This window comes from Pistacia vera, unplaced genomic scaffold (assembly GCF_008641045.1).
Source record: "Pistacia vera cultivar Batoury unplaced genomic scaffold, PisVer_v2 Contig820, whole genome shotgun sequence".
Lineage (NCBI taxonomy): Eukaryota > Viridiplantae > Streptophyta > Magnoliopsida > Sapindales > Anacardiaceae > Pistacia > Pistacia vera.
Window position 1 is genome coordinate 888,694 of NW_022196691.1, and position 60,948 is coordinate 949,641.

The 60,948-nt window shown below is 35.7% G+C and overlaps 3 protein-coding genes and 3 pseudogenes across 4 annotated transcripts; 2 read left to right on the top strand and 4 right to left on the bottom strand.

Annotated features, from left to right (window-relative positions):
• Nucleotides 1–15,908: 15,908 nt before the first annotated feature.
• LOC116117759 (probable mediator of RNA polymerase II transcription subunit 37c) lies at nt 15,909–17,949 on the bottom strand. The gene is made up of 2 exons (XM_031403777.1): nt 17,736–17,949; nt 15,909–17,641 (listed from the first exon to the last, which is right to left on the bottom strand). The coding sequence occupies exons 1-2, from the start codon at nt 17,947–17,949 to the stop codon at nt 15,909–15,911; spliced, it is 1,947 nt and encodes a 648-aa protein (XP_031259637.1).
• A 2,263-nt stretch (nt 17,950–20,212) lies between these two features.
• On the bottom strand, nt 20,213–22,232 carry LOC116117760 (annotated as a pseudogene).
• A 2,348-nt stretch (nt 22,233–24,580) lies between these two features.
• Nucleotides 24,581–26,540, top strand: LOC116117761 (annotated as a pseudogene).
• Nucleotides 26,541–31,083: 4,543 nt separating this feature from the next.
• On the bottom strand, nt 31,084–33,610 carry LOC116117727 (annotated as a pseudogene).
• A 3,310-nt stretch (nt 33,611–36,920) lies between these two features.
• LOC116117726 (heat shock cognate 70 kDa protein-like) lies at nt 36,921–40,244 on the bottom strand. Its single transcript, XM_031403740.1, has 3 exons — nt 39,999–40,244; nt 38,065–39,729; nt 36,921–37,924 (listed from the first exon to the last, which is right to left on the bottom strand). Exons 1-3 carry the CDS (start codon nt 40,210–40,212, stop codon nt 37,209–37,211), a joined length of 2,595 nt encoding a protein of 864 aa, XP_031259600.1. The 5' UTR covers nt 40,213–40,244; the 3' UTR covers nt 36,921–37,208.
• A 15,225-nt stretch (nt 40,245–55,469) lies between these two features.
• On the top strand, nt 55,470–58,500 carry LOC116117719 (dof zinc finger protein DOF3.6). Of its 2 annotated transcripts, XR_004125999.1 has the most exons (4): nt 55,470–55,643; nt 55,846–57,042; nt 57,477–57,563; nt 58,169–58,500. XR_004125999.1 is itself a non-coding variant. In XM_031403730.1 (2 exons), exons 1-2 carry the CDS (start codon nt 55,593–55,595, stop codon nt 56,809–56,811), a joined length of 1,017 nt encoding a protein of 338 aa, XP_031259590.1. In that variant the 5' UTR covers nt 55,470–55,592; the 3' UTR covers nt 56,812–57,071. The 2 variants fall into 2 exon arrangements, 1 of the variants encoding a protein (XP_031259590.1); XM_031403730.1 differs by lacking the exons at nt 57,477–57,563; nt 58,169–58,500 and having other exon boundaries at nt 55,846–57,071.
• Nucleotides 58,501–60,948: the final 2,448 nt, after the last annotated feature.

Consider the following 60,948-nt stretch of genomic DNA (forward strand, 5'->3'; position numbering starts at 1 on the left):
TAACGTTCTTCATGTCAAAGAAACAAATCAAGTATCATGGAATTAACAATTCCTTAAATCACAGTACTAACTTACAAAGAGTTTACCAAATAATCACATTTACTCACCAAAAATTATTTACCACCAAATTCGTATTTCTCTCTTTTTTTTTATTTTTCTTTATTTTATTATTAGTTTTTCGGGGCCTTTTGTTTAAATTTGTATTTTACTAATCACTTAAATGCCCTTCCAATGCACTTTGAGCAGACCTATAAGGAAAATAACATGAAATTACAAACTCGAAATAAGTCACGGTGGCTCTGACTTTTACTAGAATTAATATTAAGAAATGACCCGACACAATTTTTCTGATGTCTAAACTATACCGATAATAACATCACAACCCCCCAAATCTATACACCCTAACTTTGACGCCACATTTCCGCCCCTATAAATCGGTTGACATTGGAAATGTATTGTGAAAGTGACCCTGGGTGCACCTTTCCCTTCGATAGGGTTGAAACTATTCGGGACCTATCAACCTGGAACCTCTACGTCGACGGGTCATCAAACAGGAAAAGAGCCGGTGCGGGTCTTCTCCTGGTGAGCCCCAAGGGGGTTCGAATTCATAGTATTCTCCGGTTCGGGTTTAAGGCGACCAACAATGAGTCCGAATACGAAGCTCTGCTCGCCGCGTTGCAACTCACCAAAGAAATGGGTGCAACCGCGATCAGTATCTATAGCGACTCCATGCTGGTCGTCAACCAGATTCTAGGAGAATACCAAGCCAAGGAAGGGAACATGGTCCGCTACCTGAAAGAAGCTAAGGCCTCTCTGGGGTCATTTAGGCACTTTGAAATCGCTCAGATCCCCAAGGAGAGCAACTTTATAGTGGACGCCTTGGCAAAGATAGCCTCATCATTAGATTCTGAGGCTCCTGATGGCATTCCTGTTCGTTTCGTCGATGCTCCGACTATCAGCTCGACCGAACAGGCCATGAATGTGGCTCAGCCAGGTTCCTAGATGACTCTCATTGTGCAGTACCTCAAGGATGGAACCTTGCCTAGCGACAAGGTCAAGGCAAGGGTCCTGCGAGTAAGGTCTGCTCGTTTCACACTTATCTGGAATCAGCTGTATAGGAGAGGATTCAGTGCCCCTCTCCTCCGATGTGTAACCAGTGAAGAAGCAGACTACATCATGAGAGAAATTCATGAAGGAATCTGCGGTAACCACACAGCAGCTCGATCTCTTGCGAATAAGATTGTTCGTCAGGGATATTATTGGCCCCGAATCCAGGAAGATACGCACAACTTTGTCAAGAAGTGCGACAAATGTCAGCGATTCGCGAACATTCTGCGAGCGCCGTCTCACGAGCTGATTACTATGTCTAGCCCTTGGCCATTTTCCATGTGGGGGATCGACCTTATCGGCCCCATGCCAGTTGGAAAGGGAGGGGTCAAGTACACCGTGGTCACGGTAGACTATTTTACAAAATGGGTCGAAGCCGAGCCACTAGCCGTTATCACTACTAGGAATTTAAGAGACTTCGTTTTCAAGAACATAGTGTGCCGCTACGGAATTCCTCACACCCTCATCTCAGATAATGGAAAGCAATTCGATAATGAGGAGTTCAAGCAGTTCTGCGACGAGCTGGGCATCCATAAAAAATTTGCCTCAGTCGCCCAGAACAAGCGAATGGCCAAGTTGAAGCAGTAACAAGACCATCAAGCACACTCTGAAGGCCAAGCTCGGGCAGCCAAGGGAAATTGGGCTGACGATCTCCCCGAAGTTTTATGGGCATACAAGACAACTCCAAGGACCTCCACCTTGGAAACCCCATTCTCGCTGGCCAATGGCTGCGAAGCGATGATCCCTGTAGAGGTCGGGACCGGTTCTTTCGGAGGGACCTGTACAACGAGGACGACAACGAAGCACTTCTGAGAGCAAGTCTGGATCTAATGAGGAGCGTCGCAGCAAGGCTTCGCTAAGGATAGCAGCCTACCAGCAGCGAGCAAAAAGGTTCTTGACTCAAGGTCGGCGAAGAGACTTCCAGGTCGGGGACCTGGTGCTAAAGGAAGTTCTCCTCGGGACAAGAGAGCCAAGTGTGGGGGTACTAGGGCCTAACTGGGAAGGTCCGTACGGGTCGACAAAGTGATCAGACCAGGGACCTAACATCTCAAAAATTGAACGGCTCCAAGGTACCCCAAGCTGGACGCCGACACCTCCGGCCATACTATCAGTAATCCCGAACTCAGCTCTCAGTTTTTGTTAATTTCTTTTTAGGTATTACTCTGTTCTTAAACAGTTCGCATGTGTTCTGTTCGCATGTAAGAATTATATGTAATCGCTTATGTAAACACAATTGTAAATAGTGCATATTTATGAGAAAGCGAACTTCAATTGTAAAGAAAAGTCTTCATTTGTACAAAAAGTCAAGACGAGAGTACAATGGGGACAATTCATTACACTAAGGCTGGTCGGGGGCACTTCGAGCCGGAACCCCCTGCCTGATCGGGTCCTTGGGCGGCCGCGGCAGCCTGGTCGTCCCCTCGGCCATGATCCGCAAAGTCGCCTGCCAGACCTCCGGGAGGGTCGGAGAAGTCCAAGCAGGGTTCTTTGCTCGCAGGGTGTAGATGGACCCGACTGCCCAGTCTGTGCCTTCTCTCATCTCCTCAGACTGATTCTGCATTTCGCAGTCAAAGAAGCGACTCTTCTGACTCTCCTGAAGTCGGCCTAAGAGCTAGCAGTTCCTGTTCGGAGGCCCCTTTGTCTTCTTCAGCTGCTGAGCCCGTTCGAAGGTCGCCCGCATTTCCTAGTCCTTTCTCCGACCTCTTGGTGAGCCGGGCGGTTGTTCTTTGAAGCTCTTAATCTCTTCCGACGTCGTCGAGCTGTCTTTGGAAATCCACTGTTCGTAAAGCGGCGTCTTTTGGTTCAGATACCTGTCGCCGCTTCGAACGCTTGGTGTTCTTTCAGCTTCGACGGACTCCAAGCTCTGCTTAGCTTCACGACCTCCTCTTCTAGGTCGCTTGTTCCCTTGCGTCCCCTAGCCGCATCCTCTCCATGGACATCCTCCATGGACATCTCATCGCAAGCAATCCCTGCGAGCAGAGTAGAGGTAGAAATAAATCGGATTGAAATTTCAAATACGGCTAGTTACCTTGCTCAGATGCTGGAACGACATGGCCATAGGTCGTTGCCCGTGTCTGAAATTGTCGTACGATTCTGATAGCTCGCAATCGAGCAGGCCATAAACGAACGGCGCAGGTACTCGGGCAGACTCCCCAACGAGTCTAGAAAAAGTGCGGCCTCGCCTTGTCGCTACACACTGCCTCGCTCACGAGCTCCTTGCCGACCTCTGGGATCCCTGGCGCGACCTCAGAGGCTCTCCCTCAGATTCAGTCTCCGACCTTTGGGCTGAATCGCTCCTCTTCTTCGACCTCTGGGCCGGAGCCTTCTGCTTGGGGCGAGCAGTTGGCGCCTGAGCGGCCTGTTCCGCCCTGGTTGTCCTTGCACAGGACGGGGCTGGGAAGCTGGGACTGTTCGCAGGCTGTGCCGGGACAGGATGAGCAGCATCAGTCGCTCTCGTCGCTCTCGATCAAGGAAAGACGAATGGTGCTCGGCGGGATGCCAGGACTCCTTTGGAGGCATCGTTTCTGCATTCAAATTCGTTAGTAAATGGAATCATCTACGACCAGAAGGGAACCAGTATGACTTACCTTCTGAGGTTCTAACGACGCCTTGTCGCTGAAAAAATCGACTTCCGCAAGTTCGCGGTTGTCAAAAGTCCTCGCGTCGCGACTATCCTCGCTCAGTACTGAAGGATAGAGCCTGTCTGGGTCAGCGAGTGCGACTGTTCGGGCGTTCTATTAACTGCAAAACAAAGCAGGTCGTTATTATGGATCAGGCGAGCAGATAATGAACTCAGCGAGAGAAACCTACTTGGATTTTGAACAGGCAATAGCCGTTGTAAAAGAAAAAGAAGAACTTGTCTCGTAGGCCCCGCATTGCTGGGATAGTGGGTATCCCCGTAGCAATGGTAGGTCGGAGACAAATAGTACGAGTCCTTGTCCCTACTCTCTTAAGGTAGTAGGCGACACCGAGTCACCGCGTTGGCTCTCCCAAGCCGCTCTCGCAGCACGCGATGTACATTGCGACAGCGATGACATACGCGTTTGGCGTCAATTGCATTGGTGCGATCCCGAAATGATCCAGGACCGACTGATAAAAGGATGGAAGGGAATCCTCCCTCCACCCTTGAGGATCTCTTCAGAGATCACGGAAGGCCATTGGGGGCGCCGTGACGGTCTGGTGGTCGAGGAACACTCGCGCGAATATCGAACTGCGTCCTTATTATATTGTATTCCTCGGAAGTGAGAAACGAGTAGACATCGAGGGCTGCGTCCTCGGGAACTTCCCGCAAGGACGAGCTAGCTCCTTCCTGGGTCTGGATGTTGACGGTTCCATTCCAGTCTGCAACATCGACAGACACGGTCATTAGGGCCTTCGTGTTCGTCCCGCGTAGTGGCAAAGGACATAAAAAATCTACAAGTTACTCAAGCCGCCAACCACGCTCGAATCCAATGGCGGCATCGCGCCTCCGGTGAAACGCGGGAGACCCAACGCCATTATCCAACCAAACCAGTAAAAAAAAAAAAAAAAAAAAAAAGAGGAAACAAAAAGGGGGGAAAAGAAAAACCTTACACTCTGGATGCGAAGCTGAGCGAAACTCGTTTTGGTTGCTGAAAAGCGCCGATCGGAAGAAAATCGTTCCTAGTGCGTAAAGGTTTGTGCTCGAAGCGAAAGAAATCTCGGTGACCTCATCAGAAAAAACGCAAAGTTTTTATATATGGATTGCGAATCGACGGTTACCACCCTGGAACCGAAACGACAACCCACTCTCTCTCCCGCATTAAATGCGCCCCACGTCGCAATTAATGACGTGATAATGGTCGTCGTTTCGATCGCGCTGCGCAACTAATGCTGTCAAACGGCGTAGCACAGCACATGATGCATTTAATGTGCCTAACAAACGCTTTAACGCGTGCAGATCGCCCGATAGCGTAAAACCAGGTTCATTGAATCTGACAGGGAGAGTCCATCAGGCACAGGTCGTTAAGGTGAAGATGTCAGGTCGCTCTGGCAAGGAATTGCGCGAGATCGTGTTCGCCAAGAGTTCTACGCCGAGCTCATCCCATTCAGGTCGGAGTGACCAAAAACTCCGACGTGACTTAGTTTCCAGGTTCGACCCTCGAACCTTAAAAAAGGGGGCTTTGTTATGCCCAGGAAAATAAAGGGCTGACATGGGAAAGTCACGTGAAGGGTGACTGCTCCCGTCAGAGCAAACCACCAACGTCAGACCTGCCAAGTGATATAGAGCTCACATGCGTCCATTTCCCTGCAATAAGTCGTGCGATGTCAGCTTGGGAAAAGGAAAATGGGACGTAAAGCCGGATTACATCCTGACTATCACACCAAAACCATGGATTTAGTGATGATTATACGCTTCAGTTTGATATAAATGAAGAAGACCTTCATTAAGTGGATTCGGCCATTTTTCATACAAAGAAAAAATCTTCTCTCCTGTAAACATTTACTTTTTAACTTATGTAAGTCAGCCCGCAAACGCGACCTGACCCACACTAACACAATACAAATCAGGGACGTAGGACTTGCTACCTTAGCATCGAACACTTAAAAAACTCTCGGGCATTTATTCGTTTCTATATTCTATTTTCACGTGTACTAACAGCAATCAACGTTACGCACGTGGGAATTCGTGGTGCTTAAAGTAGCATCAAAAAGATTAATATAGTATAAACCAGATAAATAGAAATAGTGGAATTAAAACTGAATTACAGACATTATCTATACTGACCACCTTTGGGGCCAAGGAATGTAACCAGCTCCCCAAATCGACATCACATTAATCAAGTAAAGGTTATACAAAGTGATTTGTAAGGTTCGTTATAAGAATAATTCTATGCAGAAACAAGTCTAGAAAATATTCATTAAAAAACTCACCGAAATTTAAAGGAAAAGAAATACAGCATAAGTACGTTCCCCATGGCATATTCAAAATACTTAGAAAAATTTAGTCAATATTTTCAATCTTGACACCACCATCCATGGCATAGGTTGGGAAAGCTTCGTCATCAATGCCAACTTCTATCTCAGCACCATCGCCTTCCGAAAGAATTTTACTAAGTACGTTCCACCGTGAAATCGTTGTCTATGTTATTTTCTAAGTTCAGGCCCTCCTCGTCATAACCTTTAATTTCTAGTTTTATTTTCTTTTAATTCATTGTTCATCACTTTAAAATCCACTGTCCCTTTCTTTTTTCTTTCATAATGAAAGATCTTAGAATTTACTATGCTTATAATATGAACAGTATCACAATATTTTCGAATTTATAACTAAAAATTGCAAAAAACTATTGTTTCCGAAATTCATTAATTCTGCATTTTGTTAACTAATATATATGTATTTCAAATAATAACATGTATTGTTTTTTACATATATTGTTTCAAAATAATATAATCTTTTATATTTCTTTGTTTCGTCAAATATTCATTTGAAAATTCTACATGAATTAATGAATATTAAGTAATGAAATCGTTGAATTAAACCACTGTAACATATTTTTAGACTGACGTTTAGATATGAATTTATGCGAATAAATATAAGAGTGATATTAATGACGTTTTGACAACGACGACGTGTAGATGGCACGGGAACTTGGTATAAATGGTGAAATTAAGTGGTGAAAGCCTAAAACTAGTCGACTTGGCAACTAATTAATTGACAACAAAACTCTTCCACTGCAAGCTAACAAATCAAATCAAGTCAAGTCAAGCAAGCAAGCAGACTCTTGAGTTATCGATTACTCAATATTAATGAGTTGCGTTCACATATTTGGTAGTCTCGTTGTGGTTTGACCGTTTGAGCTTTTTTCACGAATAGTTATAAAAGGTTTCTTTAAATTATTAATTTTTTATAGATGTTTAGGAATAAAAATATCATAAAATTAAGTTTAGTCTTTTTAATTTAATATATAAATATATTTTCTTTATTATAAATATGATAACAATCGTAGAATAATTTATTCATTATAAACGAGAGGGTAAAGAAGTATTGTAATAATATTGACTTCGCTAAATATAGTCATATTGGATGAAACTAGATAAATCACGTGCGTTATTTTCTCTTGTTTATTGTCTGTGATTTATTTTATTGTTATTTGTTCTCGCTGTTATCTCTATTCGTTCACAGGCAGTTTCATTAAGAGAAATCAAGGTTACAAAGTGAGGGTATGGAACACCTCATTTACTAAATGCTAAGTGTCTAACAAATTAATTAAGTAGCCAACAATTGGGCAATGAAAATTAAATGCTCTCAAATGCATGGAGACTGACTTGAGAAATTTTTCCCTTTTTTTTAGTTGTCGACACATCAACTATAAAAGTCAATGATGCTCTTTTTTTTTTTTTTTTTTTTTTAACCACGGTGTTCGGGTCCACGTGGCATACCTTAACTAATTTTCGAAGTCCATTAAATACCTTATAAGCTCAAAAGACATTTAAATCACAATGTTATTATGATAGGCAGTGACGGACCAGGATTTTGTCCAAGGTGAGGGGGGTGGGGGTGGAGTGCCTCTGCTGTTTCGTCATAGTTTGTCAAACAACTAGTAAAAACTTAAAAAAAATCACTAAACCTTAAGTAAAAAAATATATATATTATCAATAATCTGAAAGAAAATAATGCAATAACACAATACTTTACTACTTGAATAATTTTGAGAAGCAAAATTTTGAACAAATTATATTGAAAATGATATCCAATTCTCAAGGAAATACAACAAAATTTTTACGTGAAAAAAGTTCTTCAATTAAAGAAAACAAGTATCATAGGAATCAACAATTCACTAAATCCAGTAATTAAAAGAGTTTACAATAATCACAATCCACCAAAAATATTCTACACAAATTTCTTATTTCTCCTCTTTTTTTTTATTTTTTTTATTTTATATTATTTTTTTTGGCTTTTAAAGATATAATATAAATTTTCATGACTTTGATCAGAACCTAACCAAACTAAAATTAATCAAAACTAATTAAGTCAACGTTGCCTTGACTTTAATTGAATAATAAAAAAATGAGAAAAATTTTTTAGTATAAATATAGATAATAACTCAAACACTTAATAATTTTGAGCAGCTAAACGGTGACATTGGAAATGTAGGAAAGTGATGGTGAAGGGTCAAGAATAACGTTCAATAAAATATAGTTAGAGTTAATTTGAGAAAGTAGGAACATTCTTAGACACCAAAACCAAAACAAATTCACAAGATCTATGCCTTTTTCCATCAAATTAGAATAAAAACTCAAAAAAATAAGCATGATTCAACCCTAAAATAAAACAAGCTAATTGTGGCGCCTTGATTAGTGAAAGCTTCAACAATTTCAGTCTTCAAAAGTTTTAAGAATGAATAACATAGAGAAAGTGAAGAGAGAATAGAGAGGAAAGAATTTTGAGGATAAAATCATAAAACATAGGCAGACATGAGAAGAGTAGAGAGAGTTTTAAACTTTTAATATGATGTAGGTTTAGAATATATATTTAATAATAAGTTTTTATGAGCTTGAATATATGTATAATATTTCTCATTTTTTAAAATTCGATGATAGACCTAGATATATACATTAATAGAATTTTTTATGCATCTATATAAACAATGTTTTTAAAAAAAAAAGTGAGGGTAGGCCCTCCAAGGGGCTAGGTTCGCCCCCGATGGTAGATAACCCCAAGTTTGAACCTAAACATAAAAGAATGGGTAAACATTCTTAACTATCAGGCTAATCTTTTAAAATAAGAGTAAACGACATATGCCACCCAAGGTTTGCGCAATCCCAATGAGTACCACAGGTTCCATTATTCCAGATCCCACCTTAAAGTGACTAAAAAACGTTTGATTTAACGGTAAAGGGGTAAATTGGTCATTTTACATGGGTGGCGCACTTTAGCAGACACCGCCTGTAACAGTCCTCCGGCGCACGGTTAGCAGACCGTCGCCGGTAAACGTTTTTCGCTCTTTTTTTGGTGATTTTTCTACCAAAATCACCTTGTCACCACCATTTGACTCCTCGAATCCTCCTCTACAAAACCCTAACCTTTCCTGCCACGACAGCTCGCCGTTTGCCGTCCACACTTCATCGAAAAACTGCCGAAGAACACGAACTCTCGGCAACGAATGATGATGAAATGGCTGCTGGGGACAGGGGGATTTTATAGATCTGGATACTGGGTTTCATGGTGGTGTCCAATTGGATTTTCAACACCGGAATCCGGTGAAGAACACCCAAACCCTAAGCCTAACGGTGCCGGCAATTGGAGGGGCAAATGAGTCGGGAACAGAGGGGTTTTGGACGACGGACTACGGGGAAGGTGATGGAGTGACCAGGGCGTTCGACGTCGTCGGAAACAGCCCGATCCGGCTGTTTCCGATGAGGTTGTGGTGACAAGGGGTGTTTGATATAATTGAAAATAAAATGGTAAGTTTTATAATTCTAATAAATTAGGGGTTAAAACATAATTATTAATTTAGGGTTAAGGGCATTATGGTAATTGCATGCTCTAAACCCTAAAGTTCATAATACTGTTACTTTAAGGGTGAGAATCTGGAATAAATGGACATGTGGGACTCACACTGGGATTATTTCGTCAAACCTTGGGTGGGAATATGTCGTTTACTCTAAAAAATGATGTCTTTAGCAATCTGTATCATAAACACTATTAGTTAGCCATATAATTAATATTTTCATGAAATTAACATAACTAAATTCAATCTTAACGTAATTTACTAGGTAAATTGGTGAATTAATTCATAAACACATATCTCCACTACAACTAATAAAATTAGTCCATTTGTAAAAGGGACGAATCTCATTATTTGATTAAGTGTAATATCATATTAATCAATCAATTAATTAATTACAAAGATAATTGAATTGTTTGTAATTTGTAAGTCATTAAGCAATTGTATATTTCTTATGTTGGTTTGTAAATTATAATATCTAATTAAATTTATTTTTGGGTCATGTCCCAGTATTATTATTTGTGAAATTCAAAAAGTAATAATACATAATTAAATTATTAAACTTCTCGTTTAAATTATTTTTCTAAAAATTTAATACAAACATTATAAAATATTTAAAAGTATATATATAAAATAGATATATACTTAAAATTGATTTTAACACTTAATTTTATATACAATTCATAAAGGAAACAAAAAAAAAAAATTCTCAAAAAAGCGGGGCGGGCGGAGCGAGGATTGTGCAATCCCCTTCCCCGGCCCGTCCGGATGCAGGGACATACTAAGGACCATCCTTGGCCCTATCCCCCTTTTTTTTGGGGATTCCCCGCCCATTGGGTAGGGTCGGGACCGATCTCCGCGGGGCCGGGGCAAACGCCCATCTCTAAATCTATAGCGATATGAAGCTAAAGATCAGTGACTAAAGCTAAAGATCAAGATGATCTAAGCATGCGATCAGCGATCTGACACGCGATCGGAGAGCAAAAGATCAGCGATCTGAAACTGAAGATAGCGATTGAGCATGCGATCAGCACTAAAGTTGAAAATCAAGAATCTAAGCGTGCGATCAGCGATTAGAGCGATCTGAAGTGAAGATCAAGATGATTGAAACTGAAGATCAGCGATTGAGATGCGATCAGCGATCTAAAGTTGAAAATCAAGACAATCTAAACGTGTGATCAGCGATCTGGCCATGCGATCTGAAGCTGAAGATCAAGATGATCTGAAACTGAAGATCAGCGATTGAGCATGCGATCAGCGATCTAAAGTTGAAAATCAGACAATCTAAACGTGTGATCAGCGACATGGCCATGCGATCTGAAGCTGAAGATCAAGATGATCTGAGCATGCGATCAGCGATCTGGCCACGTGATCTGAAGCTGAAGATCAGCAATCTGAGTGTGAGATCAGCCATATGAGCCATGCGATCTGAAGTTAAAGATCAACGAATGAAGCTAAAGATCAAGACGATCTGAGCGTGCGCTCAGCGATCTGGCGACGCGATCGAAAGCCAAAGATCAGCGATTTGAAGTTGAAGATCGCTATCTGAGCATGCGACAGCGATCTAGCCACACGATCGGAGAAATTGGACGCAGGTTTGAGACCTGCATGGGCCACCAAACTGTTGATGTTGATTTTGACACCAACGACTCGCACATGCAAAGTGTAAGAGAGTCTTAGAAATTACACTTGATTGATTCATGAGATTTGAATTGGTGCTGAGACGTAAATAAAAGATTGGCAAGAAGGGTTTTATATGGTTCGGATGCTTAAAGCAAATCCTACTCCACTGTATTTTTGCTATTTAGCTGTTTCTATGATATTGCTGTAAAACATACAAAGATGGAGAAAAACTTTGTTTACAGAGAAAGATAGTAAACTCAAATCTATGTCTAGCTCCATATGCCCACCTCCTTTTGTGTGAGAGAGATGCTTATTTATACACTTTTAGGTCAATGTAATAAATGCTTTTACAAGTTGCTCTGACACGTGGGGATACTCTTTAATCTTTATCAACTTATTTTGATAAGTTGGGACAGGTGTGTAGTACTTTAGACAAAAACTTGAATCTGCTGCGTTGAGACAGCCGTATCCCTTCTGTGTTAGGGCGAGGTGGCAGCTCCTAGATGGTAAAAAGTCTTCATGATTTAGGCACAAAAATTGTATATAATCATTTTTGTATGATCAATTTATGATCTATGACTAATTTTCTCTTTACGACAAAGCCTAACGATTAAGAATTAAATTGATATGACTAGACAGAGGAATCTCTCCTGAAGTTTTAACATTAATAGTTTTGGCCTTGGTTTACGTCAGCACCTCTCAAGAATATGATGGATTTTTTGAATATATAGTATATGTATTTGTTGTATGTATAATCTTGTTAAAAGTAATGCAAATTTAAAAGAAAGTTATATATACATATATACACCTATAAAAAAAGAATTGTGTTAGTGGGTAGGGATGCAAAATTGACCCAAGAGCTCTTAAACCCAATCCGCGTATCGAGAATGCAGACTCGGATATCCCATTGACTCAAGTAAAAGACCAAACGTAAACGATTAAAATTAAAAATAACAAGATTTAAGCAAAATTAAGATTGGCCAATTTCCTTTCCGTGTGGAAGATTGCTGAATTGTAGACTTCACTGATCACAAATCTAACAGCTTTAGCCCTCTACTGAGTTGTTATGATCAGGATGGGCTTGTCGTTGTTGGGTGACTCCCACGACTAAGCGCTTATCCTGTTGGGTGACTCGGTCTTCACTCAAGAATCTTTAGTCATCTTCATGCAAGGTCTTGTCTTGGTGTCCACTCAAGCATATCACGTCATCTTCTTCAAGTGTTTGTTTTGATTTTCTTTGCAATTCACAGGGAAGTAGATCAACGCACATATATGGGAATATTTACTTGATATCTTATTTTATAATTAATTGTTTTAGTAATTTTAAGATTTCTTATTTTACTTTAGTTACTTTGACAAGTAGAATTATTAATATAAATAAAATTTAATAAACAAGTTACAAAGTAATTTCAATGCTAGTTAAGGAATTAATTTTGGTAACTATATCGATTTGGTCGAATATTTCAAACAATTCCAGATAAAAAAAAAAAAAGTCAAAAAGTACTATTTCATATAATTTATTGTTGAAAAAGTGCTTATAAAATAGAGATTTTGGTGTATATATTTAGAGCACAAACAAACTGGATAATCAACAATTTGAGCATTAAAATCTTTATTTTCAAGAATTTGAGCATTATTTAATGATTCAGATAATATAATATTATAATCCCGAAATTTTAATATCAAATCAGGATGATAACTCTTGGGCAAAAGTATAGATCAATCTATGCTTTTCGAATGAATCTCTGATAGGACTCATTGTTGAGTAGATAAGACCTATTACGAATTAATCAATTATGAAATGATACATCATGATTATGAAAAAAAATTAATAAGAAAGGTTTATAATTATAATATTACCGTTTGATATTACTTCTTGATCAAATACTCGATGAATCGCGCGCACTTCACTTGCTTGTTTTAAGTGTACCTCTCACTGATGGATTGAGTCTTCAAAACCCAAGGCAAACTTCAATAACTCCAACACTGTCCATTACCCTCAAATGTTAACTGTCAAAACTCAAAAGGCTTGGTGAACACTGTGCAGAAGATGAAACGTTTTCTTGAAGTTGATTCAAGTCATATATTATATGATATGAGTTTTACTAAAACAAAGTCAAGAACTTAGGTGTGTTTGTTTGATTATTTTGAGTAAAATTTTTGAAAAAATTGAGTTAGTTTGTTATTATGAGGTAGAATTTGAAAATTAACAAAATACTTCATAGATTTATTAATTTAGTTAAACACCCATTAAAATAAAAAGTTTAGAAATTGATAAAAATATCCCCACCCACCCATATTTGCCAGATTCTGAAATCTGCCATAAAGGCGCACGACTGGCTGGATCTGATTGGTCGTGCGTCGATATAGCCTTTTCGGTCAATTCCACCATGGATCTAGTTGAAAAATGCTAGATCTATAACCAGATCTGGTCGTCAACAATAGCTAAAGATATGGCAGTCGTTGACGACCAGATGTGATCAAAGATCTAGCCGTAGATCTAGCATTTTCCTGCTAAATCCATGATGGATCAGGCCGAACAAGGCTAAATTGGCGCATTATCTGTCAAATCCAATCAGTAGTGTGCTAGATTCTCGTCACCTTTCGATAGTGGTGGCTGAAATCTAGCAAATATGAGTGGGTGGGGATGTTTTTGTTAATTTTGATTTTTTTGGATGTTTAGTTAAATTAACAAACCTAAAGCGTTTAAAAATAGTTGAATATAATAGAATTTGATTTTCAGAATAAAGAAACAAATATATATTTTAGGTAGGATAGGGTATAAACAATAAAACAAACAAACGTAATTTTAGCAAACATATTTCTTTCCACATAAAATCATGGTCTCATTTTTACTTCCAAGTTCAGGCCCTTGACCTTGACATCCTCTATTTTCTGGCTTTATTTACTTTTAATACATTTGTTCATCACTTTTTAATACATATGTTCTCGCTTGGTACTTAAAAAACCTAGAATTTGTTTTATGAGTAAATGACATGTTCCCACCAAATGTTTGGTGAAGTAGCAAGTTTCCACCCTGTTTCATAAATTCTAAATTCCCTTAAACCAACACCGTTAGCAACTCTTAGATTCTGACACAAGTGCAGAAAGTGATATAACCATACTGCCTTTGACAAATATTTTTAAATTACTTGTAACCCCCAAATTAATAGAATTAGAAAATAACCGCCTTTCTCCGGCCACCCTTCCCACCGAAAATAGCCCTCTACCCAGGCATTCCACTCCCCAGTGTACCCTCTCCAAAACCCCCTTATCCTCCAACCCTCTTTGCTCCTTTTTCACCATCGATTGAAGGCCCTTTTCCTTGGGTTTTTTTGAGTTTGAAGGATTTTTTTGGGTTGATTTTGTTGGATGCAAATTGAGATTCTTTGGAAGTGTTTGTGGCTTGTTGGACTTTTCCGGTTGCCGGAGCCTCCAAAAGCTCTCTCTTTTGACCTTTTTTTGATTGAACACAACCTTGTCGATAAAGGGTCGCAATTAACGACTTACCCTCCAACTTGCGCTCTCGTAAAGCTTCTCCTAGCCATTGCCGCCACCACCTTCCACTGCCACAACCACCTCACCACTAGCCTCTAAAACATCCCCACCATCCTCTCCAACCTTCTTATCACCAAAATAGCCACCCATTTTAGCAAGAGGTGGCGCATGTTAGCAAACATTGCCACTTGCATTTTTCGCCGTGGCTGGGTTGAGGCCTATTTTGGCAGTGATGTGGTGACGGCGGTGATGATTATTATGAAGTGTTATGTGCTGTTTGGATGCTTTTTTTTCTGGCCGATTTCCTCTCACCGGCGACTCAGTGTCCCCTCCCTTTCCGTGGAGGGTTCTTTAACTTATTTTGAGACTTCGAGGATTATTTTAAAATTTTATTTTCATTTCAAATTTAATATAGTTAAATGATCATTTTAATTAAATTATTGTTTGTTAATTTAAGGGTGGCCGTGGGGATATGAAATTTATGAAATCACCATGGAAACTTACCATTTCGCCAAACCTGGGATGAGAACATATCTTTACTCTTGTTTTATTAATGAACCATGCAAACTATTGTTTTCGAAATTTCATTAATTCTATGTTTTATTAACTAATATTATATTATTTCAAAATATATATTTTTTTTGTTCTACATTTTAAATTTTACAATTAACGCATACGACAAAGATGACAGAGTGTAAACATCACGAAAAACTGTTGATAATTTATGCAAATTAAGTCAGTTAAAAGCCCGAATCTAGTCCACTTGGTGACTAATTCACAACAAAACACTTCCACTGCAAACTCAACAAATCATATCAATAAGATCTTATAGAGTCGTACAAAGATTCAAGGCTATGTTTTTGAATTAAGAAAACGTTGTTTGGAATAGATTCGAACACGTGGAGGTCATGCTGAGATTGGGCGACACTTTCCGCTTTAAGTAGAAGTGTAGAACATGCCTTGACGGGCCTAATTCAACACACATGAATGTGTTCACACTATCCTTACCAATTTGTTCGCGATATTATTAAATTGACCACTTTTGGGGGCCAAGGGAATGTAAAAAGCTTCACAAACTGGTTTATAAGGTTCGTTTACAGGGCTTGATTCTATGTACAAACAAGTCTTGAAATTATTCATAAGTTCTAATCAACGTAACCATAAAACATAAGTACGTTTCTGCTTAGCATATTCAAAACACTTAGAAAAAACTTAGTCAACATCCTCAATCTTGACACCTCCCATTGCATAGGTTAGCAAAGCTTCATCATCAATGCCAACGTGTATCTCAGTAACAACGCCTTCAGAAAGAATTTCAAAAACTGGGCGACAAATTACTTCAAGCTGCTTCTTCTTGTCCTCGTAAATGTTTGCCTCAACAACTTCGTCGCTTTCATTAAGCCACTCAAAGACACGGTTAATATCACCCAAAATCTTCTTCTTCTTACCAGTAGAGAGCTTAGATGCTATCCTTTCAGACTTGACAATGTGCCTCATTTTGTAGACATAATCCTCCAAAGAAAGCTTGGCCTCAACTTTCTTTTTATACTCTTTATCTTCAGCCTCGTACTTCTCTGCCTCCTTAACCATCTTCTCTATTTCATCCCTAGACATCCTTCCCTTGTCATTGGTGATTGTGATCTTGTTCGTCATGCCAGTGGTCTTGTCCTCAGCTGAGACATTCAGGATTCCATTTTCATCAATTTCAAAGCAGACATTGATCTGAGGAAAACCCCTTGGAGCGAGTAGAATGCCGAAGAGACTGACTCTTCCCAAAAAATTGTTATCCACAGTTTTTGCTCTCTCACCCTCGTAAACGTGGATCCCGACAGCAGGTTGAAAATCTGCGCAGGTTGTGAACACATGTTCTTTCTTTGTGGGGATTGTAGTGTTCCTTGGGATTAAAACAGCCATGATACAACCTCCAACTTCAATTCCAAGAGAAAGAGGGGTAACGTCCGTGAGGACGAGTCCCTGCATAGTCTCATTACCCTGACCACTCAATAGTGCAGCCTGAATTGCAGCACCGTAAGCAACAGATTCATCTGGGTTAATGTTTTTACAAAGGTTTTTTCCATTGAAGAAGTCTTTCAGTAGCTGCTGCACTTTCGGAATTCTGGTTGAACCACCAACAAGGACTATATCATGGACACTATTTTTGTCCATCTTAGCATCCCTCAAACAATTTTCGACCTGCGTAATACACTTGCTGAAGAGATCCATGTTGAGCTCTTCGAATTTGGTACGGCTAATGTTTGAATGGAAATCAATTCCCTGAACCAAACAATCAACATGAATTGAAGTTTGAGAAGTGAATGAAAGAGTCCTCTTGGCCCTCTCGCACGCAGTTCTCAGTCTCTGGAGAGCTCTAGGTTTTAGACTGACGTGTTTCTTATACTTCTGCTTGAACTCCTTAACAAAGTGATTTACCAGGTTGTTATCAAAATCCTCACCACCGAGGTGGGTGTCTCCAGCAATGGCCTTCACTTGAAAGGTATCCTTATCAATGGTAAGCAAAGACACATCAAAAGTACCGCCCCCAAGATCAAAAATCAAAACATTTCTTTCACCGGCACCGGAATTCTTCTTGTCGAGACCATAAGCAATGGCTGCAGCAGTGGGTTCATTGATGATTTTCAAAACATTTAGTCCGGCAATTTCACCAGCATCCTTGGTCGCTTGACGCTGGGAGTCATTGAAATAGGCAGGAACAGTGATAACTGCATTCTTCACCGTTGAACCATGAAAATCTTCGGCAATCTGACGCATTTTGGAAAGTATCATGGAAGAAACTAATTCAGGAGCCAACAGCTTCTCTTCCCCCTTGCTTTTGATCACAATCGTTGGCTTTCCACCATCTCGATCAACGACCTTGAAAGGCCATAACTTTATATCTCTCTGGACTGATTCATCATTGAATCTTCTACCGATCAACCTCTTTGCATCTACAATGATAACATAAAGGTTAAATAGATGTTAAAGATTAAAAAAAGAACTATCATCTTACTCACTAAAACTAAACAAGAGAAAACGTTTTACCATAAACGGTATTCTTCGGGTTGACGTCAACCTGGTTCTTAGCAGCGTCACCAATAAAACGCTCTTCATCAGTAAACGCCACATAAGATGGCGTCGTCCTGTTGCCTTGATCATTCGCTATGATCTCCACTCTGTCATTCTTCCACATAGCCACGCAAGAGTATGTAGTCCCTAGATCAATTCCGATGGCTGGTCCCTCTTCCTTTCCAGACATTATTTCCAAGAATGTGCTCTTTAATCAGAACATCAAGAAATTTGTATGTCTTAAAGCTGTCTAATTCTGTTCATGTCGGCCTCAGTATATATAGATAGTAGGATATTACTTCTTGATTAAGTACTGCTTTAAATTTTAATGTATCCATTAAAGCGACTGTGTTGACTGTTGAGAAACCGAAGGGTTAAATACAACTTATTTGCGAAGGGATTCTTCTTTCACCGAGAAGAATTATTACACTACACATTTATCAAGCAATATATATATATATAACTTGATAATATTTTTTATTTGAGCATCGGTATTTAACTCTCAAAAATGATAGAGGTTGAAGATTCAGTTAGCAGGTTTCATCTATCTGCCCATGAATATTCACGTGTCTACACTTACTCCGTTTAATAGAGAGTTTCAATTTTTTGTTTTGGAAAGCAGGGATATCAAAAATCTGATAAAAATATATTAGATACAAATGAATTAAAATATTTTCAAAAATAGTTTTCGAATATAATCTTCAAAAATAATTAAAAATCGTTTTTATAAATTTTTTATTTTATTATCTAAAAACATTTTTTTTAATATCATATTAATACATTGTCTAATATTAAGAATATTAAAATACATCTCAAACAAAGCAAAAAAATTTGAATTTTTTTTTAATCATAGATAAAACATACCCTGAAATATCAACAGTTGAAGGTCTCTTGAGGAACCTCTTCAAAACCCAAGGCCTTCAATAATTCCAGGACTGTTTGTTACCCTGAAATATCAACAGTGAAAGGTTTCTCGAGAAGTGTTCAGAGGATGAAACGTTTTCATGAAAGTGTATTCAAGTAATATAAGAGTTATCACCAGACTTTATTTCTTTCCACCGTAAAATCATTAGTCATTGACTCATTTTATTTTCTAAGTTCAGGCCCCTCCTCGTCATACCATTAATTTCTAGTTTTATTTTCTTTTAATACATTGTTCATCACTTTTAAATCCACTATCCCTTTCTTCTTTCTTTTCGTACTGAAAAATCTTAGAATTTTACTATGTTTTATTAATATTAACACTATCACGCAATATTTTCGAATTAATAACTAAAAATGCAGAAAACTATCGTTTTCAAAATTCATTAATTCTACATATTGTCAACTAATATATTATAGTATTTCACTTGAAAATTTCTAGCATCCAATTGGTCAAGCCTAAAACTAGTCGACTTGGCAACTAATTAATTCACAACAAAACTCTTGCAAGCTCAATAAAATCAAATCAAGTCAAGCAAGCAGCTGCAATTTCATTAAAGAGAAATCAAGGTTACAAGTAGGGTCCATATTGAGCTCTTCATATCTGGCGCGACAAATGTTTTGAGTAGAAGTAAATACCAATCAATCTGAATAGTAGTCTCAGTTGTGAGTGAAAGAGTCCTCTTCGCTCTCTCCCAGGCAGTTCTTAATCTCCAAGATTAAGGATTTCCACTAATATGTTGCTTATATTTTCACTTAAATTCCTTTACAAAGTGATTTACCATGTTGTTATCAAAATCTTCACCACCAAGATGGGTGTCTCCAACAATTGCCTTCACTTTGAAGATATCATTATCACTGCTAAGCATGGACACACCAAGATAAAAAGGACAGGAGTCTCTCTTGTCGAGACCATAAGCAGTGGGTTCATTGATGATTTTCATAACATTTAGTCCAGCAATTTCTGGCATCAAGTTGGTCGGCAAATTACTAAATATGGAATATATTATTTCAACAAGATGTTTCAGAGTAGTCAAAAATGTAACTTGATATAATTTAATAATAATATAAATTGATGAAATGATAGATATCAATATTTTAAAACAAAATTTTAATTTCAAATCAATATTTCTGTCATATAATTATAAACAAAAATTGACATATTTAAAACAAACTCTCCAAGACGAACAAAAGAATAATATTTAAAAAGGTTATAAAAGAATAATATTTAAAAAGGTTATACTAATTGTTTATACTATAAAGTCTGTTTTATTATTATTATTTTTTCATTTCAAACAATCACAGCGAGTAACTTTCCATTTTCATATTTTTAAAATATTTACTTTCAGACAAATATACAAATGTATATTTATTTTTCACATTTTCAACTCCTAAAAATTCAGAACATTCATAAAAAAAACATACGGTTATCTAACTAACATAAGTTTATCAAAGCTCATAAACTGGCCGAGTACAAAAGATGAGTAGATGACAAAACAATACTTTAGGCCCCAAATAAAAAAGGCTCAATTCTGGAAACTATCAGTGGAACATTGATTCTTCAGTGAATCTCCTACGCTTTCACATATTTCTAATAATGGGATTGTAGATTCTCTCAAGCTCCTTCATCTTGTACCGGTAAATATCTGCCTCAAGAAGTTCCTCGGTGTCATCGAGCCACTCGATGGCAAGCCCAACAGCTTCCTCTATCTTCTTCATGTCAGTTGAGTCAAGTTGCGAACTGAAATTCTTTTCATATTTGACTCTGTTACGAATTCCGTAGACAAAATTCTCCAAGGCACACCTGGCATCGGCCTTCTTCTTGTACTCCTCATCTTCAGCCTTGTACTTCCCAGCATCCTCAATCATCCGCATAAGCTCAACCTTGGACAGCCTCCCCTTCTCATTGGTGATAGTGATATTTTTTATCCGGCCAGTGGTTTTATCCTCAGCTGTGACATTCAAGATTCCATTAGCATCAATATCAAAGCAGAGCTTCACCTTAGAAACCAATCTGGGAGCGGGGGGTATGCCAGAGAAGTAGAAACTGCCCAACAGGTTGTTATCTCTAGTTCTTGGTCTCTCACCCTCATAAACCTTAAAATCAATGGCAGTTTGGTAGTCGTCGTCGGTGGTGAATATCTTTTCCTTCTTAGTGGGAATTGCGGTGTTTCTAGGGATTATAACAGACATATCGCTACCCTTGATTTCTATGCAAGGGATAGAGGGATAACGTCCAAGAGAATAAGATCTCACCTTCTTATTACCCTGACCTCAATAAAAGAGCCTGAATAGCAGCACCGTAGCAACTGCCTCATCTGCGTTAATGTCCTTGCAAAGTGTCTTTCCATTGAAAAAATCTTGCAATACTGCTGCACTTTCGGAATCCTTGTAGAACCACCAACAAGGACTACATCATGGACACTCTTTTTGTCATCATCCGCACATTCAAGCATGTCTCAAACGCGCCAAACACTTCTGAAGAGATCCATATTGGCTCCTCAATTGGCGCGACTAATATTTGAATAGAAGTCAATACCATTAAAGAAACAATCAATCGAATAGTAGTCTCAGTCGTGAATGAAAGAGTCCTCTTCGCCCTCTCACAAGAAGTTCTAATCTTTGAAGAGCTCGAGGATTTCCACTAATATCTTGTTTGTATTTTCGCTTAAACTCCTTTACAAAGTGATTTACCATGTTGTTATCAAAATCTCCACCACCAAGATGGGTGTCTCCAGCGGTTGCCTTCACTTTAAAGATATCATTATCAATGGTAAGCAAAGACACATCAAAAGTACCACCACCAAGATCAAAAATCAATATATTTCTTTCCCCATAACTGGAGTCCTTCTTGTCGAGACCATAAGCAATGGCTGCAGCAGTGGGTTCATTGATGATTTTCATAACATTTAGTCCAGCAATTTCACCAGCAACCTTGGTGGCTTGACGTTGGGAGTCATTGAAATAAGCAGGAACAGTGATAACTGCATTCTTCACCGTTGTACCATGATAATCTTCGGCAACCTGCCGCATCTTGGAAAGTACCATAGAAGAGACAAACTCAGGAGCCAACTGCTTCTCTTCACCTTTGTTGTTAATCAGAATCATTGGCTTTCCATCATCAGTAGCAACAACCTTGAAAGGCCATAATTGCATATCTCTTTGGACTGACTCATCTTCGAATCTTCTTCCAATCAACCTTTTTGCATCTACAATGATTAACATGTATCGTAGAATGAAACATTATAACTAAATGAAGGTCAATTTCAAGTACATTTCCCTACCAAAAATAAAACTATTTAATGAAATCAAACCAGAGAACGTATAAAAATACTTACCGTAAACGGTGTTACAGGGATTCATGTCAACCTGGTTCTTTGCAGGCTCACCGATAAAACGTTCCTTATCAGTAAACGCCACACAAGATGGTGTCGTCCTGTTGCCTTGTTCATTGGCTATGATCTCAACTCTGTCATTCTTCCATACTGCCACGCAAGAGTATGTAGTCCCTAGATCAATTCCGATTGCAGGTCCCTCTTCCTCTGTAGCCATTATTTCTAAAAATTTGCTCTTTAATGAGAAGAAAATTAAGAAGAAATTAGAACGTCAAAGAAATTTGTATGTGTGAATAACTATGTAATTCTGTTTAAGTGACGGGCTCAATATACATAGATATTAGTACATTACTTCTTGATTAAGTGCTGCTTTTAAGTGTATCCATAAAAAATAATTAAAGCGACTGTGTTGAGAAATCGAAGGGTTAAAGACACCTTATTTCCGAAGGGATTCTACGTTGAGTAATACTACATGTACAAACTAATTATACAACTAATAATACAAACTATTCCCTATAAACTAACGTGACAACCTTACATGTTTAACACATCATCTCCTCTAAGTTTTTAAATTTATTTTAATTTAAAATCATCAAATCACATTAAAACACATTAGTTCGTGAAAGTGAATTTGTATAAATAGTTTGTACATATTCTTATTCCTTTACCGAGAAGAATTATTACACTACATATTTATCAAGCAATATTATAATTAATTTAATATTATATGGTATTTGTGTCATATATATATATATATATATATATATATGAAAGAAATGAACCTCACTCATGTTTAAACTGCATAGATACATTGCCCTGTAATTGGAAAGCGAATTCTTATACGGCGACTCTGATACAGCAACTTCAGCCACCTTCCAACGATGGTAGCCGGTTGGCGGCATTTAATGGGTGGTTATGGGTGTTTTTGTTAATTTTTAATATTTTATTAAAGAAGTGTTTAGTAAGTTAACACATGAGAGGGTATTTTTGTTAATTTTTAAAATTTACCATAATACTTTTTCAAAAATATTATCTAAAATACTAAAACAAGATAATGTGGTTTGACCAATGATAACCTTAAAAAAAAAAAAAAAAAAAATTGAATATTTTACCTAGATGGCCGTGCTCCTTGTTCTCCCAAAATCACTCCTTCCTGCAATCCATAGAAATCAAACAAAACCCAGAAAAAGCTGCATGCACACACATTTTTAGAAATAGTATCCCAAAAAGACTAGCAAATATGCAAGCCTGTCGCACACCTCCTCCAGTTTTCATAAATTTCAAACTTATCCATTCCTGTAACTCAAACCAACATACTCTTTATAGCCTACAGCAAAAACCCAATTTTACAAAATGGGTTCTTCCAAAATAAACCACAAAAACAGATACAATAATCAACAAACGCATAGTTCAAAAACTGAAACATCTAAAACAGGCAGTCAACATGCGTTACTCCAAAATGTTCATAAAAACAGAGAAAGAAAGAAAAAAAACCGAAAAAAGGCACCTTGTTTAAACGTGAACTTCTACCACTTTCGAATGTAAAAATACGATTTTTAGAGTGATTTAGCTCTGTTAAATAAAGATGGCGCCAAGAGTAAACCGTCCCGAGAGTGCGCTGTGAGAGTGAGTACGGAGATAACTTTTTCGTCGCCATTCTCTAAAGAAGACACATTTTTATAGGGTTTCATCTTTTAGACACGCGTCATTATCAAGTTGAGTCCCCAATCAATCAATCAAATCAAATCAAATCAAATGCTCTCACTCAACTCTAAGTAAAATATATGTTCTAACCCTACACGGCTACACCGGATTTCCTCGTTAACGTCTGTTAAGGTTTGCGGTCAACGATAAACGGTAGGAATTGAAAAATAGCAAATTGAGCAAATTAAAACGTTTGTTTCTTTTATGCCTAAATTGAACAAAATTTCTAATTTGGTTTAGAGTCCTTAAATTGAAAAGATTGATTGTATCCTCTTTCTTGGAATTTCATAAAAAATATTTTTATTAAGTTTATCTCTATAAAATCGGACTTTTAAATCTTTTTTATTAGATGTAGATAAAATTTAGGAATTTATTAATGCTCATCAATATCCTTTTTCCTTTTTACTATGATTATTCCTCAATTAATATAGTGCTTTTGACAATTATAGCAACATCTTGTAGAAGTAATATATTCCACATTTAAAATTTGCCTACCAATTCGATGATTTTACAAACTCTAGAATATTTTATACTTTAATAGGGTTTGATTTAAGAATAGGAATTTTAGTAGTATTAGATTTCTCTTAATAAACATGGTATATAAAGAAGGTATTCTCTAGTATCGTATAAGTGTGAGAAAAATTTCGTTAGCAAATATATTTATTGTACCGAAAAAGATTTAGGGTTTATATTTTCAATAATATTGACTCTGGGTGAGTGCGTGTTCTTTCTCTTTGTTGTTGGTTATTTGTATGATTATTTGTTTTCTTTGATATCGAAACACTTCAATAGAAATACAAAGCTATTGAAAAATACAAATCTCTTTGACGTTTTGATTTCCTATTTTCTTCTGAAGAAATTATGGCTTGGAAGGAAGAGGGACCAGCGATCGGAATTGATCTAGGGACTACATACTCATGCGTGGCTGTGTGGAAGAATGACAGAGTGGAGATCATAACCAATGATCAAGGCAACAGGACGACGCCATCTTGTGTGGCGTTTACTGAAAAGGAACGTTTTATCGGTGACCCTGCAAAGAACCAGATTCTATGAATCCCTGTAACACCGTTTACGGTAAGTATTTTTATACTTTTCTGGTTTGATTTCATTAAATAGGTTTATTTATGGTAAGAGATGTACTTGAAATTGACCTTCATTAGTTATAACGTTTCTATCTACTATACATTTAAAAATTGTAGATGCAAAAAGGTTGATTGGAAAAGATTCGAATGATGTCGTCCAAAGAGATATGCAGTTATGGCCTTTCAAGGTCGTTGCTAGTGTGATGGAAAACCAATGATTCTGATTAACACAAATGTGAAGAGAAGCAATTGGCTCCTGAGTTTGTCTCTTCTATGGTACTTTCCAAGATGCGACAGGTTGCCGAAGATTATCATGGTACAACGGTGAGAATGCAGTTATCACTGTTCCTGCTTATTTCATGACTCCCAACGAAAAGCCACCAAGGTTGCTGGTGAAATTGCTGATTAATGTTGTTAAAATCATCAATGACCCCATGCTGCAGCCATTGCTTATGGTCCGACAAAAAGAACTCCGGTTATGGGGAAAGAATATATTGATTTTTGATCTTGGTGGTGGTACTTTTGATGTGTCTTTGCTTACCATTGATAATGATCTCTTTAAAGTGAGGCAATCGCTGGAGACACCCATCTTGGTGGTGGAATTTTGATAACAACATGGTAAATCACTTTGTAAAGGAGTTTAAGCGAAAATACAAACAAAGTATTAGTGAAATCCTCGAGCTCTTCAAGATTGAAAACTTTTGTGAAGGGCGAAGAGGACTCTTTCTTCACACAACTGAGACTACTATTCAGATTGATTGTTTCTTTAATGGTATTGACTTCTATTCAAATATTAGTCGCGCCAATTTGAGGAGCTCAATCATGCATCTCTTCGGAAGTGTTTGGGGCCGGTTGAGACATGCTTGAATGATGCTGAGATGAACAAAAAGAGTGTCCATGATGTAGTCCTTGTTGGTGGTTCTACAAGGATTCCGAAAGTGCAGCAGCTATTGCAAGATTTTTTCAATGGAAAGACACTTTGCAAGGACATTAACGCAGATGAGGCAGTTGCCTACGGTGCTGCTATTCAGGCTCTTTTATTGAGTGGTCAGGGTAATAAGAAGGTGAAGGATCTTATTCTCTTGGACGTTATCCCTCTATCCCTTGGCATAGAGATCAAGGGTGGCTATATGTCTGTTATGATCCCTAGAAAGACCGCAATTCCCACTAAGATGGAAAAGATATATTTCAACTCCTACAACCAAACTACCTGGGGGATTAATGTTTATGAGGGCGAGAGACCAAGAACTAGAGATAACAACCTGTTGGGCAGTTTCAATTTATATGGCATACCTCCAGCTCCCTTTGGGGTTTCTAAGGTGAAGGTTTGCTTTGATATTGATGCTAATGGAATCTTGAATGTCTCAGCTGAGGATAAAACCACTGGCCAGATTGAAAATATCACTATCACCAATGAGAAGGGGAGGCTGTCCAAGGCTGAGCTTGTGCGGATGATTGAGGAGGTTAAGAAGTACAAGGTTGAAGATGAGGAGTACAAGAAGCAGGCTAACGCCAGGCGTGCCTTGGAGAATTTTGTCTACGGAATTCGTAACAGAGTCAAATATGAAAAGAATTTCAGTTCGCAACTTGACTCAACTGACATGAAGAAGATGGAGGAAGCCGTTGGGCTTACCATCGAGTGGCTCGATGATACCGAGGAGCTTCTTGAGGCAGATATTTACCAGTACAAGATGGAGGAGCTTAAGAGAATCTACAATCCCATTATTGGAAATATGTGAAAGCCTAGAAAATTCACTCAAGAAGCAATGTCCTTTTATAGTTTAATCCGTTATTTTGTCGAATCGATATCATTCTAATTTGATATTAAAATTCCAGCATTATAATATTATATAATCTGAATATAATGTTCGAAGTTCTTGACAATAAAGATTTTAATGCTCTAAGTATTTTCTTTCACGCTAAATGACTAATTTTATAATAGTAAAAGCTCATACGCCTTAAAAAAAATGGAAAGTTAATCCAGATGAATAAAAATTGGAATCCATCCCTTGAAGCAAATATTTAATTCATACTTGTGTATGCATAATTTGATTCTTTTATTGGGTGTAAAAAGAATTAATTGTGTATATATAAATCAATGATAAAAGAAAATATATTTATTTAGTTGTTACTTACGCGGATGTTAAGAAAGGAAAATCTGAGTTTACATATCACTTGACACATAATTAAATTGAAACCATCCAGGCCAAATTGAAGCTGCAGCTATCATGGGTTGGAGGAGATTTTAGCTGGCAGCTCTTAGAACGCCTCCTCAATGGCTTGGCCTCGGATTGAAGTGATTGAGCAGCAACCAAGATGATTGAGAGAGAGAGAGAGAGAGAGAGAGAGAGAGAGAGAGAGAGAGAGATAAACTGCTTGTATGATAATCCAATGGTTGATTTTTCAAGGAGTAAGACATACATGGGGGCAATTTCCAGGGGACCCCAATTGGTGTTTTCATGGACAACACAGGTATAGCCATTGGCCCATTGCTTCCATGGGCAAACTCATGTTTGTTATATTCTCCGAGCTTTTTAATGAAATTTTATAACAATGGTTTACCTTCAAATCTCTCTGGCGGTGCTGAAATTGCAGTGGCATCTTACTGTTCTGAACTCATATTCCTAGCCAATCCTGTCACTAAGTATGGACAAAGTGCTGAACACAACCAATATTGAACTCCTTAGTATAACGAATCTCATATTAAAAGCATATCAAAGGGGGTCTTAAACTTATAAAGGAGGGAGTCTCTCCACCTATAAGGTTAGCTTTTTTAGTGTAAAACTCCGTCCCATAACAAGTAGTATTAAAGGATATAGTTTATGTGTGATTGTGGGTTCGAAAGTGAGGTGGACGGATAGGCAAGGGGCCTCACCTGTGACTGGATTAAGGTGGATGCATTTTTTTTCTTTTATTCATGCTAACTCAAATAATCCTGAAACTGTTATTCCATACGAATATTTTCATATTAAAATTTGAAAAAACAGTGGAATTATGGTTCGGTAAATTGTATTAGGCTAAAAAATACATTTAATTAAAAATATATAAAATCGTTCTTTAGTCATACAAAATGGATTCCAGATTCTTTCCAGCTCTTTCATGTTTTGCTTGTAATATCTGCCACAACGGGCTCGAGGTTCGAACCTGGACGGTGCGAGCCATTTGATGACCTCTTCAATGGCATCTTCAATTCTAGCTATATTCTTGTCAGCTGGGGTGAGTCTGGAATCGAAATTCTCATACTTGACAATGTTTCTGCTGTTGTAAACATAATCCTCCAAGACAAGCTTGGCGACAAACACTCTTCTTGTATTTCTCATCTTCAGCCTGGTAATTTTCAGCATCCTGAATCATCCTCTCAATGTCATCTTTTGACAAACACTTTAATGGGTCTGCTCCTCATCTTTGAAAAACTGAAAGTTTTCAAAAGGAGCGATGTTTCATACATCTTTGGATGACTTTGGAAATTATACACATCTTTTATTGTTAGTAGTTTTACTGTCAAGCAGAGGGGTAATGATCTGGAGCCAAGAAATGACAATCCATATTAAAGTCTTACAGAGATTGCAAAAATTACGAAAGCCTGTCACGTATCAAATGTTAGATTTGGAGTGTGATTGTTTTTGTTGTAGCTTTGAAAATAATCATTTTGCTTTCAAATTAACATGTCAAAACTGTTTGAAAAACTGATTATGAAATTGATTATAAGTGAAACTGATTAAAATGTAATATGATTTTATAAAGTATTTTTGAAAGCTAGGAATTATGAATTATATAATATTATGGTTTTCCCAATAAAGTTAAACAGAAATATTGGTCTTTAATTCTCTTATTCTCAAAATATTATTCTATATTATTTAATTTTTTTTAAACCCCCTAAATTTGTTAATTTAACTAAACATCCCAAAAAAAATTTAAAAATTAACAAAAACACCCAGCAACCCACATTTATCAGATTCTGGCTACCACCGCCGGAAGCTGGCTGGAATCTAGTATAATGGCGCACCACCGACTGAATCTGGCCGGTAGTACGCCGATCTAGCCTTTTTTGGTCAGATTCAAGGTGGATCTGACCAAAAAAGGCTAGATCGGCGTACCACCTGCAGATCTACAGCAAAAGATCTGGCCGTCAATAGCCAAATCTTTAGTCGTAGCCAATCGTCAACGACGGCCGTATCTTTAGCCGTCGTTGACGACCAAATGCGATTAGATATGACCGAAAAATACCATATTAGCGCACGACCGGCCAGACTCAGTCGATCGTGTGCCGATACGGTGACTCTGGCTACCCTTCGACGGTGGTGGCCGGTTGTTCGTATTTAATGGGTGGGTTGGGGGTGTTTTTGTTAATTTTAATATGTTATTATAGGGGTGTTTAGTAAATAAACAAACATATAGGGGTATTTTTGTTAATTTTCAAATCCTACATCGTAATACCCATCCAATTTTACTTTTTTCAAACTATTATTCTAAACAGTATCAGAATAATGAATCAAACGGTTAGCTTTTGAAAATTATTTTTTCTTGAAGTGATTTTAGATATGTACAATGACGAATTATAATGTATTAAATTACGAAATAATCTTATTGAAAACTATATTTTTATTATTATACATATGACACTGATTTGAATATATATATAGGTTCAATTAAGCTCAATCAAATTTCTAAAAAAATAAAAAAAGACTTTATATTATATAATATTTATAATTTTGACCCATTTAAAATTTTTAGGCCTCATTTGGATAAAGAGATTTTAAATGAATGATTTCGTTAAATACATGGATTTGGTAAAAATCCTTCATTTGGTTTTTTTTAAAAAGAAAAGTTGAAATCCATGAATTTTGGAAAATCCACCATCCTCCAAGAACCTTCATTTTCGAGGGTTTTAAAATTCCACTTGGTAGGTGCGATTTTGCCAAATCCATTAGTTTTAATAAAATGAGAGATTTTGTTAATACTTTAACACTATCCTTGTTAATAATTTAATATCCCAGTAATTATTCTTTATCTAATTAAAAGGAATGAGAACTTATTGGTGGGAGCTTTTTGTTTTTCATGAAATATTAAACCAACAACACCATTGCAAATAGTCCCTCAAGCTTATCATATATGTAGATCATTTTGCAAAGCAATGTGTCTCACAATATATAGATTGGGGACAAATTCTAGTTCTATCTTACAATTTTATCTTTGTGCTTTGCTATGTTATACATGCTTGAGATTTATATATTGTATAGTTAGATATCTCTATAAAAAGAAAAATAATAATAAACAAACACAAAAAACCAGATTGTTCTTATTCTTCACATGTTGTTATATTTTATATGTATAGATGAATATTCAAATGTTTAAACTAGAATGTGTCTTGAAGGTTGCAGGTGAGCATATCTTTGAACTTGTTGATTGTTTTTAACATGAGCAAGATGTAGCTATGAGTAGGATGAAAAGATGTGAGGAGCTGAAAAAGATTGATGACATTTCTGAATGTTGTGGCGAGGAAGATAGTCGAATGCCCATTTGAAACTGATTTCTTTTTCAGCTTAGATGATGAAGCGAAGAAGACATGTTTTGGCTCTTTTGATTCCAGATGCATGACTAGCAACTGATTATGTTTTTTTGCTACTAATTATTATGTAATGCTTAGTGTTTTGTGACACTAATATGCTACGATGAAACTTGCTAATGTTCCAGCAAGTTTCGTATGTTTTTGTACATGATGTTAGTGTATTATATTGACACTAATTTTCTATATAGGTATGGTTATATTATATGTTTTAATATAAAATTATTCAACTATTGAAGTTGTTATCAATGAATGAAGATAGTTAATAATATATTATATTAATTTGGAATTCTTTTTTTTTTTTTTTTTAAATCAAATCACAAAAAAAATCATTTACTATAATTGGACTTCTCTATCAAATGTAATTTAACTTGTATTTAATTAAATAAAAGTTGAATTTTTATTGATTTTGGATATTGAGCGTAAAGTTGAAAATTATTTATCAAATCCATAGATTCTATTCATCATACTAAACATGAGTGCACGGAAATTTGAATCAATAATTCATAGATTTTATATTTAAACCAAACAGTAAAATTTATCAAATACAAGGATTTTGAATCCATGGACTTTAAAATCCCTCAATTTAAACATCTCGCATTAATTAAAAAAAAAAAAAGAGAGAGATACAAATAGTCTTATATAATATTAGCACTCGAAACTTTCTGGATAACAACTTACAACACAATACACATCCATGAACAAGCAGAGGACCGACAGCTAATATATACTAATATCAGTCTGAGCACATGGGATTTAGGGGCCCTGCAAAAACACCGATAAGGACATGTAAAAGCAGACCCATTATCATACGAGGCTTTATGTCAATCTTGGGCCTTGCAACAGTACTTCCACCAGCTGGAGGAACGTCATCATCCATGCCTCCGCCCTTGGCAGCTCCACCACCTTTAGACATCTTACTAATAATTGGATTGCACATTTTCTCCAGCTCCTTGATTTCCTCCTCAATTTTCTTCTTGTCACTTGCTGATAGCTTGGAACCAATCTTGTCAAATATATCCTCAATAGTGTTCCTCATTTTTTTTTCACTTTCACCAGCTGGCCTTGCACCACTTCCACCAGCTGGAGGTATGCCTCCAGCACCTTGATACATCTTAACAATAATTGGATAGCAGATGCCCTCCAACTTCTTCATCTTATCCTCGAACTCGTTTGTCTCTGCAAGCTGATTGCTATCTAGCCATTCAATGGCTTCATCGACGGCGTCCTCAAGCTTTTTCTTGTCTTCTGCGGAAAGCTTGGAACCACTCTTGCTAAGGACATCCTTAACTGTGTTCCTCATGTTGTAGGCATAATTCTCCAGGGCGTTCTTGGCCTCAACCTTCCTCTTGTGCTCTTCGTCTTCTGCCTTGTACTTTTCAGCCTCCTCAACCATCTTCTCTATTTCATCCTTAGACAACCTAGCCCTATCGTTGGTGATGGTGAACTCAATGTTCCGGCCAGTTGTGTTTTCCTTAGCTGAGACATTCAAGATACCATTTTCATCAATAGCAAAACAAACATTGATCTGAGGAACACCCCTCGGGGCTGGAGGAATGCCAGTGAGCCTAAATTTTTCCAACAAGTTGTTATCCCTGGTTCTTGTTCTCTCACCCTCATAGACTTGAATCAAGACAGCAGGTTGGTTGTCTGAGTAAAAATACTTGTTCCTTCTTGGTGGGTATTGTTGAGTTTCTTGGGATCAAAACAGTCATGACCTCTCCTGCAGTTTCCAACCCAAGGGAAAGAGGGGTAACATCCAAAAGCAACAAGTCCTGCACCTTCTCGTTGCCCTCTCCAGTCAAGATGGCAGCCTGAACTGCAGCACCATATGCAACGGCCTCATCTGCGTTAATGTTCTTGCAAAGCTCCTTTCCGTTGAAGAAGTCTTGCAACAACTGTTGCACTTTTGGAATCCTAGTTGAACCACCAACAAGCACAACATCATGGACAGTGCTCTTGTCCATCTTAGCATCTCTCAAACACTTATCAACGGGCTCTATACACTTTCTAAAGAGATCCATGTTAAGCTCCTCAAATCTGGCACGAGTAATGGTTGAATAGAAATCAATACCCTCATACAAAGAATCAATCTCGATTGTTGTCTGAGCAGTAGATGAAAGGATCCTCTTAGCTTTCTCACAAGCTGTCCTTAATCTCCTAAGAGCTCTGCGGTTTTCACTAATATCCTTCTTGCTCTTTCTTTTAAAGTCCTCAACAAAGTAATTCACCATCCTACTATCAAAATCTTCACCGCCAAGATGAGTGTCTCCAGCAGCAGTGGCGGATTTACTTAATGACGAGTGGGGACCACGGCCCCCACTCAAACTTTAAAAAACTTCGACGGTATAAATATTTATATTTAGTTGTATTTTACCCCATATAAGACTTTGACATTTTGTCCCCACAAATTTTTTTTGTTTATTTTTTGCCCCCATCGAGTGAAATTCCTGGATCCGCCACTGTCCAGCAGTGGCCTTGACATCAAAGATACCCCCTTCAATAATAGTAAGCAAAGATACATCAAAAGTACCGCCACCCAGATCAAAAATCAACACATTCTTTTCACCAACGCCGGCGGCCTTGTTGTCAAGACCATAAGCAATGGCAGCGGCAGTGGGTTCACTGATTATACGCATAACATTGAGTCCAGCAATAAAACCGGCATTCTTAGTGGCTTGACGCTGGGAGTCATTGAAGTAAGCTGGAATGGTAACAACTGCGTTGCTAACAGTTGAGCCAAGGTACGTCTCAGCAATCTCACGCATCTTACTGAGAACCATAGAAGAGATTTCCTCAGCAGCAAACAACTTCTCTTCACCCTTGTGATTAACAAAAATCATGGGCTTGTCTCCAGGTCCGGAAATGACTTTGAATGGCCAAAGCTTGATATCACTCTGAACTGACGCGTCACTGTATCTCCTACCAATCAACCTCTTGGCATCTACAATAATAAACCAGTATTCAGTTAAAAGTCATTATAATCAACCAAAAAAGCAAAACCATAGCTGATGGTAAAGAATGCTTACCAAATACAGTGTTAGTTGGGTTCATAGCAATTTGGTTCTTAGCACTGTAACCAATCAAACGCTCTGTATCAGTGAACGCAACGTAAGACGGTGTGGTTCTGTTCCCTTGATCATTGGCTATGATCTCCACTCTGCCGTGCTGCCACACGCCCACGCACGAGTACGTAGTGCCCAGATCGATACCGATCGCTCGTCCCTCTCCTTTTCGGGCCATTCTGACGAAACAATATTGTGATAAATTTAAATTCTTTGAAAGAAACGAAAGAAAAGAGATTTGTTGTTCGTAATGGTTCAGTAGGCTACTGTTGCATTTATATAATTGCGTTGGGAGATTCGTTTTCGAATGTTTTGTAGTGTCTGACTGTCTGAGGAATTTTCGACCGTCGATTGGAGGCTAATGGACGTCTTAGATATGTTGTTGACTATCTTAATTTCTTCATCATGCTCCAGACGTCACACAGGGTAATGGGAGATTCGTATCTGAATATGTATATTTTTTATTCTATGAGTGAAAATTAATTCTTTATTATAAATTTCTTTTAAAAATTATAATATAAATTATTCGTGAATTTTCAAGATTGCTTTAGTGGTTTTTTTTTTTTTTTTTTTAATATGTGTTAGATGAATTATTTTGTCTTTTTATTATCCGTATCAGTACAATTACAGAAATTACTCTTTCCACTTTTACCTATTGTCAATTGTGAGGGGGCAGAGTGTATATATATATATATATATATTGGTAAACAATGTGTATGAGTCAAGCACCATAACCCTCGCTTACTTTTTGAGCCAGCCACAGTTTTCAACAGTTGAACACTAACGGTGATCGGTGAATTAGTTTATAGGTCGGCGAATATATGGAGGATTAAAGTATGTAAACAATTATTCATTAAAATGGATTGAAAGAATCTTGAATTATTTAATTCCATCTGAAATTCTGGAAAACGGCCACGTATAAAAGAATTTAAAAAAATAATGGACTAAACTAAACTCTATTTATATTTGAGACATAAATTATTTAAAAATGATTTGTTAAGACGTCTTTGAGTAGAATGAAATGCTTATGAGATAATACAACTTTTATATTTGAATTGACATGACAACTGCCTAACAACAAAGTTTAACATATTCATTAAATCGGATTGAGAGAATTGAATTATATATATATGAACTCATTTCCCTTTACAATATTCTAAATATATTCTTTCTACATATCAAAGAATATTGTGATCCTCTTGACTTATCAGGTATGAACTGATCAAGGATTTTATTTAGTTCCCTTTATTATATTTTTAAATTTGTGGATAATGGCCACATATAGAAAATAAATACAAAAGTAAAACCAATTATAAACTGATAAGAGTAGTGGTTCAACACTTGAACTATGCTTTGGCGTGGGTTTTTCATATTCTCATTTATATCCTTGTTTCTATAAATATATTCTACATATTATACAACCTTAGCCATCACAAACATGGTTGCCAAATCGCGTATCATATCGTGTATCAAAAACCTAATTTTTTTAATCATGTATCGTGTATCGTATCGTATCATAGGATACGTCTTTTTTAAAAAAATTAATAAAATAATCAAAATTTTTAAAAAATTAATATAATTCCCAAGATTAATTAAAAAAATTTGTGGTATTATTGACTTTAAATTATGGTATTACATAATCAAAATTAATCATAAAATTAAGAATTTATATTATTTTCTCTCAACCATTCATATCATTTCTAAGATCAATGTCAATATTTATATCTCTACTTATATTATTATTATCATGTAAAATAGGTAACACATATTCCTCTTTACTTTCTCCATGCAAAATGGGTAAATTTAGACAGGTTTTAATGAATCGGGTTAGGTGACCCAGTTTCGACCCAAAAATTTTTTTGGGCCTTTGGCCTAAATTAATAAAGTTGTATCGATCTATATCGATATTTTTAAGGATACGAATGTATACGTATCGTATCGTAGGATATATATCAACGTATCGAAAGGTTTAGGATACACTTTCTAATACGTATCGTTAGCGACCTGTATCGAATCGTATCTTATGATACGTATCAGGTATCATAGGATACTAACAACCATGATCACAAATATTATCAAAGTATTTTCCTTATAATCTCCTACTATTGTGTTATGATCAAATCAGAATAAATTGAGATTATAAATAAAGATAAATTATAAGTTCAAAAAAGTAAAAGTTAACATCTTTAAACTGATACAAGTACTTACCATAAAACAGTGTTCATTGGGTTCGTGGGCACCTAGTTCTTCTACGTTGGTGAACGCCACATATGATGGAGTTGTACGGTTGCCTTGTCCATTGAGTACGTTGTCTCCAGATCTATTCCGATCGTCGGTCCATATGTATTTTCATCCATTGTCTCTAAGAATTTTTGCCTTCAGAGAACTGCCTACTGGGCTACTGGTTAAAATATAAGCCCCACTCTATTGTGGGCTACTGGGCTCGTTTCCTCCATTGTCTTAAACTAACTAATGCGGTCTTGATAATAAAGGAGAGCAAGAGAATTGTCTTTATAAATATTTGGGCAACGACAAATTGTTAAATTTCTAGTTGAATGGTTCAGTGATAGATATCCTAAAAAGTTCAATTTTAATCACACTAAAATTAATCAATTTTAATTAATATTATATGATTTACAAGATGCTATCTATGTCTAGAATTTTCACGTCCGACTTTCAAGCCCATCAGAAATTGGGCTCTCAATTCCAACAATCCAACAGGGTTGGTGTCTGTTCCGTGCAAGCCCATAAGGCCAAATCAACAGCTTTGAACGACCCAATGCCAATGAACGGGCCGCCCATTTGGCCCGAAAAAATTCTGGTATAAATCCCTCTTTTTCATCTCTGCTTTGGTGTGAAAGCAAGCACAAACAATGAACTACAAAGGCAAGATAAGTGGACCCCCACCACCATATTCATCTCCTTAAAATCAATTTAAACTAAGCAACTTAATTTAATTAGAGGCATGTGAGTTGAACACTACTCCTAAATAAATATTTTGGAATCTCCCTTGAGAATCTTCATGCGCAATGCACGTGAGCCACTGTTGAAGAACATATTATTGGACATTAGTTACATCCCATATGTATTAGAATTTGTTGCCTTGAGAATAAAAGATGTATCAGGAGACTTATAGTTATGGTACCATCATGGTATTGTTAACATGATACCATAACTTATTTCATACATATAAAGTACTAATTGTATTTAATAATTATTAATCATAACCAACTTCAAAAAGATAAAAGAGAAAAATTAAGATGTATTATAAATTTATTAGATGATGGTATAAATGATGTACCACTATGGTATTCTATAATTTTATTTTCGTATTAATATAAATCATCATTAATCGATTTTCTTGTAAAGTTAAATAATAGCTATACAATTTTTTTTATAATGCATGAAGAGGTAAAATATATAACACGATTAATGCAAAATCTACAACCTTCTCTCACAACCTTCAACGTGATAATTCGTCGTTGTTCAATTTGTAAAGTGAGTTTTACCTACTCATTTACGAGCTAACTGATGATGAACTACCTACCAAACTGAAGTTTGTGAGAGGAAACTGTAAAATAACACACATTCACACATTTATTAACATGTTAATTGTTAAATAAGGAAACATACAACAAACATTAACTCTAAAGGGTCACAACCTATGGCACAAAGCAAAGCACATAACACGAAGGAGAGGCTTGACAAAACAAATGTAAAAGGATACAACATCAAGCTGAAGAGGCTTGACAAATGACAACTGACACAAAACAATATCAGTTAATGAACTGACCGACAAAGAGACCGATGCCTGGGCCTAGAAGAGTACTCCCCAACACTTTCAAGAACATAGTCACTATCTTGTAAAACTTGTCGCATTTCACTCTTTTTCGTTTCAGGACACCTTTAATATCCCCACCATTCAGTTTCTCCATTAACATTTGTGTCGAGCAATGGACGTGAAAATTATATTTCTTGCATGCGGAGACATAGGACCACCCACAGTTGCCGGTTACACTACCTTCAAGCCGCTTATGATTGCACCAAATGCACTTTGATGATAACTTCTTATGACGATCATGAAGCTTAAACTCAATACCCTCAACCTCAAAATTAAGTGGAAGGTTGAAACAACATGGATGAAAATTGCACTTATTCTCTTCACAGTAGTACACAAAACCATTTGCAGGTGTTGCACATGCCTCACAGTATTTGTGACACACTCTACAACCAGGACGGCAGTTCCCAGGAAGTTCACGGTAAAATATGAAGGGGGATTTTCCAAAGAATTCATGGTGGAGAAGAGGTCTGGTTTCCTTGCAGTCTTTATGAAGATCAAATTTGCATTGCTCACATCTGTGTCTTAATCCAGACCCTGGCATCTTGCAGCCATGGCAAATGTATTTTTTATTGTTTTCCAGCTCTATGAGTTCATGATGATGATCCGGGTGGCCGGAATGAGCTGCCATAATTATGCTTTCTAAATGGTCACCTGGTACGACGAGGGAATTGAGATGAAAAATTAATACAAATAAAAGACATATGGATGTTGAACGAAGATGGAAGTCTACAACAGAATGGAAGATGGACAAAAATTCAAATAACTGTAGCCAATATTGTTAATCTTGGTACCTTTACCACCGAAAAGAGACAGACGAGGGTCACCATTCATGGCTCCTAAAAAGTCAGCTTCCGTAAGAATAAAGACTCTCTCAAGCTCTCCTTTTTTTTTCTTGAACTCATCTATCTCGGAAAGTTGGTTGAAATCAACACTTTGAATGGCCGCGTTAATGGCACTGTCAATTTTCCTCTTAGTAGCTGGGGTCAGATTTGAACAGTCTTGGACATTATCTTTCATGGTATAGGAAAACATTTGCAAGTCAGTCTTGGCCTTAATCTTCTTCTTCGTCACTTCATCTTCAGCCTTGTACTTTAAAGTATCCTGCACCATTTTCTCTATTTCTTCCTTAGACAACCTACCCTTGTCATTGGTGATTGTTATATTGTTCTTCTGGCCGGTTGTTTTGTCCTCAGCTGAGACAATCAAGATACCGTTTCTATCAATAGAAAAGCAGACACTGATCCGAGGAACGCCCTTTTGAGCTGGGGGAATACCAGAGAGCTGAAATTTTCCCAGCAAATTGTTATCCCTAGTTCTTGTTCTTTCACCCTCGTAAACTTGTATCAAGACACCAGGTTGGTTGTCTGAGTTGGTCGTGAAAGTTTGCTCCTTCTTAATGGGAAATGTCGTGTTCCTTGGGATCAAAACAGTCATGACACCACATGCTGTTTCCAATCCAAGGGACAAAGGGGTAACGTCCAAGAGAACCAGATCCTGTACCTTCTCACTTGCCAAGATGGCAGCCTGAACGGTAGCACCGTAGGCAACAGCCTCATCTGGATTAATGTTCTTGCAAAGGTTCTTTCCGTCGAACAAGTCCTTCAGCAGTTGTTGTATCTTGGGAATCCTCGTAGAACCACCAACAAGAACGATATCGTCGACGCTACTCTTGTCCATCTTAGCTTCCATTAAACACTTCTCCACCAAATCTGTACACTTCTTGAAGAGATCCTTGTTGAGGTCCTCAAATTTGGGACGAGTAATTGTTGAATAAAAATCGATACCCTCATGCAATAAGTCAATCTCAATTGAAGTCTGAGTAGTTGACGAGAGAATCCTCTTTGCTTTCTCACAAGCAGTTCTCAATCTCTGTAGAGCTCTTGGATTACCACTCATATCTTTGTTGTTCTTTCTATTAAACTCCTCAACAAAGTGATGCACCATTTTTTTATCGAAATCCTCACCACCAAGATGAGCTTCGCCCGCAATGCCCTTCACAGTAAAGTTACCATCAGAAATGGAGACCAGAGACACATCAACAGTACCACCACCCAAATCAAAAATCAACACGTTGCTTTCACCATTACTAGTAGACTTCTTATCGAGACCATAAGCAATGGCAGCAGCAGTAGGCTCGTTAATGATTTGCATAACATTGAGGCCGGCAATTACACCAGCATCCTTGGTGGCCTGACGCTGAGAGTCATTGAAATAAGCTGGAACAGTTATAACTACATCCTCCACAGTAGAACCGTAATAATCCTCAGCAATTTTACGCATTTTGGTGAGCACCATAGAGGAGATTTCTTCACATGCCAGCTGCTTTTCTTCACCCTTGTGGGTAACCACAACCATTGGCTTGTTATCTGCACCGGCGATAACCTTGAATGGCCAATACTTGATATCACTCTGGACTGATGGATCATCGAATCTCCTTCCAATAAGCCTCTTTGCATCTAGATTAGTAGATAGATAAACACTCAGTTAATACACACAGCTCTTTAGACTCTTTGCACAAAGACGGACTTATTTATAAAAAAATAAAAAATAAAAAATAAAATCCAACAATCAGCGGTTTACGATTCTCAACCTGGAAAAATATATTCAGTAGTACTTTTGCATTTGATTCTCTGTGAACAATATAACAATGATCTTATAAAAAGAAAAGGTCCATGTTTCTTCAAGTAGATGAAAACCCAACTAAGTGAAGGTAAAAGACGCTTACCATAAATGGTGTTTCTAGGGTTCATGTTTGTTTGGCTTTTGGCAGCGTCCCCAACAAGACGCTCTTGTTCATTGAATGCCACATAAGAGGGCGTGGTCTTGTTCCCTTGATCATTGTGTATGATCTCTACTTTGCCATCCTCCCATATACCGACACATGAATAGGTAGTCCCTAGATCGATTCCGATCACCGGTCTGTATCTTTCTCTGGCCATTCTTATGCTAGAGATAATAAGAAAGAATTGACTTCTGTAGTGAATTGAAAGGAAAGCATGCATTAACGGAATCTAGCTTGTATATATCTAAGTCGCTGTTTTGACTTGTCTAACTTATTAATTTGGACGTGGTCGTTACGCCTTATCTAATGCATAATATAAAAAAGGTGTATTTGTAAACATACACTTTGAGACGCAACCTCTAGAAAATTTTGGTCTTTCTAGAAATGAAAAAGACATGAAACCCCCACCATTTCCACAACAATTAATTAATGGCCTCAACATGACTTTTAAGCCAGCCACATTTTTCAACAGTTGAAAACTAACGATGAATTAGTTTACAGCTTGGCGAATGCGTTTTCAATATTTGAGACATAAATTATTAAAAAAGGATTTGTTAAGACGTCTTTGAGTAAAATGAATTGCTAGTGAGATAATACAACTTTTAAATTTGAATTGACATGACAACTGCCTAACAACTTAGTTTAACGTATTATTATTGGATTAAGAGAACTGAAATAACTATAACATAAGTATAAATGAACTAATTTCCCTCTACAATATTCAATATATTCTTTATACATGCCAAGAATATTGTAATCCTCTTGACTTATCAGGTATGAACTGAGAAAGGATTTTATTTAATTCCCTTTATTATATTTTTAAATTTGTGGATATTGGCCACGTATAGAAAATAAATACAAAAGTAAAACCAATTATAAACTGATAAGAGTAGTGGTTGAACTGTGCTTTGGCATGGGTTTTTCATATTCTCATTTATATCCTTGTTTCTATAAATATATTCTGCATATTATACAGCCTTGGCCATCACAAATATTATCATAAGTATCTTCCCGGCCTTATAATCTCCTACTATTGTGTTATGATCAAATCATAATAAATTGAGATTATAAATAAAGATAAATTATAAGTTAAAAAAAAAAAAAAAGAGTAAAAAGTTAACATCTTTAAACCGATTCAAGTACTTACCATAAAGGGTGTGTTTGGTTGGGGGTTATATGAGATTACTAAGGTAATGTCACCTTATATTTTTTTATTACCATATTTGGTTGTTAAATGATATAAGATTCCGATAATCTTCTAATATTAATAATAGTTACTGTTGGTAATATTGGTGGTAATCTAATAGCCTCCATTTTTATAGGTATTTTAAGATTATTTGGTTATCATATTTTTGTTATTTTTTTATCCTTTATTAATAAAATTTTAGGACAATAATGTCCTTGTTTTAAATTTCACAAAAATACCAATTGACTATTTTATTATTATATATAAAGTTTTTAGGACATAAATACCCCTGAATTATACAAAATAACCCAAGGGTGGTCTAGCCATCACCGATGGCGGTGATGGAATGGCGCACGATCTGGCCGATCGTGCGCCAATAAGGCTCTTGAACTCAACAGGTATAAATAGGGAGTTCCTTTTTACAAAATTGAGATCAGACACTTTAAATTTAATAAAGAAAACAACAAAAACATACTACTAGAAAAAGACTGAGTTGATATTCTCTAAGAATATTTAGAACACTAAGTACCTGTAAATCAGATCGCAGTGTACGACCTCTTGTAATCTTGACTAATAACCAAGAACTCACTAATATATAAGAAAACAGTGAATATATGAATCGCTTTAAGTATCCGAATCATTATAAAAACCTTTATTGTTTCATTTATCTTACGTCTTTGTTTGCTACTATAAGAATAATACTTCATTTAACTCTCATAATCATTCACATATAATTTTTAGAACTTTTCTAATACTTTACATATATAAATTTATTAGTGTTAAAATCAAGCATCAATGGTATACAAAACACCACTAAAAAAAAATAATGGAATAAAAACTTGTCTTAGACTAAATATAAATGCGCTGATAATGACATTATAGTGGTAGGCGGTGGGTATCGTCAAAGAGTCACTAAAGATATTAACGAAGCAACTTCCATGTGAATCCAAAAGTTAGGCCTTGAAATTTGATACATTTGATTGTACTATGTCATCAATTATAAGTTAAAAGAAGCCAAAAAGAAAAAAGGGATCTATTAATCCTACACATATATTATTTTGATATAATATTTTTTATATAATATTACATGAAATAATATAATTTGATAAAAGTTTAATTTTAANGCTTTTTTCATATTCTCATTTATATCCTTGTTCCTATTAATATATTCTGCATATTATACAGCCTTGGCCATCACAAATATTATCATAAGTATCTTCCCGGCCTTATAATCTCCTACTATTGTGTTATGATCAAATCATAATAAATTGAGATTATAAATAAAGATAAATTATAAGTTAAAAAAAGAGAGTAAAAAGTTAACATCTTTAAATAGATACAAGTACTTACCATAAATGATGTGTTTGGTTAGAGGTTATATGAGATTACTAAAGTAATGTTATCTTATATTATTTTATTACCACGTTTGGTTGTTAAGTAATATAAGATTCTGATAATCTTCCAATACCAATAATAGTTACTGTTGGTAATATTAAAGGTAATTTAATAGTCTCCATTTTCATAAGTTTTTCAAGATTATTTGGTTATCATACTTTTATTATAATTTTACTCCTTATTAATAAAATTTTAGGACAATAATGCCCTTGTTTTAAAAACAATTCACAAAAATACCAATTGACTATTTTATTCTTATATACAAAGTTTTTAACACATAAATATCTTTGAATTATACAAAATTACCCAATGGTGGTGGCACCACTGACGGCGATGATGGAATGTCGCACGACTGGCCATATCTAGCCGACCGTGCACTGATAAGGCTGTTTTCGACCATGAATCTGTGATCCATGGCTAGAAACAGCCAGATCTAGCCTTTCACAACTAGATATCTAGCCTTGAAAGGTCTGATCTTTGGCTGTGAAACAACCATCGTTTCATAGCCACTTTCATTGTCGTAGCGGTGGTAACAGGCCGCAGGCACTAGCTTGGGGTAGGTGAGGATATTTTTGTTAAGTTTTAAGTTTTTTTTATTGGAGGGTGTTTTAACTAAATCTGAAATGTAAAGGGTTAAAAAGTTATTTAAAAAATAATATTATATTAATATTTAAAAAAGAGGATAATTTAGTAAATTATATAATATATCTACTAATTTATTCCTCACAACCAAACATATTAATATAATATACCCATCAATTTATTCCAAAACACATCTCTCTAGACATTCCCAATAGAAAAATGATATCCTTACAAAGACAATACAAAGAGGGCTATAAAGTGATGCCAACAAAATGGAAAAAACAAAAAAAAAAAAAAAAAAAAAAAAAAAAAACATGAAAAAAGAGAAAGAGATAAATCATGAAGATCAAGGATAGCAATTATCTTTGTATGCCCCGTTTGTATTTATCTTTATAAGACTAGTATTGCTTTTCCCAATAATCTTCAAAATTAATATATCTTTCCATTAATATAACATTTCTAATAATATAACACCACATAAGACGGAGTTGTACGGTTGCCTTGTTCATTGCATATGATCTCTACCCTCTCATGCTTCCACCCAGCAACGCATGAGTACGTTGTCTCCANAAAAAAAAAACATGAAAAAAGAGAAAGAGATAAATCATGAAGATCAAGGATAGCAATTATCTTTGTATGCCCCGTTTGTATTTATCTTTATAAGACTAGTATTGCTTTTCCCAATAATCTTCAAAATTAATATATCTTTCCATTAATATAACATTTCTAATAATATAACACCACATAAGACGGAGTTGTACGGTTGCCTTGTTCATTGCATATGATCTCTACCCTCTCATGCTTCCACCCAGCAACGCATGAGTACGTTGTCTCCATGTCCATTCTGATCACTGGTCCATTTGTATTTTCATCCATTGTCTCTAAGAATTTTTGCCTTAAGAGCAATGTTCTGAAATCCGAACAAGACGAAGAGGATAGTCAGAAGGGCTTGGCTGATGGACTTGTTAGAGTTAAGAGTGAAAATCAATCGAATCAGCCTAGGAGTTTCAAGCTTAGCTCGTCTTTCCTGCTATGATTCCAAACATAGTAACTGTTTAACGGAATGAAAGAGCCTACGAACCTCTGCCGTTGCAGGTACTTTCTTTATTCATGCTAAAGACGGATTGGTTAGATCGATCCGACCGGGTTTTGAAGAGAAAGGTGGTTTACACACTAACAAAAACCGCTTTTAATAATCAGATCGTTTTAAACCGCCAATAAACCGCTTGTCAAATCGGCGGTCCAAGCGGACCAGCCAAAGACCAGTTCAACTAAAATAACCCTAAATTAAACCCATTTCTCCCTCATTTCAATTGGATTTGTGATTTTTCGTCTGAAATTTTTGCTGTCGTTAACCTTATGTTTTTCTTCGGTTCTTTTCTTATTTCATCTTCAGTTCTTCTTTGTTCATCTTCAATCAGCAATCTTCTCCTTTGTTTGCCGCCGGCCGATGAATCATCTTTTCCCTTGCAAGAAATCTTCATCTTCAGCTTCTCTTACCTCACATCATTTTCATTCTTCATCTCCTCTTACCTCACATCATTTTCATTCTTCATCTCCTCTTACCTTACATCATCTTCACCATGATCTTTGTCAATGAGTTGACCATTTTCAGGGTGCATTTGGTGATGGCATGGAAAACTGAAAGGCAAGAAGAAGAAGGAAGTCTGGAAAGTGGAAACAAAGATCCAATGAAGAGAGAGAGAGAGAGAGAGAGGAATGAAGACGTCTGGAGAATGGTGGAGAAGAAGAAGAGAAAAGATAAAATAATCAATGAGAGAGAAGAAGAGGAGTAGTGGAGAAAGGAGAGAGAAGAAGAAAATGTTTATTTATTTATTTATTGAGAAAAGAGATAGATGCAAAGATTTGCAGGAGATTTGAAATTAAGCGAAGAGAAAGGCTTCGTTTGGTTCAAAATTTGGGGGTTTTGGGAAAAGTTTTTTGAAAAAAGTTAAAAAAAAAGTTGAATTGGGCAGGTATTACGATGTAGGATTTATAAATTAATAAAATGCCCCTTATGTTTGTTTTTTTACAAAATACCCCATATAATAAAACATTAAAAGTTAACAAAAACACCCCCAATCCACCCTCAAACACCTCCAGCCGGCCACCACCACCGGAGGTGGCTGAAGTCGCCTTATTGGCGCATGACCGGCTGGATCTTGCCATCATGCACCGATATGGCCTTTTCCGGCCAGATCCACGATGGATCTGGCCGGCAAAGGCCAGATCTAGCCGTATTTGCTCTCAACGACGGCTAACAAACGGTCGTCGTTGATGGTCAACGATGACCGTTTGTTGGCTGTCGTGACCGACTGTTACGGCCAAAGATCTGGCCGTCAACGGCCAGATCTTTGGCCTTAGATATGGCCTTTTCCGGCGTACTACCGGCCAGATTTAGCCGGTAGTGCGCCATCCTATCAGATTCTGGCCATTTTCCGGCGGTAGTGGCTGGAATCTGGTAAATGTGGATTGTTGGGGTGTTTTTGTAATTTTAAAAAAAATATTTAGGGGTATTCAATTGAATTAACAAATTTAGAAGGTTTAAAAAAAATTGAATAATATTGAAAATAGTATTCCCAAAAATGAGGGCTCCGTTTGGTTCACAATTTTGTGTTTTTGGGAAAAGTTTTTTGAAAAAAGTTTAAAAAAAGTTGAATTGGGCGGGTCTTACGATGTAGGATTTACAAATTGATAAAATACCCCCTATGTTTGTTTTTTTACAAAACACCCCTTATAATAAAACATTAAAAGTTAACAAAAATACCCCCAATCCACCCTCAAATACGGACAGCCGGCCACCACCGCCAGAGGGTGGGCGGAGTCGCCGTAACAAAAACATTAAAAATATTTAGGGGTATTTAATTGAATTAACAAATTTAGAGGGTTTAAAAAATGTTGAATAAAGTTGAATAATATTGTGAGTTTTTGGGTATTTTACTGTTTAACTTTTTTGGAAATACTAAAAGTAGTATTCCCAAATTCCAACCAAACGAAGCCGAGAGTTTTTGGGTATTTTACTGTTTAACTTTTTTGTAGTATTCCCAATCTTGAACCAAACGAAGCCAAAGTAATTAAGTGAGAGAAGAAGAAAGTAATTAAGAAGAGAGAATGGTTTTTTTAATATATTTAATAAATTACAATTTTTAATGACATTCGGTTCGATCGACCGGTCTAACCGGTTGAACAGGTAAACTCGAAAATCCGATTTTTGACCGGGTCAAGGTCTGGTCCAAAACATTGCTTCAGAGAACTGTCTACTGGGCTACTGGTTAGAATATAAGCCCCACTCTGTTTGTGGGCTACTGGGCTCGTTCCCTCCATGGTCTTAAACTAACTAATGCGGTCTTGTTAATAAAGGACAGCAAGAGAACTGTCTTTATAAATTTGTGGGTAACGACAGATTGTTAAATTTCTAGTTGAATGGTTCAGTGATAGATATCCTAGAAAGTTACATTTTAATCAGACTAAAACTAATTAATTTTAATTAATATTACATGATTTACAAAATGCTATCTATATCTAGAGTTTTCACATCGAACTTTCAAGCCCATCAGAAATTGGGCTCTTAATTCCAACAATCCAACAGGGTTGATGTCTGTTTCGTGCAAGCCCATAAGGCCCAAATCAACAGCTATGAAGGAGCCCATTTGGCCCGACAAAATTCAAGTATAAATCCCCCTTTTTTATCTCTGGTGTGAAAGCAAGCACAATGAACAATAAAGACGAGAAGTGGAACCCCACCAACATACTCATCTCCTTAAAAGCAATTTAAACTAAGCAACTTGATTTAATTAGAGGCATGTTGAAGTTGAACACTATTCCTAAATAAATATTATTGGAATCTCCCTAGAGAATCTTCATGCGAAATGCACGTGAGCTCGATTATAATTCAATTAACAAGGGGTTAGCTCCAAAAATCAAGTGTTCTTTTTAAATCTTTCGTCTTCTGTATATCATCTTATCAGAGAGAAAGAGAAAGAGAAAGAGAAAGAGATGTGTGGGAAGGGGAGGTGACGACAGCAAGAGAACAAATTAAAATAAGAACGGGTGGCAAAAGCTGCAAAGCTAAGCTTCCTTTCCAACTATGTACAAGAAGGCTCTTACTTTATGCATGAAAACGAGTTAAAAGACATGTTCCGCCACTCATTTATTAGATAGGGGGAATTAGATTCCGACACCACCAACCTTAAAAAAAAATTCACCTGTTTTCTTAAATCACATGATCTTTATTATTATTATTATTAAATTTTTATCAGATTCAAATTCATCTCTCTGTACTAAGTTGCATGCATGATCTCTCTTTAAATAATAAAAACAACACTTCCTGTAATTCCTTCTGTGCAGACGGTTTTTTTTTTTTTTTCTGACTGTGAATCCTTACTCTCATTTGGGTTCTGTTGTTTCTAGCCATTTGCAGAAGTATTGGAAAAGCTTTCAGTTATTAGTGATACAATATCTTATTTTAAATTCGGCTAAGTAGCTAGTAGCATTTTCACCGTATCTTTCTTTTGCTTTGATACTTTTATTTTATGGTGTAAAAAGCCACCACAAAAGCCAAAAGAGTTGGTTTAATATTTAATTTCTTTTACTTGGTAAATAGATTGTACTCTTTTATCTTTTGATGTTCCCAATGCGCAGTTTAGCGTAAGACACTTGATGGTGTAACTTCAACCACTTGATTAGAGATAATAGGCACCGCACTCTACTCATCAGCAAACGAAAAATTAATGAAAGAAAAAGAAAAGTAAATAATATAAATAGCTATTAAATTATTCAAATTTCTAGTGACATTATTGTAAGAAATCAAATTTATACAGTAATTAATATAATGCACATGCAACTTCTGCAATATATTTACCAAGATTTGACAATGAAATTGTGTTTACACGATGCAGTATTTACAAATTTCGTGTAGCCGTAAAAATTAAGAAAATTTTGCTTTAGATTTCATCAACCTCATGCCATAATTACTAATTACGTAGTTAATTATATTAACTTCAACAATCATGTCATTAATTTATACTCTCATGCTTACAATCGTCCTTAATTTCTTCTTTACTTTGCTGGTATAAACCATGCATCAAAGGGTATTTTTATTTTTATTTTATATGTTTGAAATATCTTTTTACCAGTTTAGTTCATTAAGGTGGTTTGGTGATCAAAGGATGACAATTAACTTAATTAATTGATACGCATATGTCGTTTTAGATATAGAAGGTGGGTATGATTATTCCTAGTCCCTGGAAAAAAAGAAAAAAGAAATAAATAATGTGCATTGGTTGATGTCATTTAAAGAGAAAAATGTTATTAAAAATAGCATTTTTTTTGGATTAGTTTAGGTTGAAATGGTATTACTAGTCTGTAAATATCAATTTTTTTTTTTACTTTTAATTTTTATTTAATTGGACGTTAGCATTTAGTTACTATTGTTAATAATTGTAATCAATACATCATTATTGAATGGGACTGGATATTAAAACGCGTTATGTTTAGTCAATAGCAATCAAAAGTTTGGTAATGACAGGACCAATGTGGGTCCAATGGAATTGACCCCAGATTTTATGTAATTCGAGACATAGAATCTGCAATTGGTGAACGTGAAGGGTTCTAAAATCAATCTTACCTTCATTTAAGTCTTTCATTAATAAGATTTATTTCCATTTTTGAGTATAAATGTGACAATTAATTCACATCCCTTAAGATTTTTTAGAAACATTAATTATGTTGAATTGTCTACTGTGAGGTAAGAGAATATCGGGGAAGGATTTGAAAAGGAATCCGTTGGATAAAACATCTATGAAGATTGAAGCCTTTCATTGTTGATACAAACATAATAGAACTTATATATATATATATATATATATAGATTGAGCTGACAGATATGATCAATTAATATATCAAGACGCCTTGAGTTAGCAAAAGTCTTCAGAACAGATAAGATGTCATTGTTAATGGTGTGAAATAATGATTAGAACTTTCACTAAACTAAACACGACAACTGAAGCTAGCCAAGTGAAGATCCTTTTAATTAGCAGTTTAATTAAGTAATTTTTAGAGAGATATACAACTGCATTAGGTCCTGGTTTATTCGAAAATTATCTTCAAAACCCGCGAAAATAATTTCAATGTGAACGCAAAAGCTTGAACATAATATCTAAGAAAGAAAAATGTATCAGTCTTTCCCTTAACTGCTGTTGCAGAATAATGTTATCCGACAAATGAAAAATATGCTAAGTGTTTGATTAAAGTTATTATCAGATGAGATCAAATTATACATAGTTGATGATTAGGGAATTCATGGCTCCACCTGTTGTTAACAGAGGAAAAGCAAAGCTATAGTACATTACCCAAGGCCTCACTTTTTTCAGAGCACATGCATGACTGATAATAAGGTAGAAGCCTGAAAAACAAAAGATTCTGTTCCTTGTGTCTACACTCAATTATTTAGCTATCACTGTTCCATTATGAACTTTTATATATATATATATATGTTGAAGATAATGAAGAGATTAATTACTTTATATTTCAAACTCGAGTTCATTAATGGATATATTGATGATAGAGATATACAATGAAAGGTCTCATGTCCAAATACAAATAACATTATTTTGATTAAGACAACGTACATTGTATTATGATGAAATAGTTACTGTGCTTTTGATATAACAATTGGTCCAGCTGGGGTAAGAAATGACTATGATTTTGTTTAAAAGACGCAGCAGATCCATAAGGTGGTGTTTGCTTAAGTACAGCTATCGGTTAAGTAGTTGAAACTTACAATCTTTGCGTCTTCTATTTCTAAACATTATACTATTAGATGAAGAAAACGTTTTAATTGTATATACTAACTTATAAAAATGCAAAAAATACTCTTAAATACATTAACAATTTAAACACAAAAAATATGGAAGAGTTCATATAGTTTTTAAGTTCTTTGGTGTAGGTGGCTATGCCTTTTGGACCACTCTTGGATAATTCAAGTGGTTAGACGAGTGTTGAAATGTATAGTTAAGACATATGATCTTAGTTCAAATTCCTCTGGCTCCCAAGATTTAAGTAGAAAGCTATAATGATGGATTGCTGTTTTAGTCTCCCTAAAAAATTAGTTGAAGTGTATGTAAACTGGTCCAAACACTTTATTTACAAAAGAAAAAAGTTACTCATTTTGGTTCGATGTCTGTCCTATATATAAAATTTTCAATTTCTTCATAATTACGTCTCTATTTAATACGAATTCCTCGGCTCAATGTCTCAACTACCTCGCATGCCAACATGTACTAAATGCATGTTTCTAGTTTCTAGTTCACCATATTTCATAATACAATAATAACAATGTGTATTATATTAAAATATAAGAGATGATTAATATTAGAGTTAGATATTTGGGTTGTATATAAAAATTTTCAACAGATATATTAATAATTAGAAATCATGGTTTCCTCATCTTATATTACATAAATTACACGTGCCCATTAAGTATTGATCTATATTGAATTAAAATTGAGCCCAGGTCACCCTTTCCAGCTAACACTTTCATTCTCTTAAACTATTCTATTTAATTTGCATGTATTGGAATGTCAGAAGGTGATGTTATTACTTTATAATAATTAATAATGAAGATAAATTAATTTAATATATTCTGCAATCTGGAGATTGAACTTGGTCCAAGTAATTTGTTGAATGAAATTCTATGTGATGATTTTCATGAAAAATTTAAGAAGCAAAATTATAGTGGCTCGTCGTGCGATAACGGAGGAAGAATCAGAATAAAGATTATACTGTAATACGGCGCCGCTGAAGCTCGTGTGATCAATTGCATTGGTTTTTAGGAATATTTTTGTGATTGTTCTATAGATTTGAGAAATCATATGCACTACTATATATTATATTGTTTGTACGCCTTGAGTTATTATCATACTCCAGATTATAGGCGGTGGGAGATTTATTTGCAAATTCTAATCTAACGTATTATGATAATTAAGCTACTACAAATAAATTTCTCTATGAGGTGTCATGATAATTAAGCTACGGATCTTATTAGAGGAGAATGCCATGATAATTAGCTAGTGTCATAATATTAATTGAGGCAAGATACATACATTATTATTTGGATATAAATAGATTGCTATAATTAATCCCGTAAGTTTATNTTGTATTATGATGAAATAGTTACTGTGCTTTTGATATAACAATTGGTCCAGCTGGGGTAAGAAATGACTATGATTTTGTTTAAAAGACGCAGCAGACCCATAAGGTGGTGTTTGCTTAAGTACAGCTATCGGTTAAGTAGTTGAAACTTACAATCTTAGCGTCTTCTATTTCTAAACACTATACTATTAGATGAAGAAAACGTTTTAATTGTATATACTAACTTATAAAAATGCAAAAAATACTCTTAAATACATTAACAATTTAAACACAAAAAATATGGAAGAGTTCATATAGTTTTTAAGTTCTTTGGTGTAGGTGGCTATGCCTTTTGGACCACTCTTGAATAATTCAAGTGGTTAGACGAGTGTTGAAATGTATAGTTAAGACATATGATCTTAGTTCAAATTCCTCTGGCTCCCAAGATTTAAGTAGAAAGCTATAATGATGGATTGCTGTTTTAGTCTCCCTAAAAAATTAGTTGAAGTGTATGTAAACTGGTCCAAACACTTTATTTACAAAAGAAAAAAGTTACTCATTTTGGTTCGATGTCTGTCCTATATATAAAATTTTCAATTTCTTCATAATTACGTCTCTATTTAATACGAATTCCTCGGCTCAATGTCTCAACTACCTCGCATGCCAACATGTACTAAATGCATGTTTCTAGTTTCTAGTTCACCATATTTCATAATACAATAATAACAATGTGTATTATATTAAAATATAAGAGATGATTTATATTAGAGTTAGATATTTGGGTTGTATATAAAAATTTTCAACAGATATATTAATAATTAGAAATCATGGTGTCCTCATCTTATATTACATACATTACACGTGCCCATTAAATATTGATCTATATTGAATTAAAATTGAGCCCAGGTCACCCTTTCCAGCTAACACTTTCATTCTCTTAAACTATTCTATTTAATTTGCATGTATTGGAATGTCAGAAGGTGATGTTATTACTTTATAATAATTAATAATGAAGATAAATTAATTTAATATATTCTGCAATCTGGAGATTGAACTTGGTCCAAGTAATTTGTTGAATGAAATTCTATGTGATGATTTTCATGAAAAATTTAAGAAGCAAAATTATAGTGGCTCGTCGTCTGATAACGGAGGAAGAATCAGAATAAAGATTATACTGTAATACGGCGCCGCTGAAGCTCGTGTGATCAATTGCATTGGTTTTTAGGAATATTTTTGTGATTGTTCTATAGATTTGAGAAATCATATGCACTACTATATATTATATTGTTTGTACGCCTTGAGTTATTATCATACTCCAGATTATAGGCGGTGGGAGATTTATTTGCAAATTCTAATCTAACGTATTATGATAATTAAGCTACTACAAATTAGTCTCTATGAGGTGTCATGATAATTAAGCTACGGATCTTATTAGAGGAGAATGCCATGATAATTAGCTAGTGTCATAATATTAATTGAGGCAAGATACATACATTATTATTTGGATATAAATAGATTGCTATAATTAATCCCGTAAGTTTATTTAATTACCTTAAACTTTAATGGTTTTATAGATCACACAACACATAATCTTTATGCTTGGATGTATCATCATGTATGTTATGTATATGTATGAAAACAACATAACAATAATGGTTAATGGGGTTTTAATACGGCGCCGTATCCTCTCCAAAGCACATGCATGACGTAGGGAAAGGCAACTGCAACAGGACCCCATCTCATGCATCATAATCCAAAACCACCCATAAATATATAAATCTTTTTCTCATTTCACTTTTAGTCCAAACATTAAACAAGAAAAAAATAGGAAAAATACAAAATTCCCAAAACAACGTATTATTCATTTGTATGATCAATTCCATAAGCCTAAAATACAAGCTCATGTATATTATATCTCCAGTTTCAGCCAAAATATATGCCTTCTGCTAAGTGGGGTATGATTGATGGAATCAACGGTAGAAATTTGATCATGATGATGAAGAAAATTTCATCTCTCAGGGGATCAAAGCTTCAACAAAAATCTGGGCCTCATGTTTCACGTGGGGACCTTGATGTGTGGTGGTGGTGAGACCAACTTTTTCCACCGACCCAGATGGATGAGAAAGATAGATATATTAGGATTAATAAATTATAAATATTAATCTTAGGCAGAGAAAAGAGCATAATATATAGATAATGAAATATTCTAGAGCTAAAGCTAGGGTTGGGCATGGGCAAAGACAAGAACCTTACAAGAAGGTGATGTGGGACCTGATGAAATCTGACGTGGCATTGGAAAAGTAAAAAATGCCCCGACCGTAAGCATCTGATGACGACTCCTCTTTTCTCTCCACATACGGCGGCTTGGCCACCACCACCACCACCCTCTGTTTTTCTTTCTTAGCCCTACTCAAGATAATTACGTTTTGCTATATATATATTGAAATTTAAATAGATGCATAAAAACCAGAACGAATTCTTGATTAATGACAAAGAAGAACTGGGTTGGTATTCATATATAGAGTCGTATGCATTTTTGGATTTAAAAATACAATATAAAAGTTCTTCTTTTAGTTTGGGAAAAACGATCCCTTATATTGTATTAAATCAAGCACAGTTGTTGTGTATTTATGCAGTCCCCATCGTGTTAAAGGTGCATGGATAAGAATTATTCATGATAAAGTGGAAGATACGAATGTTTATGAAATTTTAGTGTTATTTTGCTTTCTATGCCGCCTTGATTAGTGGAAGAATTGTGAAAAGGAAACTCACTCTTGGAATATTCTCCATTTTGGCTAATTGTGACAAATTTCTTCAACTTTAACATATTTATGTTGGATATGATGTATACTTCTTTTAGCCTTGACGGATTGTCTGTCTACAACGATTTATTTAAGGGCCTCACTCGTCAGTGAGCGGTTAGAGGTGAAGGGGCAGTACCCCCTTCACGGTAAGCCTAATGTCTAATTGAGTTTAGAATTAGTTTATTAATATTTGACCTGGGTCATGTTAGATTCGGGTAAGTCCAAATAGAGTTAGGTTTCTATTATGTATCTAGGGTTTAATAGTGAAAAACCTAAGGTGAGAATAGAGAGTAAAAGTAAATTGTCGTTGTAATTACTATAGAGTTCTGATAATCAATAAAATTCTTTATTTGAAAGTTAGACATAGTTCTTTAATTAGAACAAATAGGATAAACTATTATGTTCTCTCTTTATTTTATATTTGACTTGTGACTTATTTGATTTTCAGTTTCAATAATTTATTGGACTGGAATTCATGTTAATCATCTGCTAAAAGTAAGGCCAGCCTGAGAGAAAAACAAACTCACTCTTGTATTTAACATATATGCAACTTTTATACGTATTAAATTCTATTGATATATGATTGTTAGATTTGATGATAAGAGTGTGTTCCAACTTCACCTCGATCTTTTTATTTTTTGTTAATTTAGTCATTTTACGTTCTGGCATATTCATACATACCCCTTTAAAAAATATGCATTCAACTCTTTTCACACTTTTGGCACAGCACTTGCCACTGTTTGCTGCCTGCTTTTTGAATCCTGTTTCGTCCCTAATGGTTGGCGAGTCCTTTAATTTATGTAATCTCTTGCTGGCTAAGGAGTAAAATTACAGTGTAGAAAGAAAGGACATATTTATAGAGTTTTACTGTAGAGAATGATGATCTACCTAAGACAGAAATATTAAAAAAGAAAAATGCCTATATTTATATTAACTTTTTCATGCATGCAAAAATCAAAACTCTTAAGAAAAGCCCTAAGAAACAAAGGTACATTCGATTATGACATACATCCACCAAAGACCAGCCCACCAAGAAACTCACCTTTTTCTTTCTTAATTACATAATTAAACTATAACACCATACATTTAATATTATCTTAGGGTCTCTTTCTCTCTTTCTATGTCTACTTGCTTGGTCACTAATATCTTTTTTGAGCACTGTAAAACTGTATCAAAAGAGAAAAGCTTACATGTTAAGAAACCAGAAATATTGTTTTCCCTTATTGAAACCCTAAAGATTTAATAAAACAAAAAGAGATAGAGAGAACAAAGAACAAATAAATAAACCCACCCTCCTTTATCTTTTCCATCTCCTTCTCTCTTTCTCTTTCTCTTTCTCTTTCTCTCTTTCTCTGCAACTCTCTTCTTTGATGTGATTCTCCACCATATCTCTAAGAACCCATCAACCTTTACAAAAAGATAGAAATCTCATTAACCACCATGGTTTTCTCATCCATTCCTGTCTATCTTGATCCACCCAACTGGCAACAGGTAGTGTTTTTATTTTGATTTTGATTTTCTCTTATTTTCAATCTTTATAGCTACCTAGCTTCTTCTCTAAAAAAGCAAATTAAAAGATAAATAATATTCCTATCCTTTTTTAATCTCATCTTGAATATACCAAAATCACATAAAAATATTTATTTTGATTATTTTTCTAACTTTTTTATATTTTTGCTTTTAAATTTTACAGCAACCTGCAGGAGGCAACAGTGAGAACTCGCAGCTCCAACTACCGCCGCTACCTAGTTTTGGTGGCGGCGGTGGCGGTAGTGGCGCTGGCTCAATCAGACCTGGTTCGATGGCGGAGCGAGCTCGAATGGCTAAGATTCCTCAACCTGAAACAGCCCTAAAATGTCCAAGATGTGATTCTACAAACACTAAATTTTGTTACTTCAATAACTACAGCCTTTCACAGCCTCGCCACTTTTGCAAGACCTGTCGCCGATACTGGACTAGAGGTGGTGCACTAAGAAACGTACCAGTCGGAGGTGGCTGTAGAAGAAACAAAAGAAGCAAAGGAAGCAGATCGAAATCACCTGCTGTAGCCGACGGTCAAACCGGGTCAACCTCATCTAGTACACTTGCTTCTACTCGTTGCACAACTGATATCATCGGCCACATGCCACCTCCGCCCTCACAATTACCAATTTTGCCCCCTTTACATCATCTTAGTGGCTACAATTCGGGGGGTATTGGTTTGAATTTTGGGGGAATTCAATCTCCTGGGGTGCCAACTGCTATTGGCGGTGGTAATAGTGGCAATAATGATGTTGAATTTCAGGTTGGTGGTGCTTCAGGTGGTGTTAGTGGTGGTGCTGGTGGTTCTTCTTTATTTTCAAGTGCGCTTTTTGAGCAGTGGAGATTGCAACAGGTGCAACAATATCCTTTCATGACTGGCATGGAACCAACGACTGGTTTGTATCAGTTCGAGAGTGAGGGTACGGTGGCGCCTAGTAGTTATGTTGCTCAGCTTCGGTCAAAGCCAATGGATTCTGGGGTTACTCAGTCGGCAAATGTGAAAATGGAACAAAATCAAGGGCTAAATTTATCACGAAATTTTTTGGGTATATCAGGAAATGATCAATATTGGAATACTAGCAATGCATGGACAGATCTCTCTGGATTCACTTCATCTTCCACCAGCCATCTCTTATGATATTTTTTAATCTCAATAGTCCTCTCTTAAAAAGAAACCCCACTCTTGCTTTGTGATTAATTATTATATTTCTTCTTTTCCTTTGGACTATAAGAGGTTCCAAAAACGAGAAATCAGTTTCTGATCACAAAACTTTGAAACGAGAAGGCCCTAAGTCTCAAGATCAAACCACTAAAGATCGTAAGAAGTTGACATGGAAATTATGGATATCGCTGAAAGAAATTTAGAACGGTAGGTTTTTAATTAGCCTTTAACTTTTTTTTTTTGGCTGTTCAATTTTTTCCCTTTGTATTAAATGGGTATTTTAAAATGTGTAGGCGTATGTGTTCATGGAGTTTGGTGTTTGACATGAAGGACTAAGTTGTTATAATGGATCAAATGCAGTGTATTTAGTGAATTTTGGCCTTGAAATGATATGCGAATTTTGTTCATCATTTCTTTTCTTTTGTGTTTTCAGTTTATGCACATTCCTATCTGTTCAGATGAGATGAACTAATCTCTTTGCTAAATTAGGATAAGAATGAGCCATAAATCTTGTTGATAAGTCGATTTATTTTAGATGTTCATCAAGAGGGAAATAAAGTGAGCAAGAAACCAAGAATAATCTTGGATCATGGATCATATACGGTTGAAGAGTTTCTCTCATTAATTTGGTTTAGTTGCAGCATTTTCAGAGAAGAGCTCATGTAGTCATGTCATTTCATATCAAAGCCTCTGCAAAACAAAAAAAGAGAGTTCAGTCTTCATTTTTGGTAAGTTTAGTGGCTATCTACAGAATTTATTGGCATTATAACAAGTTTCATGAAATGTAAAGACTCTCCCATCTCCTGCAACTCTTTCTCTCTGGCACACACAGAGACGTTTTGCAGATGGACCTGATAAGATAGAGCTCAACCACGTACCCTTTAATAATTAGTCGCACGCCTTGCTTCTTTAGGCCAATACACTCAGCAGCATCCTTTTTCTGCTGGGTTGTCAATAGTTCGTGGTTTCTGCATGTCTTGTTTCATCAACATACACTCAGTTCCTTTAATCATCCGATGGGCAATTTCAGATTCCAATGTAACTCTTGGTCTCGCATTGTTTTAGGATAATTTACCTGAGGTTAGTTATTTTTCACCCTCCCAGAAACTTGATGAACACATCTAAGTTTGTGCCCGTGTTTGATTGCTCTAGACTTTCAATCAAGAGAAAGAGACAAAAAACTTAATAATATGAATATGAATTTTCAATTACAGGAATATCAACTTAAGAGAGGTACTTATTTGTTGCTTTGCGTTGCATTGGATGACGAAAATGATTGTGTAATTATAGGAAATTTGACCAAATCAGACGTACTTATTTGTTGTTTGTGCAGTACAAAATCAGAGTGTGTGTGTTGAGTTGGACAAGAAGTCGCAGCTAAAGAAACGCCAAAATGCCACTAAAAACCATGCAAAAGAAGGCATGTCGTTGGATTCTCCAAGTTTTGTTGTTTGCAAATTCCAAACGTAAGACCACATCAACACAAGAGTCAAAAGTTTCACTAGAAGAACAAAATTCTCAGACTTTCTTAACCTTTTGTTTGATTTCGGTTCCCTCCTTTATATATATATAATCGCAAAATTTTCAACCCATTTATTCATATTTGTGATCATGATGTCACTGTAATACTTCTTTTTGGTTAATTGCTTATTAAATGAGAGATTGGAATCTGAGTTTTTCGATCTGCTTTTGCAATAACCAAGGCTGTATTCTAACAAGGAATAAAGCTATCAATAAACTGTCAAAAAAGCAAACTCTCTCTCTCTCCCTTTCTCTCTCTCAAAGAATGCAACAGTGATAGTTATATATGGGTTATTTGGTCGGTTGGTTATGTAGTTTTGACGAGATAGAGATTCCGAATTTGTCGATAAAAATGGGGTAGCTCACAAAAAAGAAAAGAAAAAGAAAGGGAGAGATATAATTGAAGAAGAAGAAGAAGAAGAAAGAGCTCGGAAATCCAAGCGAATTCTTTAGTGTTCTTATGTTGATGCCCACATGTTATGTATAGGCGTGAGATGTTCTCTCTGTTTCCATGGCAGCTTTCACTTTTTTGAGACGTCATTGTTACTTCTCTCGCTAGATTCCAGTCTATGCAAACTCGATCGATCTCTTCTGATCAGGCTTCACGTTCTTCCACATGTGCTTAATCATATTTGTGTGTTTAGATTCTTTCGCCATTTCTAGAAGCTTGATTGGCAAAATATAATTGTACGAAAAGAATCAAACATATGTATTTAGATTTAGTTATCATGAACGCCAAAGTACTCTCTCTTCTTACATCAATTAGTGTGAAAGATACCACGACACTTTTGTCTATAGACTAAAATTAAGGTTCCTATTAAAATATTGCATTCAAATTTGTGAAAAAAAAACGTGTCATTAATTGAGAGATATGGGTTAATTGCCCAAACCCTGATCCTTAATTAATTAACCAAAATTTGTAACAGCTTCTGCAAATAAGTTGTTTTAACTTTTAATTTTATTGATTTCTGTGTTCTTCATAAAGTGGCTGCAATATCAGCACTTGTTGTAACTTTGGTTGATTGATTGATTGATTACTCCATGCAGTTTTGTTTGTTTCAAAATCATCAATGGAAGCATGCGTAATGAAGCACTAATCTCAAAGATTTGTCCTGATTCTATATATTAAATCCAAATATAAACAGTGCACAAACACCTTTAGATTGTTACCTTCATAATTAAGGAGATTGTCTTCATTAGACAGAATAATAACAAAAGTAAAAAAAAGCCACATACTGTATATAACTTAATCCCAAAAAGAAAATTATGTGTGCAGAACGTAATAATCACATCGACTCTCATGAGTGCCAAATAATTAAATATTGATCATTTGCGCGACGAAAATTCCTGGCTTTTTCTTGTCTTTCTCTTTTCCTCTGTCTCCCTCAAACATTTTTGAATGCCTTTACTTCTGATGATTGAAGTTCAAATAGTAAACAATTTTTTTTTTTTTTTGTTTTTTTTGTTTTATATATATATATACACTTTCTGTTCATAATTTCTTTTTTCATTTTTCTTTAAGGAACATGTAAGTTATATATGATAGAAGCATTTTTTTTTTAATTTCTGGTTATGGAAGTATCCATTTTTTACAGTAAGTGCTTATCTATCTAAGTAAAATATATATCAGGAAAAAAAAAATATAAAGTAATTTTTGAACAACTTCAAATGTTTTGAAACTACGAAATACTCTTAAATGGAACTTTAATTTCCTTAAGCTAAGTATTAATGACACTAATTGAGCTGGGGACTAGTCAATGATGTCCTATAAAAGGTAAATAGTGTCCAATTATTTTGTCTAGAGACTCTTGCTTTTATGCATAAATTTATATGAAAATATTTATTAAACTACACGTAATTTTCTGCAGAGATGTTAATTAATTTTTTAACTTAATTCTTAAGTAAATCGGTTATGGTCATTACGAAATAAGAAGTCTCTCTCAGTATTGCTAGTTGATAGTGGTCGATGGATGTAGACCTTAGTGCTAATTCGTGTAGAAACAGATGATGCCATTAAGCAAACACAATAGAATATTAATTACAGTTGGATTATATTATTATGATATTAATAAATTATTCCCCCCACGACCCTTTGACTGAGAAGATAAGTTAACACCAATAGAATGCCAAGTATGTGTGATCTCTTTTCGTCATCTTCTTAAGTGGAGTTTGATAGACAACTAAATAGGTGTTGAATGGATCATGAGCTCTCTAAAAGTATATCACTAATTGAAAGAATTTGTATATGAGAGGTGTTGTGATAAGAGAGGCTAGCTAGCTACTTCAGAACTCCTTATTTTTTTTTTTATTTTTTTATTTAGTTTTACTTAGTATATGTGAGGGTATCCGAGGCCGAGAGGGTGTCGATGAAGCTTTTTTAAAATTCTGTCATGTCTCATTTTTACTTTAAAGTTGATGGGATATGCCACCGGCTTTCTATTGAGATTTGAAATGCCCTTTTTTGCTTCAGTAAATCAACTAATTTACTTTAAACAAATAGGTTGTTTAATACAGTTCATTATCTCACTTTATTTAATCAAGCTACAAAAATATACTGTGATTAGTGTGAAAGGCAAAGCAATTAATTTCATT

Bases quoted from the DNA above. Each gene is read 5' to 3' on its own strand.
- LOC116117759 (XM_031403777.1), bottom strand. From the start codon at position 17,949: ATGTCTGGAAAGGAAGAGGGACCAGCCATCGGAATTGATCTAGGGACT. The intron at 17,642-17,735 runs GTAAAACGTTTT...TTATCATTGTAG, and splicing joins CCCGAAGAATACCGTTTATG to ATGCAAAGAGGTTGATCGGT.
- LOC116117726 (XM_031403740.1), bottom strand. From the start codon at position 40,212: ATGGCCAGAGAAAGATACAGACCGGTGATCGGAATCGATCTAGGGACT. The intron at 39,730-39,998 runs GTAAGCGTCTTT...CTACTAATCTAG, and splicing joins CCCTAGAAACACCATTTATG to ATGCAAAGAGGCTTATTGGA. The intron at 37,925-38,064 runs GTACCAAGATTA...TCGTCGTACCAG, and splicing joins GTCTCTTTTCGGTGGTAAAG to GTGACCATTTAGAAAGCATA.
- LOC116117719 (XM_031403730.1), top strand. From the start codon at position 55,593: ATGGTTTTCTCATCCATTCCTGTCTATCTTGATCCACCCAACTGGCAA. The intron at 55,644-55,845 runs GTAGTGTTTTTA...TAAATTTTACAG, and splicing joins ATCCACCCAACTGGCAACAG to CAACCTGCAGGAGGCAACAG.